At 40.7% G+C, this 56,985-nt stretch overlaps 1 protein-coding gene across 18 annotated transcripts; it reads left to right on the plus strand.

The window, feature by feature from the left end:
- Positions 1 to 12,899: 12,899 nt before the first annotated feature.
- Positions 12,900 to 45,728, plus strand: LOC118368600 (serine/threonine-protein phosphatase 2A 56 kDa regulatory subunit gamma isoform-like). Of its 18 annotated transcripts, none has more exons than XR_008091332.1 (17): positions 12,969 to 13,114; positions 14,049 to 14,133; positions 27,014 to 27,213; positions 28,673 to 28,783; positions 33,093 to 33,185; positions 33,333 to 33,463; positions 33,626 to 33,685; positions 33,890 to 33,998; positions 34,994 to 35,047; positions 35,731 to 35,901; positions 37,917 to 38,044; positions 38,659 to 38,760; positions 41,218 to 41,254; positions 41,629 to 41,695; positions 41,924 to 41,966; positions 42,289 to 42,329; positions 43,078 to 45,728. XR_008091332.1 is itself a non-coding variant. In XM_035752834.2 (16 exons), exons 1-14 carry the CDS (start codon positions 13,061 to 13,063, stop codon positions 41,958 to 41,960), a joined length of 1,398 nt encoding a protein of 465 aa, XP_035608727.1. In that variant the 5' UTR covers positions 12,969 to 13,060; the 3' UTR covers positions 41,961 to 41,966; positions 42,289 to 42,329; positions 43,078 to 45,728. The 18 variants fall into 18 exon arrangements, 8 of the variants coding, with proteins under 8 accessions (XP_035608729.1, XP_035608731.1, XP_052351749.1 ...); XR_008091333.1 differs by having other exon boundaries at positions 42,296 to 42,329; XR_008091335.1 differs by having other exon boundaries at positions 41,928 to 41,966.
- The last annotated feature ends 11,257 nt before the right edge of the window (positions 45,729 to 56,985 follow it).

Below are 56,985 nucleotides of genomic sequence, written 5' to 3' on the forward strand. Positions count from 1 at the left end.
TGATAGGGACTATCAAAATCAATGGTACCCCCTGGAAGTCAGGGCCCCTGGGCACCTCACTTTTTACAATTTGATAATGCACAGATTTGGTCAAATTAATTCAGATAAATTCCACCACTAAAATTCCATGACAACGATAGGATGACAAATTAAATATGTACTGTAGGATATAGCAGCCTATAGGTAGGTATGGTGGTTTCTTCCCTGTCTTCTGGAATAACTGTAGGTGTGTGCAGAGGCATGTTGGTCGGAGCATTTTGACCATTTTGAACAGGCCAAAGCCGACTTAACAAGAACAGCCACAGACAGAACTTTAACAGGGGTTGCTAAAATGGCTGTCCTCAAAGCAGTTTGTTATGGAGTTGGTACTCATGTACAAGTACGATGCACTTGAACTCGTCGTACTGTCCGAGTCCTTAGCTTACAGAAACGTACCACTGCATATGCAGACAAACTGATCCACCGGATTAACCTTATCACACCAACCAGATCTAGGATCCAAATTCACTGGGTGTCTCCTTGATGTTCAAAAAACTCCACTGACCCCCTCTTGCGCAGAGGAACCCTGAACAACATGTGGCTACGTGGTTATGGTGTTGTCCACCACAATTCGAAGGGCACTCAAATTGCTTAAAATAACCCTCATCAAGATCTGTGTCTGTTGCCTACACCTAATAGTCCTACTCATCATCATTACAAATAGAAGATCACATCTCACAACGATGCTTGTTTAGTAAAGTTAGATCAAAGCTGAATCAACGTCTCGCAAGTATCACAGGCCGGCTCATAGCCTGTGGCAAAAATGATGGGACGCAAACATGTATAGGCCAATTAAAAAAAATGTTCTTTATTGTAAACAAAACTATTAACTTTAAACTAAGAAAAATGAATGAGGTGTGGAAGTATCATAATTTAAGGTGTATGTAAAATGCATGGATGTGGGAATCTGTGTGTGTGAATGACTGCGTGAAAACTATGCAAAACTACAAAAGAACAAACAAAACAGGTTCATACCTGGAGGAGCAGAGAGAGAGAGAAGTGATTAGTGACACAGTTTAAATACTTAGAGCCCAGGTGAATCCAATCACTAACGACCCTCTGCCTGCAGGAGAAACCGCCCCTGCACTGCAGAGGAGGAGCCGTGACACAAGATCAGTGATTAATTAGCATTTTCCATAACATAACCGAAAATAATAGCACAATAGTCCTAGCATAATAGGCCTATACTATGTTACACCAAAAACACCTCCTCAGTCAATTCTTATCTGAAGCTGAATAGTAAAAAAAAATCATAACGCGAACGCGGCCAAACCTCAACAGCGCCCACCACTAGGCAGGATACAGTATACATTTTGATTAAAACAAAATAGGCCTACAAGAAAGGCTGATGGATAGATATTAAGCAAATCTGGAGTCAGAAATGGTCATTCCAACACTGACAATGAGGTAGGAACTATTCCAAGCTATATGTTCTTCGTTTTGGCACCATACTTCACAGCAATACTTTTTTTTGTAATCTACAGGGGATACAGATTAACCTTTTTATTTGAAAACAGATTTGGTACCATGTACTGTATGTTCTATTCTGTTCTGTTTTATTCTATTTCAATTTATTCTGTTCTGTTCTTACCCCTTAAGTACTTACTTATCAAGTAAGGTGAAATTAAATTGACTTTCACTCCTGTGAAACCAACTGCATGGGAGGGTCCCGCTGGGAACACACTGGTTGAATCAACCCCACTGGGCACAGATGTCAATTCAACATCTATTCCACGGTGGTTAAACATAATTTCATAGAAATGACGTGACAACAATGTTGATTCAACCAGTGTGTGCCCAGGGGGACGTTATTTTCACGCCATTTCGATGAAATGACGTTGAACCAACGTGGAATATATGTTGAATTGACGTTTGTTACCCAATGGAGTGTCTTCTTTTTAAGTAAGCAGTTTCTTGGAAGCTGTACAAGTACTCAACGAGCCAGAGAATAGATTACTTTATCTGGGGTTAATTGGGGTGAGGGGAAAGAACTAACTGCCCTTATGAGAGATTTCAGGAATCCTCTATTGCCCTTTAGATTCTCTCTAGGCTCTATAAAAACACTGTCAGTGTGTTTCCCAAATGGAACCCTATTCCCCATTTAGTGCACTAGGGCCATAGGGCTCTGGTCAAAAGTAGTGCACTAACTAGGTAAAAGGGTTCCATTTGGGACAAGTTTCAGTGTTCCTCTGACCCATGCATGCAGAGTCCCTAGAAAACCTAATTAATGTTAAGCTCATGCATTGAATAAATACACTGTCAGTGTGCATTGGTTGACTGTCAGATATTGACTAGACCTAGACAATCTCGTCTTGCTGTCTACAGTCTATCACTTTGGTCCTAAGGTACTGTAGCATTTATTTAGACTTAAAAAAAATATATACATACTACCATTCAAAAGTTTGAATGAGAAATGTCTTTGTTTTTGAAAGAAAAGCACATTTTTGTACATTAAAATAACATTAAATTGATCAGATTTACAGTGTAGACATTGTTAATTTTGTAAATGACTGTTGTAGTTGGAAACAGCTGATTTAAAAAAAATTGAATATTTAGGCGTACAGAGGCCCATTATCAGCAACCATCACTCCTGTGTTCCAATGGCACGTTGTGTTAGCTAATCCAAGTTTATCATTTTAAAAGGCTAATTGATCATTAGAAAACCCTTTTGCAATTATGTTAGCACAGCTGAAAACTGTTGTCCCGATTAAAGAAGCAACACAACATTCTACACTTACTGTAGATGCAGGTATGGATATTGTTTTTCCTCTCAGACCGCAAAGGCATGTTGTTTCTGGATTTGTTTTACAGTAACCCTTAAGAGGAGTTGGGAACAACCCAATCATGTCCGTGCAAGCCAACCCTTTAATATCTTCACACACCTGACATGTTTAGTGCAGTCAAAAAGTCCTGTGTTTTATATACAATACCAGTCAAAGGTTTGGACACACCTACTCGAGGGTTTTTCTTTATTTTTACTATTTTTACATTGTAGGATAATAATAGAGACAAACTATGAAATAACACATGTGGTCATGTAGTAACTAAAAAGAGTGTTTAAATAAAAATGCATCTTATATTTGAGATTCTTCAAAGTAGCCACCCTTTGCCTCTTAGCTTCATGAGGTAATCAATGGGATTGCTTTTCAATTAACCTCTTGGTGTTATTTACATTTTTGGAAAAAAAACATTCCCGTTTTAAACGGGATATTTTGTCAGGAAAAGATGCTAGAATATGCATATATGCAGCTTTGGATAGAAAACACTAACGTTTCCAAAACGTTTCCAAAACTGTAAAGATATGGTCTGTGAGTACAACAGAACTGATGTTGCAGGCAAAAGCCTGAGAACAATCCAATCCGGAAGTGCCCCAGGTTTTGAAAGCGCTCCCTATATGGCTGTGAATGTACCATCAACGAGCTTACGCTTTCTACCTATTCCCAAAGGTGTCTACAGCATTGTGACGTCGTTTTACGCATTTCTGTTGAAGAATAGCCGTATGGGGGCACATTGCGTAAGTGGTCACATGGTGGCTCCGAAAGAGATTCTCACGTAAAGTACAGAGGTAGCCATTACTCCAATCGGTCCTAGAGAAAAAGGAATTGTCCCGACGGATATATTATCGAATAGATATTAGAAAAACACCTTGAGGATGGATTCTAAACAACGTTTGCCATGTTTCTGTCAATATTATGGAGCTAATTTGGAATATTTTTCGGCGTTGTATTGACCGCAATTTCCGGGCAATTTCTCAGCCAAACGTGAAGAACAAACGGAGCTATTTCACCTACAAAAATAATATTTTGGGAGAAAATGAACTTTGGCTGTCTACCTGGGAGTCTCGTGAGTGAAAACATCTGAAGTTCATCAAAGGTAAATGATTTGATTTGATTGCTTTTCTGATTTCCGTGACAAGTTTGCCTGCTGCTAGCAAGGCATAATGCTATGCTAGGCTATGATAAACTTACACAAATGCTTGTCTAGCATTGGCTGTAAAGCATATTTTGAAAATCTGAGAGGACAGGGTGATTAACAAAAGGCTAAGCTGTGTTCCAATATATTTCACTTGTGATTTTCATGAATAGGAAGATTTTCCAGGAAGATTTATGTCCGTTGCGTTATGCTAATTAGTGTCAGATGATGATAACGGTCCCGTTCACGGGCTGGGCGTCACTACAGGTTAATTGAATTGACCCAATAGCAACGGAATTGACCCCAACCCAGCTAACACCCTGTCCTGTGTTTCCCCTATTGTGCCAGGTAGGCTGCACTCCTTAAATAACCTTAAGCCTGGCTCGTAGATTAATCAATCAATCACATTTATTTATAGATCCCTTCTTACATCAGCTGATGTCACAAAGTGCTGTACAGAAACCCATCCTAAAACACCAAACAGCAAAGCAATGCAGGTGTAGAAACACGGTGGCTAGGAAAAACTCCCTAGAAAGGCCAGGACCTAGGAAGAAACCTAGAGAGGAACCAGGCTATGAGGGGTGGCCAGTCCTCTTCTGGCTGTGCTGGGTGGAGATTATAACAGAACATGGCCAAGATGTTCATAGATGACCAGCAGGGTCAAATAATAATAATCACCGTGGTTGTAGAGGGTGCAACAGGTCAGCACCTCAGGAGTAAATGTCAGTTGGCTTTTCGTAGCCGATCATTCAGAGTACTTCTAACGCTCCTGCTGTCTCTAGAGAGTTGAAAACAGCAGGTCTGGGACAGGTAGCACGTCCGGTGAACAGGTCAGGGTTCTATAGCCGCAGGCAGAACAATTGAAACTGGAGCAGCAGCACGACCAGGTGGACTGGGGACAACAAGGAGTCATCTGTCCAGGGAGTCCTATAAGGCATGGTCCTAGAGCTCAGGTCCTTCGAGAGAGAAAGAAAAAAGAGAGAAGGGGAAAAAGAGAATTAGAGAGAGCATACTTAACTTCTTACGGGCAGGTGGGACGGTTGCTTCCCACCTGGCCAACATTCAATAAAATTGCAGAGCGCAAAATTCCAAAATACTTTATTCAAATATTTAACATTCTTGAAGATATGTGTTATACATCAAAATAAAGCTTACCTTCTTGTTAATCCAGCTGTCTTGTCAGATTTCAAAAAGGCTTTACGGCAAAAGCAAACCATACGATTATCTGAGGACAGCGCCCCATCATACAAATGCACGACAAACATATTTCAACCAGGGAGTTGCGACACGAAAGTCAGAAATAGCGATATAAAAAATGCCTTACCTTCGATGATCTTCTTCTGTTGGCACTCCAAAAGGTCCTAGTTACATCACAAATGGTCCTTTTGTTCGATAATGTTCTTCTTTATATCCATAAACTCAGTTTAGCTGGCGCGCTTCAGTCAATAATCCACTCAATTTCCCTCTGTCAAAATGCATACAAAATTAATCCCAAATGTTACTAATAAACTTTTCCAAACAAGTCTAACAACATTTATAATCAACCCTTAGGTATCCTAATACCTGAATAATCGATCAAATTTAAGACAGAGAATCGTTAACGTCTTTACCGGAGATAAACAAGAAAGAACGCGCTTTACTCCACAAGCTTGGAAACACTACAACCAAAATGGGAGCCACCTAGAAAAACTACAATTTCTGGGTCATTTAAAAAAAAAGGCCTGAAACTGAAAAACCAGCCTCTTTCTAAAGACTGTTGACATCTATTGGAAGCCCTAGGAATTACAATGTGGGGGGACTTGGACTTTTTTGGGGGGGGGCGTGGTTTGTCCTCAGGGTTTTGCCTGCCATATCAGTTCTGTTACACTCGCAGACATAATTTTAACAGTTTTAGAAACTTTAGAGTGTTTTCTATCCAGATCTACCAATTATATGCATATCCTAGGTGCTGGGCCTAAGTATCAGGCAGTTAGTTTACTTTGCCCCCTACCCCAAAGAAGTTAAATTCACACAGGACACCGGATAAGACAGGCGAAATACTCCAGATATAACAGACTGACCCTAGCCCCCCGACACAAACTATTGCAGCATAAATACTGAAGGCTGAGACAGGAGGGGTCGGGAGACACTGTGGCCCTGTCCGACGATACCCGCGGACAGGGCCAAAGAGGCAGGATATAACCCCACCCACTTTGCCAAAGCACAGCCACCACACCACTAGAGGGATATCTTCAATTATAATTAGAAAGAGGTACATACAGTACCTTTAAGTTATCTGTCTTCAGAGCTTGATATTATCCATGATATGGATGGTGTTCTTGGTGTTATATTAGATTGTAAACTGTCATGGTCAAAGCATGTTGATGCACAATCATCGCCTGGTATCGCAACAGCAAGGCTCTTGTGGGCGATGTGGACTGCACAAAGCCTCACCGGGAGTAAACTACCTGCCCTACAGGACATCTACAGCCCCCGATATCACAGGAAGGCCAAAAAATCAAGGACAACCGCCACCCAAGCCAATGCCTGTTCACCCTGTTTATACCGTCCAGAAGTCGAGGTCAGTACAGGTGCATCAAAGCTGAGACCGAGAGACTGAAAAACAGCTTCTATCTCAAGGCCATCAGACTTTTAAACAGCCTTCACAAACACAGAGGCTGCTGCCTACATCGCTCTGGATAAGAGCGTCTGCTAAATGACTTAAATGTAAATGTAAATGTAATACAGACTTGAAATCATTGGCCACTTTAATAAATGGATCACTAGCCACTTTAGTGATGCACTTTAATAATGTTTACATATCTTGCACGACTCATCTCATACGTATATACTGTATTTTATACTACATATTGCATCTTGCCTATGCCGCTCTGTCATTGCTTATCCATATATTTATATGTATATATTCTTATTCCATTCCTTTACTTTGATTTGTGTGTATTAGGTAGTTGTTGTGGAATTGTTAGATTACATGTTAGATATTGCTGCACTGTCGGAACTAGAAGCACAAGCATCTTGCTACACCCGCAATAACATCTGCTAACCATGTGTATGTGACCAATAAAATGTGGTTTGATTTGATTATATTGTTGAAAAGATGGGGAGAGGTCTGTCTTTGATAAAGCAATGCTCTGCAATCAACAAATCCTGTAAACTCTGATTTTGTAGCATCTTGACTATTTCCCAGTTGTATGGTCAGGTGCGGCAAAAAATTACCTAGAAAAGCTGCAGCTAGCCCAGAACAGAGCACCACGTCTGGCCCTCAAATGTACATGGAGGGGCTAATGTCAATAACATTCATTTCAGTCTCTCATGTTTCAGAGTGGAGGAGAGATTGACTGCAACAAGGAGGGGAGATTGATGTGCTGAAAGTACCAAATTGTCTGTTCAGCCAGTTAATACACAGCAAAAAAATCCATACATACCTGACAAGACACACAATCAGTGGTCTCTTCACAGTCCCCAAGTCCAGAACAGAGGCTGGGAGATGCACAGTACTGTATAGTGCAGGGGTATTCAGCTCTTATCCTACGAGATTCGGATGGTTTTCTGTTCTTCTACCTGTTCTTCTACCTGATACTTAATTGCACTCACCTGGTGTACAAGGAAAATGCAGTGGAACTGGCTTCGAGGTCCAGAGTTGAGTTCGAGGGGTATAGAGCATTGACTACATGGAATTCTCTCCACCTCAGGTAACTCAGGCAAGCAATAAAAGCACTAATTAAATACCAGATACAACAACACTTCAAGGAACAATGTGGTCTTTGAAGAGACACAAACCACACACTCTAACACACACCCTCTCACACATACATTTACATTTACATTTAAGTCATTTAGCAGACGCTCTTATCCAGAGCGACTTACAAATTGGTGCATTCACCTTATGACATCCAGTGGAACAGCCACTTTACAATAGTGCATCTAAATCTTTTAAGAGGGGGGGGGGGTGAGAAGGATTACTTTATCCTATCCTAGGTATTCCTTAAAGAGGTGGGGTTTCAGGTGTCTCCGGAAGGTGGTGATTGACTCCGCTGTCCTGGCGTCGTGAGGGAGTTTGTTCCACCATTGGGGGGCCAGAGCAGCGAACAGTTTTGACTGGGCTGAGCGGGAACTGTACTTCCTCAGTGGTAGGGAGGCGAGTAGGCCAGAGGTGGATGAACGCAGTGCCCTTGTTTGGGTGTAGGGCCTGATCAGAGCATGGAGATACTGAGGTGCCGTTCCCCTCACAGCTCCGTAGGCAAGCACCATGGTCTTGTAGCGGAGCTTCAACTGGAAGCCAGTGGAGAGAGCGGAGGAGCGGGGTGACGTGAGAGAACTTGGGAAGGTTGAACACCAGACGGGCTGCGGCGTTCTGGATGAGTTGTAGGGGTTTAATGGCACAGGCAGGGAGCCCAGCCAACAGCGAGTTGCAGTAATCCAGACGGGAGATGACAAGTGCCTGGATTAGGACCTGCACCGCTTCCTGTGTGAGGCAGGGTCGTACTCTGCGGATGTTGTAGAGCATGAACCTACAGGAACGGGCCACCGCCTTGATGTTAGTTGAGAACGACAGGGTGTTGTCCAGGATCACGCCAAGGTTCTTAGCGCTCTGGGAGGAGGACACAATGGAGTTGTCAACCGTGATGGCGAGATCATGGAACGGGTAGTCCTTCCCCGGGAGGAAGAGCAGCTCCGTCTTGCCGAGGTTCAGCTTGAGGTGGTGATCCGTCATCCACACTGATATGTCTGCCAGACATGCAGAGATGCGATTCGCCACCTGGTCATCAGAAGGGGGAAAGGAGAAGATTAATTGTGTGTCGTCTGCATAGCAATGATAGGAGAGACCATGTGAGGTTATGACAGAGCCAAGTGACTTGGTGTATAGCGAGAATAGGAGAGGGCCTAGAACAGAGCCCTGGGGGACACCAGTGGTGAGAGCGCGTGGTGAGGAGACAGATTCTCGCCACGCCACCTGGTAGGAGCGACCTGTCAGGTAGGACGCAATCCAAGCGTGGGCCGCGCCGGAGATGCCCAACTCGGAGAGGGTGGAGAGGAGGATCTGATGGTTCACAGTATCGAAGGCAGCCGATAGGTCTAGAAGGATGAGAGCAGAGGAGAGAGAGTTAGCTTTAGCAGTGCGGAGCGCCTCCGTGATACAGAGAAGAGCAGTCTCAGTTGAATGACTAGTCTTGAAACCTGACTGATTTGGATCAAGAAGGTCATTCTGAGAGAGATAGCGGGAGAGCTGGCCAAGGACGGCACGTTCAAGAGTTTTGGAGAGAAAAGAAAGAAGGGATACTGGTCTGTAGTTGTTGACATCGGAGGGATCGAGTGTAGGTTTTTTCAGAAGGGGTGCAACTCTCGCTCTCTTGAAGACGGAAGGGACGTAGCCAGGATGAGTTGATGAGCGAGGTGAGGTAAGGGAGAAGGTCTCCGGAAATGGTCTGGAGAAGAGAGGAGGGGATAGGGTCAAGCGGGCAGGTTGACCCTATCGTGGGCACAAACCCACACATACATGTGTGGGCACAAACCCACACATACATTTATTTGCTGCATTCTTTAGCTGCAACATCCTAAACGTGTCTACATGACAATGCACTTGAATGTTTGAGATTAGTATTATTCATTTATTTATTTTCTCCTTCTTCGTCTTTTTTTTAAACAGTCATAATATTCTTTAGTCATAGTGTTCTTATTTAAATGTTATTGCTGTTCTTGTCCATTAGTGTTCTGTATTTTGTCATGTTCTATGTTTTCTGTGGACCCCAGTAAGAATAGCTGCTGTTCTTCAACAGCTAATGGGGATCTGACTAAAAATCATAAAAAGTTATATATCATATGCTAATTGTAGTTACACAGTCATATTCTTACCATGTCAGTCTGTGTGTTTTGATTGACAGGTGGCAGATGTATTATTGCTTAATAATTATTATTATTATTATATATTATATTATTGCTTGGCTGCTGATGAAAGGTCTGCACTTTAACCTTTTTGGCAAGATTAATCATAGCCCATAAAAACACATTGGACTGTCTTTTTCAGATCACACTGAAAGCAGATAATGGCAGGTTTAGGAAGTTAAAACTAAAGACTAAAACAAAGACCTTAAATCATGCCTCGAGTCTATATAGTTATCCTTTCCATGTCAATGGTCAGTTTGTGTATAATGCCCTGCATGTGAGGTCTCTGCTGCCATCTGTTGGATAAAAAATTAAATTTAGCCACGACTTCTGTCACTTATGTTCAGAGAACGATAGACAGAGTTTACAAAATATTAAGATCACCTTCCTAATATTGAGTTGCACCTTCTTTTGACCACAGAACAGGGGGGGCTTGCACTCTGCACTCTACAAGCTGTTGAAAGCATTCCACAGGGATTGTGGCCCATGTTGACTCCAATAATTCCCACAGTTGTGTTAAGTTGGCTGAATGTCCTTTGGGTGGTGGACCATTCTTGATACACATGGGAAACTGTTGAGTGTGAAAAACCCAGCAGCGTTTCAGTTCTTGACAAACTGGCACCTACTAACATATCTCGTTCAAAGGCACTTAAATCTTTTGTCTTGCCCATTCACCTTCTGAATTGCATACATATTCAATCCATGTCTCAATTGTCTCAAGGCTTAAAAATCCTTCTTTAACCTGTCTCCTCCCCTTCATCTACACTGATTTAAGTGGATTTAGTAAGTGACATCAATAAGGGATCATATCTTTCACCTGGATTCACCTGGTCAATCTATGTTATGGAAAGAGCCAGTCAGACCTTCTCGTTTTCTAAACCATATAACGCACCTACAAAGAGTTTCCATATTTCACAAGTTAATATCCACTGTCAAACTGTCGATGACGATAACGATTCTGACAGCAGAGCAGGATAAATGATGTCCATATGGTTTATGAGAGAATACAAGTGGAGGAGCGATACTGTTAATAGAGTACAGACATAAACCTGCCCCATCTAAGAGGAAGTTTGTTTCAAAACATGTAATCCCCAAGTCAAGGACACTCCCACTTATCTTTCCTGACCAATAAAAGGAGCCACCAAACTAGCAGAAATTCTAGCAACCTTCTCTGAGTTGCTCTTATAGTTGCCATGTATATGGAATGTATTAATTAGCATTTCTAGGAGAGGACTTGGCCTGCCAGACAGTGAATTCCTAGAGTAAGGTCTTCTTGCTTGATGATTCCTTTCCTCAACTGAACACATGAGCTCTACTTCACATGTAATGGAAGCTACTCTGACAAGCTTTTTTTCCCCAGAGGTCAAATTCAGAATATGAGCTTATCTTGAAGTAAGGAGAGTATTTTATCTCACTTCGGTATCACCCATATAGCCCAGTGATACACTCTGTTTGTGCTTTTGCCAAATGTAAGACATGACAACGAGCTGTTTATACTGTAGGCCTAACAACATTATGGGACCAGGCTATTACCATCATGCCCAGAGTTACATACATGCCTTACATTCAGATGGTTATGACATGGTGGGCTGACTCTGTGGTTGCTGTATGTAGTTTCTCAGTATGGGTGTTTTTCCCCCAATAACTAATGTCAATGATGAAAGAGGATGGGACATATGATATTTATGCCTCTTTAACATTCTCACTCACCATTATTCACGATTCATTCATGATTATCCGTAATCGTGATAGTATCCGCATTAATTTAGAAGTGTTTAGAAAGATATTCTATTCTTATTTACAATAAAAATTAGTCTAAAATGACACAATACATCATGTACCATTAATTTCTATTGGGCACCACATAATCTGAAACAAATTGCAAATGCAGCCAACAAGTTTGTAGTGTCACAAGCTTGATGTAGTCATTGCGTGCTAGGAATATGGGACCAAATACTAAACCTATGACACCTTCAAATGGGGGGATAAGATACATAAAATGCTTTCATTTCTAAATGGTAAAACAGATATGTATGAAAATACCCTAAAATAAAAGGTTACATTCGGGAATGTCGCCTCATATGAAACATTTGATCTCAAATCCAAATGCTGGAGTATAGAACTAAATGTCAAGTTCTATCTTCACTGTCCAAATAAATATATAGGGGAGTGTATGTAATTGTGTGGAGAATACAGTAGATATGTGCATCGATGCATGAGCAAAGAGGGCATTTCCTGCATTTTCTAGTTTCGCATCTTTTATTTTTTCACTTTCATTTCCTGTTTATATTCTGAGCTACTGTACTGTGCACACTAGTTACCAAACACGATGCAGCAAATGCTAAAATTGTCCTGTCAGTTATTTTAGTCGCTACGCCTAAGATAAATTATGTAAATAAATCCACTGAAGTTGTTATACATGGGTAGTAATACTATATTAACAATATTGTTTTAGTAAATGCAGAGTAATGGACTTCAGTGGTTTTTGCTATTACAAAAGTGGAATAAGGAGCGGTCCATATTCCTCTTGTGTAATTTCCAAAACTGCTCAACATGTAAACACAATGTTCTTAGTGTAATTACAGCTCAGTAGAATTTGTGGGACAAAATCTACATTTTAAAAGGCCATCACACATTATCACATACACAGTAGGCCTATTCCAACAATGATTTAGCACTACTACTGCAAGTGGAATGGTTACAGGGATAGCCTACAGCTTTTGCGAAACAATAATACTCACTGATACTACATTATTTTCAGTGTAGTTTATTATTTGATATTTGCCCAGCAAAAGTTGCAGTGTGGTGTCATTTTTGCAGCTTTTGTGTTTCATATTACAATAGGTCCATCACGTACGTAACTTGTTCCTTCAAATTGAGAATTTTTCCAACCATTAGGCACTTGAGTCATATTTACAATAAAATACAGTGACGAATAAGAGCCAAATGTCCCTGCATGTCCCTCCTCCTGCTCTCCCTCCACCAATAATCCGCCTTTCCCAGCTGACTGCCTACATCAGTTTGTGTGCCTATGTTCAGCCAACCGACTCACTCCTTACCGCTGACATCACTAACTAGCCAGTTCCCTCCAGCAGCACCAGAGAGCTTCATTTTCTGATCTGCTTTTGTGTTAAAATGGAGGCTGGCTCCTTGCCTTAAGTGGATTGCCTTCCTGGTCGAGTTTAGATGTTGACATGCACTAAAGCTGGAATCAGGATGGTTGTGGATGCACCTAATTCCAGTGGGCCTTTCCAGCCAGTGGCTCTTATGCACTTCAGAGGTACGTTGTTGCTTTTTGTCCTGGGGAAAAGAGAGGCAGCATTTCACTAGCTGTTCTCTCCCCCATTGGTTATTGGCTGATTTGTCACCAAGATGGGAAGATACGGTTTAATTAAGAGTCTTTGTTTCAGAAGGATTGATGTTTGGAAAGGGTTTAATTGTTTCCTTGTAGGGGATCGGGGATATTTTGGGGGGGATGGCATGCAAGCTCCAAGAAAAGAGAGTGTGAAAAGCTGGTTTTTACTACCCTCTCGCCCACCCAACCCCCCACACACACACAGGGCGCAGGGATGTATAAGGAAGTGAGGTCATAGCCTAGGGAAGGGTTTTGTGTGTGTGTGTGTGTGTGCGTGCTTATCCGTGTAAGTGTTTGAGAGAGTTAGAGAAAGGAGGGAGAAAGAAATAGGGAAGGGTAGCCTTTGCCTGTGTTCATTCTGCTTGTCTCTATTTGGTCCCGGCTCATGGTTTGTGTAACACTCCAGTTCATCTGGGCACAATTTAGCCATAGGGTGTTGTAGACTACTGCCTCTGCTGCAGCAGCCTCTCCCTGCCCTTTTCCTTCTTCCCCCCTTCCTCTTTCCTATGGAGGAGAGGTTGCATCCGCTTAAGAGGGGGAAAGCCCGTTATTACCTTCCCTTGAAAAAACAAACCTTAACTTCATTGGGATAGGGGGCAGCATTGGGAAGTTTGAATATAATTAGTAGATTTGGATAGAAAACACTCTAACGTTTCTAAAACTGCTACAATAATGTATGTGAGTATAACAGAACTCATATGGCAGACAAAAACCTGAGAAAAATCCAACCAGGAAATGGGAAATCTGAGGTTTGTAGTTTTTTAAAGTGATTGCCTATCCAATATCCTGTGTCTATGGGGTCAGATTGCACTTCATAAGGCTTCCAGTACATGTCAACAGTCTTTGGAAGTTGTTTCAGGCTTCTATTGTGAAAGGGGAGAGAATAAGAGCTGTTTCAAGAAGTGGTCAGGCTGAAATGGAATGCCATCCAGTGAAGATCAAAGGTTAGTGATTCATTTTAATGCTATTTCTGACTTTTGTGACACCTCTCCTTCTTTGGAAAATGGCTGTATGGTTTTCTGTGGCTAGGCGCTGACCTGACATAATCGCATGGTGTGCTTTTGCCGTAAAGCCTTTATGAAATCGGATACAGCGGCTGCGGTGCGACGAGCATCCGGGAGCGTAATCATAGCCTCAAACACATTAGCATAACAACGGACATAAATACCCCTAGAAACTTTTCCTATTCATGAAAATCGCAAATGAAATTAAATAAATATATTCAAACACAAGCTTAGCCTTTTGTTAACAACACTGTCATCTCAGCATTTGTGTAAGTTTATCATGGCATAATGCTATGCTAGGCTCTGCTGGCAGCAGGCAACATTTTCACGAAAATAAGAAAAGTAACCAAATTAAATCAGTTACCTTTGAATAACTTCAGATGCTTTCACTCAGTTAGATAGCAAATGTTCCTATTTTCCCAAAATATTATTTTTGTAGGCGAAATAGCTCCCGTTTCTTCATCATGCATGGCTGAGAAATCGACCCTAAAATGCTACAACTATAACGCCAAACTTTTTTCAAAATTTGCTCCATAATATCGACAGAAACACGGCAAACGTTGTTTAGGATCCATCCTCAAGGTGTTTTTAACAAATATATTCGATAATATATCCGTCGAGGCAGTTGGTGTCTCATAAGAAGCGATTGGAAAAATGGCTACCTCAGTATTTTACGCAAGGTTTTCTGCGGGAGACACCATGTGACCAGATGCCATATATGGTCCCTTACAGCCATTCTTCAATGGAAATGCCTAAAAAGACGGCACAATGCTGTAGACACCTTGGGGAAAACATGGAAAACGTAAGCTCATTCGTAGCTCATTCACAGCCATATAAGGAGTCATTGGCATGAGGCGGTTTCAAAAAATGCAGCACTTCCTGGTTGGATTTTTATCTGGGTTTCGCCGGTAACATTAGTTCTGTGGCACTCACAGACAATATCTTTGCAGTTTTGGAAACGTCAGTGTCTTTCCAAAAGCTGTCAATTATATGCATAGTCGAGCATCTTTCGTGACAAAATATCTTGTTTAAAACGGAACGTTTTTCATCCAAAAATGTAAATAGCGCCCCCTATAAATCCAAGAGGTTAACAAGAAGTATATCTTTAATCCTAAAAGAATTTCTGAAATCATAGTAGTCACAAACCACAGTTGGGTCACCTGCTACTGTCCTCTTTTCCTCTGGCATACTGTTATGTATAGCTGAGAACTATTTTCTTTCTCTTTCTGTCATCTGGTTGTCAAAGAGAGTGTGAAAAGTCTTGACTGTCACGTTCTGACCTTAGTTTATTTTTTATGTCTTTGTGTTAGGTTGGTCAGGGCATGAGTTGGGGTGGGTAGTCAATGTTCTTTTTTCTATGTTGTTATTTCTATGTGTTTGGCCTAGTATGGTTCTCAAATCAGAGGCAGGTGTCGTCCACTACTTAGGTAGCCTGCTTTCCCCATTTTGGTTGTGGGTGTTTAATTTTCTGGCGGTTTTCTCTTCGTTGTTATTTTGTGTAGTGTTCAGTTTTTCAATTAAAATATGACGAACAGTTACCATGCTGCATTTTGGTCATCCTCTCCTTCCAGACCAGCCTGCTTTCAATGTCCATATACGTCTGGACCGGTCTTCATTTGGGCCAAACATAGATGTCATGGACGTTCTATGTTTCGACAGCATAGTACATTACAGTAGAGAACAGTAAAGAAAAGTATAGTTCAGTACAGTCCATTTCATAGCTGACTCCCCATTCTTTCTGCAGACATTTTTTTAAATATGATTTCGGAGCAGATTTTTAGGAGTTAAAAAAAACATGATCACAAAAAGGGAGATTTTAACAAAATTCTGTTACCAAACTTTGCATCTGCACAGTTCTTAGTTAAATGTTTTTACAAAATATTCAGTGTATATTGTTAAAAGTAGCCCTTCTGCATAGTTTGTTAAACTTTGAAATCAATGATTTTAGTTTGGCATACATAGTCTCAGTTCAATTACATAACTGTGGAGTTTCCCTGAGCTATAGGCAAGGCTAGCCAGCACACTGAGTAAATAGTATGCAGACTTGAACTTGCCTGAAAATGTGAGGTCTCTGCCCGACTGTATTCTGTGAAAGCCAAAGGGGTGGTGGTGTTGAATAAGATCCATGATGCCATGGGGTGTTATTGATTTGACTATGAATTTGAACCGTCACACCCCTGCATTGAATTGCATTAATTTGTTTTGTGTGAGCTATCACACACTCTCTCTTATCCCCTATGTCCTTGTAAGACGACTGACATATTCTTCTTGCATAGCACAAATGGCCGTAGAAAGGCCTTAAGTTTATTATTCTGAACGCAAGACACAATGGAAATTGCAGAATAATGTGACATGCTTTACCTATTCAGAGCCCGTGGCTTTGTCAGTAACCTGTCCAAATAATACAAAAAGCAAATATCTGTAAGGGGTGCGTAATCGGTGGCAGGGAAGTCAGATGTAGGAGAGCAGCCGGAGCAGTTTAACCTCTCTAGGGTAGGGGGCAGCATTCGGAATTTTAGATGAAAAGCATGCCCAAACTAAACTGCCTGCTTCTTGGGCCCAGAATATGACATGCATATAACTGGAATTTGGATAGAAAACACTTTAAAGTTTCCAAAACTGTTAAAATAGTGTCTGTGAGTATAACAGAATTGATTTGGCAGGCGAAAACCTGAGAAAAATCAATTCAGGAAGTATTTTTTTGTTTGATGGTTTTGTAGTTTTCTATTCAATGCCATTACAGTATCCATTGACTTCACAAGAAGTTCATCTTTAAACCTATGTAAAATATGTTTTGTTTTCTGAATTTTTATAAATGACTATTTCTGTATTTGAATTTGGCGCTCTGCAATCTCACTGGATGTTGGCCAGATGGGAAGCTAGCGTCCCACATACCCTAGAGGTTACTAGCAAAACCCACAGCATAATAATAACCAGATAATTTGGGTACAAAATCCCGTAGCGCACCAAACAACATGTGCACATGCACTTACAATAAACAATCGCCGAGCGCCGCCTGACCAAAGAGAGGACCCAACTTCAGCGGAACTTGTGACAATGTCGCTTTAGAGCTCCTTCCTAAACCAGTTTTCTAGGCTGAAATGCCTACTACTGACTTCTGTTTATATCCTAAAATAAACAAGCAAAATGTCTGCCTGGAAAGTTTGTCACTGGCCCGTACTGAATCAGATTGGGATTTTGGAAGCTATTATTAAGTGAATATGACCCATGCCAATGAGACTCCCATTTAGTATTGCTATTATATCCATGCAAAGGCGATAATACTTTTCCGGTAAGGCTGCCTCCCATGACCCTATTGTGTGTAAAGGGAACACCCCCCTGAAATGTACAAAAATGAATGGGGAATCATTGGCACTGTACGAACCATATACACGGTGTCCAATACCACTCAATTCGACGTCATTTCATTCAAAGTTGATTGCAAATGCCATATGGCAAATGCCAAGTGTAACTCTGAAAAAATCCAACAGATGGCGAGTGCGCTCCTCCGTGGTTTTTCATATTGCAAATGTAACACAAGTCAAGACCCAAAAGTAAAATTTTGAAAAACTGAAAAGATTTTCAAAAACGTATCACCCCCTTAATAAGGGAACATTTTGTCATTCGCCATATGGTTAGTGAGAAAGTCTACATTGCAAATGTACGGTCCCTTACTAGACGTCCGACAACTTTTCTAAAATTTGCGGACGACGTCGGGCCGTGCGGCAGGGCCGGATCTTCCAGGAAGTCACCAAACGAACTCTCTCGGACATTCGGTTTCCGTTTGATAAAATTTTCACATTTTGGTCATTTTTCCGTTCTCCCGGTCAAACCCACAAGAGGGCGAATGGAATCATATTGCAAATGTACAAAACATCACCAATCACGACGTGGCCTTATCTACTAAACAGGAAAAGTTTTCGAAAACGAAACTTGGTGAGCATAGGTTTGGCATAATGGGCAGTTGGCCCCAAACATGATGGAGTCTAGACCTCAACGGTTTTTGAGTTATTGCCATTTTTCTGGGATTAAAGGTCAAAAATGAAAATAGAGCAATAATTTTTCCGCTTGCAGATTGCAGATTGCACCGCGCCTGTGAATTTGCCAGTGAGAATCTGCAAACAAAAATTAACGTTTGGTACGGCCGAAAGGACCAAAACCGCTCTTTCGAGTGGGTGACCAAGTCCTGGTTTTGTTACCCATTCTGGGCTCGCTGTTGCAAGCTCGCTTTTCAAGCCCTTACCCCATAGTGAAAAAAGTTGTTAATCTTGTGGCAAAATTAATCTTGTGACAATTTTTGGTTTCTAGCTGGGGAATGTAACATCAGTACGTTAGTATTGTTGACTTTGGGACATGGTGTAGAAGGAGTGTCTATTCTCAGAGTATTTTGTTTCCAGGGTGTAACCCGGAAGGTCTTAAAACTCTATATTGTACATAAAAAGGGATGCCTTTTCAGTTGTGTATTGGACAAATGATGCAGATGACTGACTCCACACATTGTTGGCCCTTGTATGTTGGGCTCTTTGAATTCTCACTCAGTTCTCCTTATTGACAGGGAAGTCACTCCTGTCCCCTCTCCTCTCTCTCTCTCCATTTTTGTGAGATCACTAGAAGAAAAATATTGAGTCCGGTCAAGCGAGAATTTGAACTAGATTTTTGAGCAACAATTAAACATTGCATAAAAATGTTATGAGACCTCTCAGGCTTTGGGATCATTTTGGGTCGTTCTATATGAATTCACTTTCTGTCTGCACCCCTTTTAGATTTGAACAAAACCTTCCAAACATGTGTGCCCATGGTAGTGGTCAAAACATTCAGGAGATTTGTTTTGCATACTCCACACTGTCATTTCAAATAAGAATTTGTTCTTAACTTATTGCCAAGTTAAATCAAATTTAAAAAACTAAAAAAACAATTAAGTCATCCATGTCTTCATCTCTGAAAAAGATACATGTTTGAGTTTGATAACATTTCAAAGCTTATAAACAGGTTTGTCAAACTATATTATAATTTTTATTTGTTTACCTTTAATGTCAATGGTCTAAACACATAAACTCAGATTTCTCTTTTCACATACAGTACTAGTCAAAAGTTTGGACATAGCTACTCATTCCAGGTTTTTTGTTTTTTTTGTTTTTACAATTTAGAGAATAACAGTGAATAACAGTGAAGACATCAACATTATGAAATAACACACATGGAATCATGTAATAACCAAAAAAGTGATTCTTCAAATTAGCCACCCTTTGCCTTGATGACATCTTCGCACACTCTTGGCATTCTCTCAACCAGCTTCATGAGGTAGTCACCTGGAATGCATTTCAATTAACAGGTGTGCCTTAAGTTAATTTGTGGAATTTCTTTAGGCAATGCGTTTGAGCCAATCAGTTGTGTTGTGACATGGTAGTGGTGGTATACAGAAGATATTTGGTAAAAGACCAAGTCCATATTATGACAAGAACAGCTCAAATAAGCAAAGGGAAATGACAGTCCATCATTACTTTAGGACATGAAGGTCAGTCAATCCGGAAAATCCCAATAACTTTGAAAGTTTCTTCAATTGCAGACGCAAAAACCATCAAGCACTATGATGAAACTGGCTCTCATGAGGACCGCCACAGGAAAAGAACACCCAGAGTTACCTCTGCTGCAGGGGATAAGTTCATTGGAGTTAACTGCACCTCAGATTAAATGCTTCACAGAGTTCAAGTAACAGACACATCTCAACACCAACTGTTACATTTACATTACATTTAAGTCATTTAGCAGACGCTCTTATCCAAACTGTTCAGAGGAGACTGCGTGAATCAGGTCTTCATGGTCGAATTGATGCAAAGAAACCACTACTAAAGGACACCAATTGGAAGAAGAGACTTAATTGGGCCAAGAAACACAAGCAATGGACATCAGACTGGTGGAAATCTGTCCTTTGGTCTGATGAGTCCAAATGTGAGATCTTTGGTTTCGATCGCAGTGTCTTTGTGAGACGCAGAGTAGGTGAACAAATTATCTCTGCATGCGTGGTTCCCACCATGAAGCATGAAGGAGGAGGTGTGATGGTGTGGGGGTGCTTTGCTGGTGAAACTGTGATTTATTTAGAATTCACGGCACACTTAACCAGCATGGCTACCACAGCATTCTGCAGCGATACGCCATCCCATCTGGTTCGCGCTTAGTCCCATGATCATTGGTTTTTATCAGGACATTGACCCAAAACACATCTCCAGGCTGTGTAAGGGCTATTTGACCAAGGAGGGTGATGGAGTGCTGCATCTGCTGACCTGGCTTCTACAATTCTCAACCCTATTTGAGATGGTTTGGGATGAGTTGGACCTCAGGTTGAACGAAAAGCAGCTAACAAGTTCTCAGCATATGTGGGGAATCCTTCTAGACTGTTGGAAAAGCATTCCTCATGAAGCTGATTGAGAGAATGCCAAGAGTGTGCAAAGCTGTCATCAAGGCTACTTTTGAAGAATCTATTGTATTTTGATTTGTTTAATACTTTTTTGGGTTACTACTTGATTACATATGTGTTATTTCATAGTTTGATGTCTTCACTATTACTCTACAATGTAGAATTAGTTTTTTAATAAAGAAACTCTTGAATTAGTAGGTGTGTCCAATCTTTTGACTGCTCCTGTATGTTGTAGCTTAGACCCTATTTTACAGGGTCTGAGTTGTTTTTGTTATGGCCGCCATCAGTTTAGTCACAGCATTCTCTTGAATACAGGGTAGGTGTCATTTCAATCATAGAAACAGAATTCATAGAATGGACCTATCCCTTCAGACCACTGCAATTTAGCTGGTATGCCACTGACATATGAATGAGTCTAAATTACTCTCAGAAAGATGACCGCCAGTCCACAATCTGTCGAAGGTCAACTTGAATGTGTATTCTGTTATCTAGGCTATTTCTATGATTTCAATAGGTGTCCTATGGGAGATAGACACTTTCCTTTAAAACAATGGATATACCCACTCAAGTCAACATTCTCTGTGTGGACCTCCAACCATCTTTATGGTGACATTTGTTAAAATGTACACTTTTAGTTCATTTATTAGGCAAAACATGACATGCACCCTGTATTCAGAGTTCTAAGGCACTATGGGACAAAGAGTCTCATATGGCATGCAGAATTGGCCTAGCGTTGTCCCGGTTACGGGAGGGTTTGGTCGGGGTAGGCCGTCACTGTCAAATAAGAATTTGTTCTTCACTGACTTGCCGAGTTAAATATTTGTTTTATTCAAGAGCATGCTGTGTCTCAACAGATGGTGGGCACAACAAACACCTCTGATGTAAAATAATCTAAGCTTCAACATATATGAACAAAAAAACGGATTACATGTTTGTGATAGTTGATTATAAAGGTGAAACTTATTTTAAATTTTAAATAAATTATCAAATAGTTTGGCAACCATGTTTTGTAATCTTTCAAATTATATCAAGCTTAACTATTTACATTTTTCAGTGATGAAGACATGGTTGTCTCATGGCAGTGTGGAGTTTGCAAAATGGGTTAACTTTGATTACCCCTAGCTCCTGAATGTTTTGTCATTCAGGTCCAAAAAGTAATGTTCTGACTAGACGTCGACCGATTAATCGGAATGGCCGATTTAATTAGGGCTGATTTCACGTTTTCATAACAATCGGAAATCTGTATTTTTGGACACCGATTTGGCCGTTCTTTTTTATTTTTGTATTTTTTTACACCTTTATTTAATCTTTATTTAACTAGGCAAGTCAGTTAAGAACACATTCTTATTTTCAATGACGGCCTAGGAATTGTTAACTGCCTTGTTCAGGGGCAGAACAACAGATGTTTTACCTTCAATCTTGCAACCTTACAGTTAACTAGTCCAACGCTCTAACAACCTGCCTCTCATTGCACTCCACGAGGAGCCTGCCTGTTACGCGAATGCAGTAAGAAGCCAAGGTAAGTTGCTAGCTAGCATTAAACTTCTCTTATAAAAACAATCAATCAATCATAATCACTAGTTAACTACATATGGTTGATGATATTACTAGTTTATCTAGCGTGTCCTGCGTTGCATATAATCGATGCGGTGCGTATTCGCGAAAAAGGACTGTCTTTGCTCCAACGTGTACCTAACCATAAACATCAATGCCTTTCTTAAAATCAATACACAGAAGTATATATTTTTAAACCTGCATATTTAGCTAAAAGAAATCCAGGTTAGCAGGCAATATTAACCAGGTTAAATTGTTTCACTTCTCTTGCGTTCATTGCACGCAGAATCAGGGAATATACAACAGTTTGGGCCGCCTAATTTTCCAGATCATTACGTAATTATGACATAACATTGAAGGTTGTGCAATGTAACAGGAATAGTTAGCAGGATGCCACCCGTTAGATAAAATACGGAACAGTTCCGTATTTCGCTGAAAGAATAAACGGCTTGTTTTCGAGATGATAGTTTCCGGATTCGACCATATTAATGACCAAATTGTCTGTGTATGTCTGTGTGTTATTATGTTATAATTAAGTCTATGATTTGATAGAGCAGTCTGACTGAGCAATGGTAGGCACCAGCAGGCTCGTAAGCATTCATTCAAACAGCACTTTTGTGCGTTTTGCCAGCAGCTCTTCCTTGTGATTTCAAGCATTACGCTGTTTATGGCTTCAAGCCTATCAACTCCCGAGATTAGGCTGGTGTAACCGATGTGAAATGGCTAGCGAGTTAGCGGGGTGCACGCTAATAGCATTTCAAACTCACTCGCTCTGAGACTTGGAGTATTTATTCCCCTTGCTCTGCATGTGTAACCGGTGCTGTACTGCACCAGTGTGTGTGGTTGATTGAGACTATAGACATGGACTTTGGAGATCAGATAGTTTTAATCAAGCAGAATTCACTCTCTGCATCCTGCATCTGCATCCAAAATAAAATAAAACATATGTAGAGCACATATGTTCCTCGAATCGTCGCCTCTTTCTTTCATAGTGCATCAATATGATTTTTGAATACAAAAATTAGTACAGCCTCTCCTTATTATACATAACATATGTTGCATAGATAAAACCACATACCTGCATCCAAAAGAAATTAAAACATTTGTAGAGCACATATGTTCCGCGAATCGTCGCCTCTTTCTACAACAGATGCACAATACAAGGGACTGGGATCATTTGAGGCGCTAGCCATCGTTCACACATACACACGCTAACATCTTAGCTAGCTATTAACACATGTTGAATTCAGAATGTTGATATCATCCTAAAAAGTACAATTACAAGTGCATCTTAAAACTTCTTACGGATAGGCGGGACAGTTGCGTCCCACTTGGGCAAAAAACAGGGAAAATGCAGCGGGGCAAATTCAAAAAAATTATATAAAAATCAAACTTTCATTAAATCACACATGTAAGATACTCAATTAAAGCTACACTCGTGAATCCAGCCAACATGTCAGATTTTAACAATTATGAACGGTTAGTCCTCGGGGTTTTGCCTGCTACATAAGTTCTGTTATACTCACAGACATGATTCAAACAGTTATAGAAACTTCAGAGTGTTTTCTATCAAAATCTACTAATAATATGCATGTCTTATATTCTTGGCATGAGTAGCAGCAGGAAGTAGAAATTGGGCACACTTCTTATCCAAAAGTGAAAATGCTGCCCCCTATCCCAAAGAGGTTAAAAGAATCAAACTTTTCTGAAGACGACAGAAAAAGCTTGCCTACCTCTCATAGTGCATCAAAATGATTTGAGCACGAGCACGCAGGGCATTAACGTAAGTACACACTCCCCTCTCCCAGGATGCAAGCATGCATAATAACAAAGAGGGACCGAAGCTATACTGTTACACTGGCAATACTAAAGTGCCTATAAGAACATCCAATAGTCAAAGGTATATGAAATACAAATGGTATAGAGAGAAAAAGTCCTATAATTTCTATAATAACTACAACTTAAAACTTCTTACCTGGGAATATTGAAGACTCATGTTAAAAGGAACCACCAGCTTTCATATGTTCTCATGTTCTGAGCAAGGAACTTAAACATTAGCTTTCTTACATGGCACATATTGCACTTTTACTTTCTTCTCCAACTCTTTGTTTTTGCATTAGTTAACCTCTTGCTCCTACCTGACACGCAGGCGTCCCATCTAGACATCTGGAAATGCAAATGCTCTACGCTAAATGCTAATAGCACTCGTTAAAACTCAAACGTTCATTTAAATTCACATGCAGGATACTGAATTAAAGCTACACTCGTTGTGAATCCAGGCAACAAGTCAGATTTTTAAAATGCTTTTCAGCGAAAGCATGAGAAGCTATTTCTGATAGCATGTAACACCCCAAAAGACCCGCAGGGGACGTAAACAAAATAATTAGCATAGTCGGCGCTACATAAAACGCACAAATAAAATATAAAACATTCATTACCTTTGACCATCTTCTTTGTTGGCACTCCTAGATGTCCCATAAACATCACTATTGGGTCTTTTTTTCGATTAAATCGGCCCATATATAGCCTAGATATCGATCTATGAAGACTGTGTGATCAACGAAAAAAATAGCGTTTTATAACGTCACGTAATTTTTTTTAATTAAAAAAGTCAACGATAAACTTTCACAAAACACTTCGAAATACTTTTGTAATGCAACTTTAGGTATTAGTAAACGTTAATAAGCGATCAAATTGATCACGAGGCGATGTATATTCTATAGCTGTACATCTGGAAATAATGTCCGGGTAAATCTCAACCAAAATATCCGGTCGGAGACCAGAAGAACTGCGCTGCCTTGTGTCTGTTTGACCAAGAAACAAATCGTAGGCAAATGACAAGACTGTTGACATCGTGTGGAAGCTGTAGGTATTGCAACCTCGGCCCCATTTAATTCACGTTTAACAATTGGTTCACGTTTAACAATTGGTTGAAGTGGCGCATGGATATATTTTCCCATTTTCAGTGATCAGATTTTCCTGCACTTTTCGATGAAACGCACGTTCTGTTATAGTCACAGCCGTGATTTAACCAGTTTTATAAACGCCTGAGTGTTTTCTATCCACACATACTAATCATATGCATATACTATATTCCTGGCATGAGTAGCATGGCGCTGAAATGTTGCACGATTTTTAACAGAATGTTCGAAAAAGTAGGGGGTAGGTGTAACAGGTTAAACAAAATGTAACATGTTTCATTATTTATTTGAGGCTATATTGATTGTATGGATGTATTATATTAAAATAAGTGTTCACTCAATATTGTTGTAATTGTCATTATAACAAATAGATTTGAAAAAAAATGGACCGATTAATCGGTAGCGGCTTTTTTGGTCCTCCAATAATCGGTATCGGTATCGGCGTTGAAAAATCATAATCGGTCGACCTCTAGTTCTGACCACTTCTACCATGGGCAAACACGTATAAAAGGTTTTGTTCAAATCAAAAGGGCTGTAGTTAAAAAGTAATTGAAATCATATGGAATGGTGCTACAGGGAACTTGTCTGTTCAGTTGTGGGGGAACTATTCTTTTGACATTGAAGTTAACAGGGTGAAAACGAGTATGTACTTCTGAGTGAGTTTTTTATTTAATTTTTTATATACATGTATATACATCTTTTTTACTGTATGTTATTTTCCTCCCTGTGCTATACACGCAGTAAACAATCTATATGGGTGGCAGGTAGCCTAGCGGTTAGTGTTCGGCCAGTAACCGAAAGGATGTTTGTTCGAATCCCTGAGCTGACAAGGTGAGAATAGTCTGCCGCCGTGCTATTGAGCAAGGCACTTTACCCTAATTGCTCCAGGGTCGCTGTTGGTAATGTCTGACCCTGACTGTAACCCCCACTCACCAAGGCTGTCTCAGGGGGAATTGGCGTAAGACAAATGTGTGAAATAGGACAAATATATATGTGAAATAGGATAAATATAAGCACCCACAAAATTATTATTATTAGAACACCTTCTAGGATGGAAACTTTCACAACGAAATCTAAATTTTTTATGTAAATGAAATGTTATCAAAGGGTCCAGACCCCCTTTTTTTGTGATTTCACGTTTTAGAGAAACGTATCCCAAAGACCAAATCACTTCCTCATCCTTGTTGTGTAGTATTGGGTCCCCCCAAAACATGAACAAAGGCTCAAAAAACACTCAAATACATCCTTTTAGAAACGGCAAAGCTCTCAGTATAGTGACACATTTGTTTAGATGTTGTTAACTTGAAATTGTGTCATTATGAACTGCGACCTTATATTACATTTTTGTTGCGACTCTAGCATTTTGCAGGTAACTGACAAAATAATGGAAACACTTGAGGAAATTAGGGATACAAAGTGTATTGAAAGCATGGGGTGCTTCCACACAGGAAGTTCCAGACACTTGTAGAAACTATGCCAAGGCGCATTGAAGCTGTTCTGGTGGCTCCTGGTGGCCCAACACCCAACACCCTAGTAAGACACCATTTGTGTTTTCTTTATTTTGGCAGTTACCAGCAGGCTACATGGAAAATGGAACCGCTTGAGTTGCGCAAATGGGAATATAACATTGTGGATAAAGTTCAGAATGACAACTTCATGTGTACGAAATCTAAAGACCTGCATCACTATACTGAGAGCTTTGCCATTTCTAAAAGGACATATTTGGGTGTTTTTGGAGATTTTCTTCATGTTTTTTCAGGGCCCCCATACTACACAATGAGGAAGTGATTTGCTGTTAATTTCTCTAAAACATGTGAAATCACAAATGTGTCCTGGACCCTTATATAACATTCAATTTACATAAAAAAGTATTGAAAATGTATTTTTCAAAATAATCATTTTATAAAACATTATTTTCTCTCTCCCTCAGACTGTGCTCTGGCAGAGCAGGAGAAGTTGTTTGTGCAGAAGCTGCGCCAGTGTTGCGTGCTCTTTGACTTCCTGTCGGACCCACTAAGTGACCTGAAATGGAAGGAGGTGAAGCGTGCGGCGCTGAGCGAGATGGTCGAGTACATCACCCACAACAGGAACGTCATCACAGAGCCCGTCTACCCAGAGGTGGTGCACATGGTGAGTGTCAGCAGACTGACTGGAAGAGAGTAGATGAGCCAGCCTTAAGGCTGGGGTGAATATGGCTGTTTTTGAATTGGACTGGGTAGAGCTGGTGTTATGATCATCTGTGCTACCGCCCAGAATGTGCTACTTTCTGACAATTTAAGCTATCCCTCAGAATGTGCTATTTTTATGTCCCGGGTCCCACTGTTCAGAATGAAAGACTAAGGGTAGCACGCTTTAAAACATGTTTCCAACAGAAAGAATACAATACCATGAGAATCTCCATTGAGGCTAGCACATTCTGAGCTGTCAGGTCAGAATTATTAACCAGATTATTAGCCTTTTACAGGGATTTGCTTTACATTTGAGCTCCACAAATTAAGAAAGAGATAGATAGTGACAACACCAGATGTAACAGATAGGAATGGGGTTCATTTCAATTCAAAAAAGTAAACCAAACTGAATTTCCAATTTCCCTCATTGAGGAGCCATTGACATCACACAGCCATACAAAAACTACAAATCTGAAGCATGAAGCAATTCTCTACATGCGTGACCAATCAAGTTAACCTGACGTGGTTTTTAATGTGATAGCTCATTGTGGCCTAGCATAAGGCTGTCATGGATAAGTGTGTAAACGCAGTGAGCCTTTTCAAGTGTCAAAGCATTTCCTTCAGTCCATGATTTTAAAATATTTAAATTGTAATGCTTTTACCCCGGCTCCCTACTGTATTCTCGCTTGTCTTTCAGCAGACATCACCCAGATTCACTTTAAAGTGTTTTTCTTTTATACATCAAAGCTTCCACAGTAAGCTGTGAAGCTAATGAGTTATTATAATCATTTGACATTGAATTAAAAACCTCTGTGAATGAATAAATGTATATTTTCTCTTTTTAAAAGCTATATCTGGACTTGAACTTGTTTACCTAGCTAGCAGCTCTGCAACCAACAAAAATAGCAGTGTTCTATATCCTCAGGCCACTTGCACTGTCCCATGATCTGTCTTGACTGGGAATAGCAGTTATAGCTAGCACCCCACAGGGCAAGTCAGTTGATGTTGGAGACAAATGATAACACACTTGGTTCCAATAAAATATGTACAACTGGTTGAGTTGGCCTGGTATATACTACTGCCCCGTTTGAAAACTTCAGACATGCGCCCTTCCTTCCTTATCTCCTTGAGGTAAACACAGATCTATAAGTGACTAGATAGAGTGGGAACTTTCTCTCATCCATTACTTTCACCAATTTTATATCTGTGTTTAAGTAAGGTATGAAGGAAGGATCAAGGATGCATTTTAAAGTATTTAAACAGGGCCTATATTTTTTGGACAAAAAAAATCCCAAGGCGATCCTGTTACATTCGATGTAAAATGAAACAACAGCCAGGGACGCGTTTCGGCTCCATACTGGCCTTCATCAGGGTGATCTACTGAATCTGAGTATACTTTGTTGTGCTTTTCCCACCCTCAGTTTACGGTGAACATGTTCCGAACGTTGCCTCCTTCATCCAACCCCACAGGAGCAGAGTTTGACCCGGAGGAGGACGAGCCTACACTTGAGGCTGCTTGGCCACATCTCCAGGTACCCAGGGTATCTAATAACCCAGCTTACATGGCCCGGGTCGTGTTCATTCGGCACCAAACGGAAGAAAACAGACGGAAACTACCTGGTTTTGTCCTAAACACACATTTTTGTTCGTAAAGAGTTTTCTGTTGCATGTCCTAATGAACACACGTCCCTGCTGTTTGAGTAAGATTTAAATGCTGCAAATCGTACATTCTCTGAAGTACAGTGCTGTAAAATGAAAGCATCTAATCAGTTTAGTTTAGTTTAGTTTAAAGTCAATTGGACCTTCCCTAACTCTTGGCTCAGACCAAACGAGCACATCTGTTTATTATGGAACATTATTTATTTTATTTATTTATTTCACCAGGTAGGCAAGTTGAGAACAAGTTCTTATTTACAATTGCGACCTGGCAAAGATAAAGCAAAGCAGTTCGACACATACAAAGACACAGAGTTACACAAAACAAACATACAGTCAATAATACAGTATAAACAAGTCTATATACGATGTGAGCAAATGAGGTGAGATAAGGGAGGTAAAGGCAAAAAAAGGCCATGGTGGCAAAGTAAATACAATATAGCAAGTAAAACACTGGAATGGTAGATTTGCAGTGGAAGAATGTGCAAAGTAGAAATAAAAAATAATGGGGTGCAAAGGAGCAAAATAAATAAATACAGTAGGGAAAGAGGTAGTTGTTTGGGCTAAATTATAGGTGGGCTATGTACAGGTGCAGTAATCTGTGAGCTGCTCTGACAGTTGGTGCTTAAAGCTAGTGAGGGAGATAAGTGTTTCCAGTTTCAGAGATTTTTGTAGTTCATTCCAGTCATTGGCAGCAGAGAACTGGAAGGAGAGGCGGCCAAATAAATAATTGGTTTTGGGGGTGACCAGAGAGATATACCTGCTGGAGCGCGTGCTACAGGTGGGTGATGCTATGGTGACCAGCGAGCTGAGATACGGGGGGACTTTACCTAGCAGGGTCTTGTAAATGACATGGAGCCAGTGGGTCTGGCAACCCAGTATGAAGCGAGGGCCAGCCAACGAGAGTGTACAGGTCGCAATGGTGGGTAGTATATGGGGCTTTGGTGACAAAACGGATTGCACTGTGATAGACTGTATCCAATTTGTTGAGTAGGGTATTGGAGGCTATTTTGTAAATTACATTGGCGAAGTCAAGGATTGGTAGGATGGTCAGTTTTACAAGGGTATGTTTGGCAGCATGAGTGAAGGATGCTTTGTTGCGAAATAGGAAGCCAATTCTAGATTTAACTTTGGATTGGAGATGTTTGATGTGGGTCTGGAAGGAGAGTTTACAGTCTAACCAGACACCTAGGTATTTGTAGTTGTCCACGTATTCTAAGTCAGAGCCGTCCAGAGTAGTGATGTTGGACAGGCGGGCAGGTGCAGGCAGTGATCGGTTGAAGACCATGCCTTTAGTTTTACTTGTATTTAATTAAGAGCAATTGGATGCCATGGAAGGAGAGTTGTATGGCATTGAAGCTTGCCTGGAGGGTTGTTAACACCGTGTCCAAAGAAGGGCCAGAAGTATACAGAATGGTGTTGTCTGCGTAGAGGTGGATCAGAGACTCACCAGCAGCAAGAGCGACATCATTGATGTATACAGAGAAGAGAGTCGGTCCAAGAATTGAACCCTGTGGCACCCCCATAGAGACTGCCAGAGGTCCGGACAGCAGACCCTCCGATTTGACACACTGAACTCTATCAGAGAAGTAGTTGGTGAACCAGGCGAGGCAATCATTTGAGAAACCAAGGCTGTCGAGTCTGCCGATGAGGATGTGGTGATTGACAGAGTCGAAAGCCTTGGCCAGATCAATGAATACGGCTGCACAGTAATGTTTCTTATCAATCAATGGTGGTTAAGATATCGTTTAGGACCTTGAGCGTGTCTGGTGCACCCATGACCAGCTCTGAAACCAGATTGCATAGCAGAGAAGGTATGGTGAGATTCGAAATGGTCGGTAATCTGTTTGTTGACTTGGCTTTCGAAGACCTTAGAAAGGCAGGGTAGGATAGATATAGGTCTGTAGCAGTTTGGGTCAAGAGTGTTCCCCCTCCTCCCTTTGAAGAGGGGGATGACCGCAGCTGCTTTCCAATCTTTGGGAATCTCAGATGACACAAAAGAGGGGTGGCAACAATTTCTGCAGATCATTTTAGAAAGAAAGGGTCCAGATTGTCTAGCCCGGCTGATTTGTAGGGGTCCAGATTTTGCAGCTCTTTCAGAACATCAGCTGACTGGATTTGGGAGAAGGAGAAATGGGGAAGGCTTGGGCGAGTTGCTGTGGGGGGTGCAGTGCTGTTGACCGGGGTAGGATTAGCCAGGTGGAAAGCATGGCCAGCCGTAGAAAAATGCTTATTGAAATTCTCAATTATGGTGGATTTATCAGTGGTGAAAGTACTTCCTATCTGCAGTGCAGTGGGCAGCTGGGAGGAGGTGTTCTTATTCTCCATGGACTTTACAGTGTCCCAGAACTTTTTTTGAGTTAGTGTTGCAAGAAGCAAATTTCTGCTTGAAAAAGCTAGCCTTGGCTTTTCTAACTGCATGTGTATAATGGTTTCTAGCTTCCCTGAACAGCTGCATATCATGGGGGGCTGTTCAATGTTAATGCAGAACGCCATAGGATGTTTTTGTGTTGGTTAAGGGCAGTCAGGTCTGGGGAGAACCAAGGGCTATATCTGTTCCTGGTTCTACATTTCTTGAATGGGGCATGCTTATTTAAGATGGTTTAGGAAGGCATTTAAAATAAATAACCAGGCATCCTCTACTGACAGGATGAGATCAATATCCTTCCAGGATACCCCGGCAAGGTCGATTAGAAAGGCCTGCTCGCTGAAGTGTTTCAGGGAGCGTTTGACAGTGATGAGTGGAGGTCGTTTGACCGCTGTGGCAGTGATCGCTGAGATCTTGGTTGAAGACAGCAGAGGTGTATTTAGAGGGCAAGTTGGTTAGGATGATATCTATGAGGGTGCCCGTGTTTAAGGCTTTGGGGAGGTACCTGGTAGGTTCATTGATCATTTGTGTGAGACTGAGGGCATCAAGGTTAGATTGTAGGATGGCTGGGGTGTTAAGCATGTTCCAGTTTAGGTCGCCTAGCAGCATGAGCTTTGAAGATAGATTGGGGGCAATCAGTTCACATATGGTGTCCAGATCACAGCTGGGGGCAGAGGGTGGTCTATAGCAGGCGGCAACGGTGAGAGACTTGTTTTTAGAGAGGTGGATTTTTTAAAGTAGAAGTTCAAATTGTTTGGGTACAGACCTGGATAGTAGGACAGAACTCTGCAGGCTATCTTTGCAGTAGATTGCAACACCGCCCCCTTTGGCAGTTCTATCTTGTCTGAAAATTTTGTAGTTTGGGATGAACATTTCAGAATTTCTTGTGGTCTTCCTAAGCCAGGATTCAGACACAGCTAGTACATCCGGGATGGCAGAGTGTGCTAAAGCAGTGAATAGAACAAACTTAGGGAGGAGGCTTCTAATGTTAACATGCATGAAACCAAGGCTATTACGGTTACAGAAGTCATCAAAAGAGAGCGCCTTGGGAATAGGAGTGGAGCTAGGCACTGCAGGGCCTGGATTCACCTCTACATCGCCAGAGGAACAGAGGCGGAGTAGGATAAGGGTACGGCTAAAAGCAATAAGAATTGGTTGTCTAGAACGTCTGGAACAGAGAGTAGGAGGTTTCTGGGGGCGATAAAATAGCATCAAGGTATAATGTACAGACAAAGGTATGGTAGGATGTGAATACAGTGGAGGTAAACCTAGGTATTGAGTGATGAAGAGAGAGATATTGTCTCTAGAAACATAATTGAAACCAGGAGATGTCATCGCATGTGTGGGTGGTGGAACTAATCGGTTGGATAAGGTCTAGTGAGCAGAACTAGAGGCTCTTACAGTGAAATAAGCCAATAGACACTAAACAGAACAGCAATGGACAAGGAATATTAAAGAGGCATGCTTAGTCGAGTGATCAAAAGGGTCCAATGAGTAGTGAGGTTGGTTGGGGTCACGGTGATTTAGACAGCTAGCCGGGCCATCGGTAGCAAGCTAGCATAGGATGGAGGTCTGTTATTAGCCACCTCGTGCGTTTCCATTGGTAGGATTAGTGGGGTTCCGTGTGGTAGAGGGGATGAATCCAATTCTCAATTTTTTTTTTATTATGATAGGATTTGCATTGGGGAATTACTGTGATTTTACAAAACATTTTTGTAAGGAAAGATTATGACTAGCATTTTGGACATGATCTTTCTTTATATTTATATTTATATTCAGCAAATTAGGTATTTGTAAAAGGTTTTCTTTCTTTACAGCTCGTCTACGAATTTTTCCTTCGGTTTTTAGAATCTCCTGACTTTCAACCGAACATAGCAAAGAAGTACATCGACCAAAAATTTGTGATGCAGGTAAGAGCTTATAGAAACATGGATACTCGCACATTGTTGAACGCTCACACAGTTTTATTGTGATGGCAAGGGCATTTCTTTCTTTAAGTGTAAAGTCTTGTCTTTGGTTTTGTGGAGTCTGATGGGAGTGATGTCATGTGTCCACAGCTTTTAGACCTGTTTGACAGTGAGGACCCACGGGAGAGGGACTTCCTCAAAACCACTCTCCACAGGATCTATGGGAAATTCCTGGGACTACGGGCCTACATCAGAAAACACATCAATAATATATTTTATAGGTGAGTTTAATTTCAGACGATTTGTTTAATCTTAGATATTTTAACACATCAAATTGATTGCTGAAGATTCAATGGTGAATTTGGTTGTTTAGTTTTATAACTACAAAGAAATGTATGTTTTTAGCTGCGTAACTAAATAAAATGGCTCTCTGTTTTTAACAGGTTTATCTATGAGACTGAGCACCATAATGGAATAGCAGAATTACTGGAGATACTCGGAAGGTACACTTTAAGCTCTTATCCAGTGTGTCTTGCAGTGGAGTTAGAATAGTTATTTTTGACTGTTATCCAGTCTCATGATGTCTTCTCGACTGCAGATAGGATCTCTAACCATTCATGGTCAGCTGTTGTTTATCCTTTATCCCTTTAATTTTCTGTTACTATTTTTAGTTCAGTTGAATTATTTGTTTCTCTCTCCATTCACAGTATAATCAATGGGTTTGCCTTACCACTAAAGGAGGAGCACAAGATTTTCCTGTTAAAGGTCCTGTTGCCTTTGCACAAAGTCAAATCACTTAGTGTCTACCATCCACAGGTAAGCCCTTCTTTTTTTCATGTTTAATGTCATGTTTATTAGGCACATAAGGTAAGAAAACAGACTGAAACAGGGAGGGACTACCTTTACTTGTCCAAACGTGTGTTTTCATTTTCCTGTGAAAGACATTTTAAAACGTTTTCCATTGTGTGGCCCTATTCAACATGACACAGTTCTGATGATTGTTCTGCTATCAGCCATGCTGCCCTGGGCTCGGTTCAGGAGGGTGAGAAGTTACAGAACGTTCCGATAGAAATGCATTGTGTAGAACAGACACGATTCTCTGTCGTCAAGAATAGGGAGTTGTTTCAGCTCTCTTCAATAAATTTCGATCTGCAACTTTCTGATTTGTTTTCCTTTTTTCCCCTGCTGAATACTCCTATGGAAATGTATAGAAATCTATGGAAATGGCTGAGTATAGCCCTAGTTATGGCCAGTTGGCACACAGTGGTGTTGTTTCCAGTTGGGTCAGGCCTGTTCAGGCAGTGAGTGGGGGAGGTGAGAGCAGTATCCTGGCTGCTACAAGTTAGCTGTAATCCGATACCTGGCATTCACAAGCCTGAGTTACTATGTCGACAAAGGTCCTTGACAGGGGCCTCTTGCTCTCTCTCGCTCTCTGGGCCGGCATGTGTCTCTTTCCCTGTATGACTGCTGTCAGCCAAGTGGGTCCCTTGAGCTGGTGGAACAGTTCTTAGTCTGCTCTGTGGGCCATTGCATAGCATAGTAACTCAATTAGCAATTGATCTATGTGTTAGCATCTGTTTTGCCCCAGCCTAATGCAAAATGAGGAAAATGCCTTACAGTAATTGTCATTGCAGTGCAGAACATTGCAGTTATATTGCCGTTATACTGCTAGTATTACTGCGTCCAAAGTATTAGTTACCACAATTATCTGTTTTCTGACTATTTTTGGTGTGTGTCAAAACAATAAGATTGTGTCTTCACTAATTGAATCATCACTAATTGTGTAATATATTGTTTTTTCTTCCCCCTAGCTGGCATACTGTGTTGTGCAATTTCTAGAGAAGGACAGCACTCTCACTGAACCAGTAAGTCATGTGAAATCTCTCCTCACATTTCCTTGTGAATCGCTTGTTTATAGTACTTGACCTGAGGCTGTGTCACGTTCTGACCATAGTTCTTTTGTGCTTTCTTTGTTTTAGTGTTGGTCAGGACGTGAGCTGAGTGGGAATTCTATGTTGTGTGTCTAGTTTTCCCATTTCTATGTTTGGCCTGATATATTTAGGTAGCCTGTTTTGTGTTGGGTTTTGTGGGTGGTTGTCTTCTGTCTTTGTGTCTATGCACCAGATAGGATTGTTTCATTTTTTTACATTTGTTGTTTTGGTATTTTGTAGTGTTCACATTTATGGTCTTTATTAAACATGTTGAACTCTAATCACGCTGCACTTTGGTCCGATCCTTCGTCCACAGACGAAAGCCGTTACAGGCTGAAGTTGTATTGCTTGTTCCTTCTGTGTTGTTGTATTGCATCATCTCAGAAGGTATTGCTATTGCAATGCATATCAACCCATTTATCAAAATTGATCGGTTTTGATAAAAAGTGTAAATGCTCATTACAAGTTTATAAATAATTTATTAATTTATTATTCGCATATACACTATAAAAAAGGTCATATTAAAGTAAATGCTTATTCATGGAAGTCATTATAAAGTGTTACTAACTAATATATTGGTCAATATCCACTCCACTCACTGATCATTGTCTTCCCAGGTGGTAATGGCCCTTCTCAAATACTGGCCAAAGACTCACAGCCCCAAAGAGGTGATGTTCCTCAATGAGCTGGAGGAGATTCTCGATGTCATTGAGCCGTCTGAGTTCGTCAAGGTCATGGAGCCACTCTTCAGGCAGCTGGCAAAGTGTGTGTCCAGCCCGCACTTCCAGGTGACTGACCCTCTGACCCCATGCCCCACAGGAACCCCGTTATTAGTGCCATTTGATCTTTAGAGTCATTATAATCTTGTGGGAAAGTAAAATTCAGTAGTGAAATGCTTTTATTTGGTTCCGAGAATTAAGCAGTCCATTACAATGGAAACAAAACAAGAACCAGGAATTTAACGGTTATGCCTGGATCAGACTTGTAGTAGAGAACTGACTTAATATACAGTCAGGTCCATAATTATTGGCACCCTTGATAAAAATAATAGGCTCAAAAAAATGGGGAAATTTTATTTTATAATACAATTGCAAAGAGAAATACATTTTGTTTAACAAGTAATAAAAAATCATCTCAAAAAGGTAAGGTTCAAAATTATTTGCACCCCTGTTTTCAATACTCCATCACCCTACCCATGCGAGGATAACGACACTGAGCCTATTTCTAAAATGTTTTATGTGATTGGAGAACAATTTGGGAGGGATTTTAGACCATTCTTCCATAAAGAATCGTTCCAGATCCTTGATATCCTTTGTTTGCTCTTTTGGACTGCCCTATTCAATTCAAACCATAGGTTTTCAAGGCATCAAGTACAGAGACTTGAACCCAAAGTCGTCAATTAACTATTTATTTGTGAATTTTGATGAGTGCTTGTTAGTATAATTTAATTATGCCAATGTGCTTTCATCAATTGAAAGCCCTTAATCTATTTTATGAGAATTTGTAAGATTTCTTGTTTGCATAAAATAGACGCAGACCAGTCTTTCAATAATAGGTAATAAAATGTATTCTCGGAGCGCGCTACCACTTAAACACGTGCAGCAGTTTATATACAGATCATGACGTCATTTCACTGCTTTAACAGAATCCCCTCCTCTCGACCGAGACAAAGTAAGGTGAAAAGTTAATTCTAACTTACTAACACACTCCCAGAACTTTTGACCCCTCAACATTATCGATCACCACTGAACTGACAGTTTTAATATATAATATAATATATGCCATTTAGCAGACGCTTTTATCCAAAGCAACTTACAGTCATGTGTGCATACATTCTACGTATGGGTGGTCCCGGGAATCGAACCCACTACCCTGGCGTTACAAGCGCCATGCTCTACCAACTGAGCTACAGAAGGACCATTTTAATTAACAGAAAACCTAGGAATGCACTCACTGCCTTATCTAAAAACCCCAGAGCTAAGTTTCAGTAGGGTCAACCATAGGCTAACGACCTTATGTGTTTACACAGTCCACAACCCATTTGTTTCTGCCTAGTTGGAATGGTGTTCTTTAACTTTTTATTACTCCTTGTCATGTCACACAATCCCTTCTTATGAACTCATATTGTTAATCAGATATAATAAAACAGAGTATAAGTTTACTTACAGTTCCATTTAAAATGATTTGTTCAGTCATATTAATCATAATTTCCTAACAGTGCTTGGGGTTATTGTCTTGTTGGAAGATCAACTTGCGGCTAAGATCCCTCCCAATGAGTTGTCCATTCTCATAAAACATTTTAGAAAATGGCTGTGTCATTATCCTCACACCGGTAGGTTGCTGGAGTATTGAAAACAGGGGTGCCAATACTTTTGAACCCTGTCTTTTAGAGACTGTTTGTATTACCTGTTTAACAAATTCTTTCTCTGAGCATTTTGAGAATGCAATATACATCAGCATTTGTATTTATTTTATACAGTCTTTTTCACTCATCATTTATCAAGGGTGCCCATAATTATAGGCTTGAGGGAAGGATGTGACATGTTAATTTTGTCACCTTTTTGTTTAATCTTTCAAGACTACTCATCAGTAGTACTCTTATTGCCCCTCTAATGCTCCTGCAATTAATGGGATAGGTCACTCAAAATACATATTAATTTCCTTATCCTGAAAGCAGTCTATGGACAAGAAGAGGGTGTCCCTTACCCTTCTGATGCCCTACAGTATATGGCTTCCCCTTCCGTTATCATATTGAGTGAGATGTCCTGAACGATGGTGCTGTATGCTTGTGGTCACTGTGCAGGTAGCAGAGAGAGCTCTGTACTACTGGAACAATGAGTACATCATGAGTCTAATCAGCGACAATGCAGCCAAAATCCTGCCCATCATGTTCCCGGCACTCTACCGTAACTCCAAGACCCACTGGAACAAGTAAGTAGCCCGTCCAATTGGGCCGCGTTCATTGGGCACCAAACGGAAGATGACAAACTGAAATAGGGAGGGACTAATAAATGCAACTTTTTCATTGCAAAACATTTTCCGCTTTGTGGCCTAATCAGAATGCCCCATTGGTCACTTACTTCCATTTCTCAGGACATGCAGTGTCAGCCAGACCTGCGTTCAAATGTTATTTGTTTTCTTTCAAAAACGTTGATTGAGCTTGCCTGGTGCAATGGAACCAATATAATAGTCCCAAAAGTGCGCACCCATCTGGCACTCCAGGCAGGCTCAATCAAACGTTCAGTTTTGAAAAATGTCCAATAATCCATATTAGACCCCAGGCCCCTAGGAAATGTATAGAATTTAGCTGAATTGGAAAGACATTGCCCCTTCAATGTCAACACCTTGTTATGTGGAATGAGAGTTATTTAACTTGAGCTGCTCTGAAAGTGCAGTGTTGAATGCGGAGAGCTCAACATTAGTACAGACCTACTTTACTCATTCCCCTGAATCAAATTTTGGTTTGGGATGGAGGACAGGGCTGCCTTTTAAGACATGACGGTAGACTGACTCACTTCTGTGTGTGCGTGCGTGCGTGTGTGCAGGACCATCCATGGCCTCATCTACAACGCTCTCAAGCTCTTCATGGAAATGAACCAGAAGCTGTTTGATGACTGCACACAGCAGTTCAGAGCAGAGAAAAATAAGTATGTAAACAATATCATTTGAGATGAGCATAATTATCTGAAGTCTTGACTTGTAGCTAAGACTATGAATTATGATGTAATAGTATCATTTACATTTGTACATGGCAAATGCTGACTAAAGATTGTAATGTAGACTATTGCAATCTAGAAGCTTCAGAAAGGAATTTTAGTGTTTTTAACAGGAAACCAGTGTAGCAAGGCTAGCACTAGAGTAATATTTAGAGATACAATTTTTTGGTTCTAGTCAAGATTCTAGCAGTCGTGTTTAGCACTAACTGAAGATTAATTAGCCCTTTATCTGGGTAGCCGGAAAGTAGAGCATTGCAGTAGTCTAACCTAGAAGTGACAAAAGCATGGATACATTTTTCTGCATCATTTTTGACAGAAAATTTCATATTTTTGCAATGTTACGTAGATGGAAAAAAGCTGTCCTTGAAACAGTCTTGATGTGTTCGTCAAAAGAGAGATCAGCGCCCAGAGTCACGCCAAGGTCCTTCAGTTTTATTTGAGACGACTGTACAACCATCAAGATTAATTGTCAGATTCAACAGAAGATCTCTTTGTTTCTTGGGACCTAGATCGAGCATCTCTGTTTTGTCCGAGTTTAAAAGTAGAACATTTGCCGCCATCCACTTCCTTTTGTCTGAAACACAGGTTTCCAGGGAGGGTAATTTTGGGGCTTCACCATGTTTCATCGAAATGTACAGCTGTGTGTCAACTGCATAGCAGTGAAAGTAAACATTATGTTTCCGAATGACATCACCAAGAGGTAAAAATATATAGTGAAAACAATAGTGGTCCTAAAATGGAGCCTTGAGTAACACCGACATTTACAGTTGATTTGTCAGAGGACAAGCTATCCACAGACCAATTTGGGTTTCCAACAGCTTTTTCAAAAAAATTGAGAGGAATGGGAGATTTGATATAGGCCGATTTTTAGTTTTTTAAATATATTCTGGGTCAAGGTTTGGCTTTTTCAAGAGGCTTTACTCCTGCCACTTTTAATGAGTTTGGTACACATCTGGTGGATAGAAAGCCATTTTAATATGTTCAACATAGGAGGGCCAAACACAGGAAGCACCTCGTTCAGTAGTTTAGTTGGAATAGGGTCAGTACACAGCTTGAAGGTTTAGAGGCCATGATTATTTTAATCAATGTGTCAAGATATATAATATTAAGAAACTTGAAAGTTCTGCTCACTGAGATTGACATTTCTTGAAGTTTCAGTATACCGTGCAACACAGCTATAGATTGATTCAATGTTTAGACTATTTTAATGATGACTATAGATTATGATTCAATATTCTCATTCAGATTTTCATACCCTAAGGGACTTATAGGTAACTGCCAAAATAATGGAAACACTTGAGTAAATGAGGGATACAATGTATATTGAAAGCAGGTGCTTCCACACAGTTCTGGTTCCTGAGTTAATTACGCAATTAGCATCAATCATGCTTAGGGTCTTGTATAAAAATGCTGGGCAATCCAATATTTTGACTACCATGGCTAAGCCCCAGGGGAGAAGACTGCCCCCTCTCATTGAAGCCATGGAAGTTCAAGGCCAACCGCAGTACTGTTAGCAGAAAACAGGATCCCCCCATTATAATTATTATAAATGATAAATGTCCATTTTTGTTTAATTAAACCATTTTGAATTACAATCATGGTACCAATAATTGCTTCTAATAGACCAGATATATGTTCTTGAATAAATTTTATTTGAAAGCCACACATTCATTTAGTTCCTAATTGCAGCCTGCAGCCTTCAACTTGAGTTAATCAATGAGAGGGGGCGGCACTGAGCTAGCATGCAACATAACTTCCTTGAGTAGCTCAAACTGCGCATGTTATGTTTTCATGAGCCACCATCTTAACTGGCTTCAATGCGATATTGAGTCTTAAAATTAATGGTGTCACGTGATTGATGGATTTGTACACTCTTTTTACAGACATTGCTATAGGATGATAATGCACAGGGCACGAGTGGTCACTGAATTGTTTGATGAGCATAAAAACGATGTAAGCCATTTGCCATGGCCGTGTCAGTCATCAGATCTCAACCTAATTGAACAAAACAACATTTCCTTTATTTTAGCAGTTACTTGTAGATTGTAATGTCACATTTTATTTAACCTTTATTTAACTAGGCAAGTTAGTTAAGAAAAAAATCTTATTCCAATGACGGCCTACCCTGGCCAAACCCAGACGATGCTGGGACAATTGTGCGCCACCCTATGGGACTCCCAATCACAGGCGGATGTGATACAGCCTGGATTCGAACCAGGGACTGTAGTGATGCCTCTTGCCTAAGAATGCTGGTTCACTCGGGATCCTCATGTTCATGACTATAGATTATTATTATTTTTAAAATATATATTTTGGGTAACAGACATGTACAATGTGGACCCAAAGGATATCACTTGAAAGTATTAATTAAAACACTTGTTTCCAAAGTGGTCCTCGACGGTAAAATCAACACAATGATTAAAAGGTAAGACACAATTACAAACAACCATAAATACATTAATTTATATTGACATCCTTAAAGTGGCACTTTTCCCTAACCTTAAAAATCAACCATATTAATTGCACATCATACCGATCCTTCAAATAAATACACCTGACCAGCAGTAGGGGGCACAAGGGGCAGTGGAGTGGTTTCTCTTACTTAGACAACCTTTTCCAAATGTAAAACCTTTTAAAGCCATTTGTACTTTTTCTTTGCTTGATCTCTAGGCTACTAGAGGTAGCTACTCCATAGACTGCATAGAAAAACGTGCTCCTCGCAGTACTGTTTACTCTTGGGATTTTACAAGACATAACACTAGATGATGATGTTGACGTTTTGTCTGTTTCATCCTATAGAGAAAAGGCCAAGTCAAAAGAGAGGGAAGAGGCCTGGCTCAAGATTGAGAACCTTGCCAAATCACATGTGAGTGAGGGTCACATCTGCACTAAGACTCACTTCACAGCATTGTTTGTGTGTGCCATCTAAAGAGCTGAAGTTGTTTTATTTTCTTTCTGTACCCCCTGAGGACTGTTCTGGTATGCTGTGCAGAGCATGACCAGTTTTTATACTCATGCACTGCAAGTGATTGGTTGGGTGCCATAGCCAATGAGTTCAACCTATCTGCATTCTCAATATATTGTTTTATTCTAGGTAGTGTGCTAATGTGGATCTTGGATCAGAGTCCTAGTGAAAGGTAAAATTATATTTCATGATATCTACTTAATCACGGTACTAACATACATCTTTTAGATTTAGAGGCTTCAACTGAATGATCAATGTCTGTACGTCATCCATTTAAATTATAACCAAATCATTAATAGAAGCAATGACTCCAGCATCAGAGTTTCAACCCTTCTGCTTATCTAACCTCTGATTCCATCTTTCTTTGCATGCAACAAGTTACCATTGTTTTTGGCTTTACTTTGTGTTATATTCGTTTCTTATGTGTGTTGATTCCACTGTCCTCAATGGACCAGTAGAAATGGAGTCTGATGGTCTATTAACCTCTGAAGAAGTTCACAGGTTAAAAAAGACAGTAACGGAAGAATTCACTCAGGTAAATGTTGACTTCTTTATCTACCAATGCTGGTCCAGGATCAGGTTCCCTCCGTACCTGTAGTCTTATTCATTATGATCTAAATGGATCCTAGATCCTCTCCTACTCTGAGACATTTTATGAATATGAGCCCTGACCTCTCTTCAAAATGGGCATAGCTCCTATAGAGAAGGAATGACAAGTCAAACTACGGACTGAACACTGGAATCAAGTACATTTGTTATTGTGTGTTATGTACAGTATCTACTGGATCTGCCTTGCATGTGTTTTTAAATGACATGGGGGTAGTCCTGGTAGCTTATCACTAACATTTCATCATCTCTTTTCTCACCTTCCTGTTTGGTGTTTCTTCTTTGAGGGGTCCTTCTGTAGCTCAGTTGGTAGAGCATGGCGCTTGTAACGCTAGGGTAGTGGGTTCGATCCCCGGGACCACCCATACGTAGAATGTATGCACACATGACTGTAAGTCGCTTTGGATAAAAGCGTCTGCTAAATGGCATATATTATATTATTATATATTATATATTATTTGAAACTTGGATTAGTTCATTTAAGATGATGCATGGTTAGCATTTTTTTGTCAATTGAGAAAGTTTAGCATGAATTTGATGTGAACAAGGAAGTGGTACTTGTGGCAAACTTGGTAGTGCTTAACCCAAGGGAAATAATGTAGTTACACAAGCAAACTATTTTATTCCTTTGGAGCTAACTGTCACCTCTAACCCTCCCCACCCTTCCATTGTTGCAGTTACAACAGACAGACCAGAGAAAAGACCGTCCTCTGGTGCAGCGCGAGTCGGATCTCCCTCAGGACATCTACACCACAAAAGCCTTGGAGACCCATCGCCGCGCTGATGACATGATCACCACCCACAATAGGCTCTAGGTCTGCCCCTCCTCTCTCTTCTCTTCTGTCCAGTCCCCTAAAGGAGTACCGTCGCCTCTCCACACCCCACCTCCCAACCCACACAGCACATTCAGAATACTGGCCCGGTTTCCCTATCTCGCCAGTACACTGCCCCAACTCACTCGGATTTCTGCTTTCTCTGGTGTTTATTTTGGGGGGAGGGGTGGGGCCGCAACTCTTTTAGCTGTCGGTCCTGCGGAGTCATTGTTTTCCTTATTGTTTCCGCTGAATTGTGCATAAAACAGTATATCGGCTCATCCCTCCCTGCTCTTATTGTATGAATGAAAATGGGGACGTTTCGTTCCACCTGCGACATGACAAGCTCATGTGAAATGCACAACAAACGTAGAGAGCAGAAACTGAATGAGGGAGACTTCTTTTCTTCTTCTGTCAAGGGGAAACAACCAAAAACAGATGGTTAGATGGAGGGGTAGGACTGTTGGATCGACTTTCCGGACTTTATTTTTATCCCAGGGACATCTGCCAGTGCCAAGACCATTTGTGTACTTTTTTTTGTTTCTGCCCTCTGTCAAGGGCGACTAGCTAGGTAGAGCCTGTGTTTGCCTTCATTTTTTTGGCCTCGGATGTTTTGACAATTGTTTTTAATAAGCTGAAGAGCAACAGGGCTGTCTAAAGTGACTGATCCATCTGTTCTGATGAAGTCACATTGTGACGGGGATTGAGAGGGAGGAAGGGATGTTCTCTGTGGACACTAGACTCTTTACACTCTACATTTTGTGCCATATAAAAGTTTTATTTGGTCTTATTTCCTTTTTCAGATGGGTATCTGAATTCCATCTGCAATATGTGAGCTGGAAATTTCACAGTGTAATTATTGACAGAAATATTGACAGTTCAAACAATGGTTTATTTCATATAGAGAAACACATTGGGTGGTTGTTAGTTTCCACCCTGTTTGTCATACTCAAAAGCCCCTCTTAGATATTTCAACATCTGTAGCCAGTTTTTACTGGAATCACATTATGACACCTTACCTGGGGGTATCACATAATGAGTAGTTATTTGGGATGCAAGATGATTTGTAGATCAGTGTTTCTGCACAGCCTGACTGCAATCTAGTCCATCTTAAATGCATACCCCACTGGGCACACACTGGTTGAATCAATGTTTCCATGTAATTTCAATGAAATTAAGTTGAACCAATGTGGAATAGACATGTAGTTGATGATCCAGGCTTCAGCAGTCCTGGAGCTACTTGCTACTCAAGCATTGACCTCCATCAGTTTCAGAGGTACCCATGATATCACATGTCGTGTTCATCTCATACCCCCCCAGCATGCTCACTATTCCCCGTTGTTTTTTACATTTTTACCACCACCCTTATCCAGATGTGCTTCTCTGTGGAGCTGAATGGACTGTTACTAAGCAAAGAACAAATTATTCACTTCCATAAGACATCCTTTTCGAAGACATCGGAGTGCCTTTTATCATGAGAGATATGAAATAATTTTTGGCCCCAATGAGGAGAATAGCAACACTGTTTGGATGGGAAAACCATTTCATGTGACGGTTAAATGGGCACGTGTCCATTGCCAATAATATATACTGATTCACAGGCACATTCACAGAGATAGTAGAGACCGAGCGGTGATTCCAGACCTGAATAACTCTTGGAAGTAGATGAATCGTGTAGTTGTTAAGAAAAAGCATATTGAACTACCTGAAGAGCACTTCCTGAAAACTTGAAAGATGTGACATGTTTGTGTATATTCAAATGAAGCTCTGTATCCCGTTGAGTATATATGTACAGTCTATTCTGCTTTCTCAAGTCAGGAAGCTGTCAAATCCAGGAGTGTTTTGGACATTAACATTTACAAGTGGGTCATCTCTTGAACCATTGTTTGAACTTCCAAATCTAGCATGGGTATACAATCTGTAATGTGTTTTGTGTTGTCCCTGGTAACTTATAGCCTGGATGCTAGTTTTAGCATTGTAGCTGCCAATGGAAATGGCCAATGCTAAAACAGACAGATCGAGGCTTGGCAACTGTATTATTCATATTTGCTTGAATGGAAAAGGTGTACATTTATACAACCAATGTTAAACATGTATTTTTTCCCCCTGGAAGAATGGCACTCACCAAAACAATTTCTATCCTAAAATAATATATTTGCTTTTTATTTAACGGTATTGGTTTAAGATATTTTATCAGTTTGCATTTTGTTTTTGTTCTAACTGTTGTTTTTGTGTAGACCCATAGATAAATGACTCGTAAAACAAGTTAGACGGGAAAAAAATATGTTGGTGACTGTTTTTCTAAATTCTTTGCAGGATTTTAGTTGAACATGTACTTTACAAAATATAATAACTTGACAAGTGTCCTTTTGTATGTGACCTGTACTATATGGCTTCATTTAATATTATGTACATATGATTTACTTTGTTTTATGTAGTGTTATAGATCTTAGATTTTGTACAAAATGGTCCTCTGTACAGAATAAAACATCTGCCTGTTCAGGGGCAGAATGACAGATTTGTACCTTGTCAGCTCGGGAGTTTGAACTCGCAACCTTCCGGTTACTAGTCCAACGCTCTAACCACTAGGCTACGCTGCCGCATCTCAGCAATCACTGCCTCATTGCCTGCGTCTGTTTATGGGTCCGCGGTCAAACGTCCACCCCTCATCACTGTCAAAAGCTCCCTAAAACACTTCTACAAGCAGGCCATCCTAATTGACCTGGCTTGGGTATCCTGGCAGGATATTGACCTTTTCCCATCAGTAGAGGATGCCTGGTTGTTCCTTAAAAGTGCTTTCCTCATCTTAAATCAGCATGCCCCTTTCAAAAAAATGTAGAACTAAGAACAGATATACAGAGGGGCAAAAAAGTATTCAGTAAGCCACCAAATGTGCAAGTTCTGCCACTTAAAAAGATAAGAAAGGCCTGTAATTTGCATCATATGTACACTTCAACTATGACAGCTCTTTGGTCTTGGCCATAGTGGAGTTTGGAGTGTGACTGTTTGAGGTTGTGGACAGGTGTCTTTTATACTGATAACAAGTTCAAACAGGTGCCATTAATACAGGTAACGAGTGGAGGACAGTGGAGCCTCTTAAAAGAAGAAGTTACAGGTCTGTGAGAGCCAGAAATCTTGCTTATTTGTAGGTGACCAAATACTTATTTTCTACCATAATTTTCTATTAAATTCATAAAAAAATCCTACAATCTTATTTTCTGGATTTTTTTTCTCATTTTGTCTGTCATAGTTGAAGTGTACCTATGATGAAAATTACAGGCCTCTCATCTTTTTAAGTGGGAGAATGTGCATAATTGTTGGCTGACTAAATACTTTTTTGCCCCACTGTAGCCCTTGGTTCACTCCTTGACCAGCACCAAAACATCCTGTGGCGTACTGCACTAGAATCGAATAGTCCCTGTGATATGCAACTTTTCAGGGAAGTCTGGAACCAATATATATACACAGGCAGTTAGCCTTCGCTTTCCAATCTTTTTCAAACAGAAATTTGCATCCTGCTGCTCTAATTCCAAAAGGTTTTGGGACACTAAAGTCCATGGAGAATAAGAACACCTCCTCCCAGCTGCCCACTGCACTGAGGCTAGAAAACACTGTCACCACCAATAAATCCACGATAATCGAGAATTTAAAGAAGCATTTCTCTATGGCTGGCCATGCTTTCCACCTGGTTACCCCAACGCCGGCCAACAGCTCTGCACCCCCCGCAGCAACTTGCCGAAGCCTCACTAACCCCCCACCCCTTGTCCTTCACTCAAATCCAGACAGCTGATGTTCTGATAGAGCTGCAAAATCTGGATCTACCAATCAGCTGGGCTAGACAATCTGGACCCTCTCTTCCTAAAACTATCCGCCCGCGATAGTTGCTACCCCTATTACTAGTCTGTCCAACCTCTCTTTCGTATCATCTGCAATTTCCTAAAGATTGGAAAGTGGCCGCAGTCATCCTCTTCTTCAAAGGGGGAGACACTCGAGACCCAAACTATTCTAGACCTATATCCATCCTGCCCTGCCTCTCTAAAGTCTTTGAAAGCAAAGTGAACAAACAGATCACTGACCATTTTAAATCCCACCGTACCTTCTCCACTATGTAATCCGGTTTCTGAGCTGGTCACGGGTGCACCTCAGCCACGCACAAGGTCCTAAACGATATCATAACAGCCATTGATAAAAGACAGTACAGCGCATTCATCTCCGTCAACTTGGCCAAGGCTTTTGACTCTGTCAATCACCGTATTATTATTGGCATACTCGACAGCTTTGGTTTCTTTAATGACTGCCTCACCTGGTTCACCAACTACTTCTCAGAGTGTGTCAAATCGGAGGGCCTGTTGTCCGGGCCTATGGGGGTGCCACAGTTCAATTCTCGGCCCGACACTTTTCTCTGTATATATCAACGATGTTGCTCTTGCTGTGGGTGATTCTTTGATCCAGTTCTACGCAGATGACTCCATTCTGTATACATCTGGCCCTTCTTTGTACACTGTTACCCTCTTGCAGCTCCCCCCCTACTTTGTGCAATTTCCACCTGAAGACATACCCAAATCTACCAGTCTGTAGCTCAGGCACAGAACCAATGATATGCATATTATTGGTACCATTTGAAAGAAAACACTGAAGTTTGTGTAAATGTGAATTGAATGAAGGAGAACACACAATAGATCTGGTTTAGATAAAACAATGAAAAAAAACATACATCTTTTTGTATCATCATCTGTAAAATGAACAAGATAAAACAAACATTCAGATAGGATGATGGGGACAATTTCAGTGAAAAATATAAGAGGGCAACAGTACTTGTGCAAAGTTTCAGAATGATAACTTCCAAAATGAGTGTGCTTACATGACATTTATCACGAAGTCACCCAGGTGTCCCACACAAGTAGCCCAAATGTACCCAAGTGGCCAAATTGGTGAAGGTATAGATTTTGAAACAAATAACTATATACTGTCCACAGTGTTCCTAATCATCTAGTTTGAACAGTTCTGTAAAAAACATTGTATCCAGAGTGAATCAAACATGATTTTAGACCTTGTTTATGGAAAAGTGGTTATTTCTGTAGTTCAATTGCTGCAACTTGCTGAAAATTGTCCAGTGTCCCTATCATCTAGTTTGAACAGTTCTGTAAAAAATGTACTTCCAAGAGTGCAATCAAACATGATTTAGACCTTGTTTATGGGAGTGGTTATTTCTGTAGTTCAATTGCTGCAACTTGCTGAAAAATGTCCAGTGTTCCTAATCATCTAGTTTGAACAGTTCTGTAAAAAACATTGTATCCAGAGTGCAATCAAACATGATTTAGACCTTGTTTATGGAAAAGTGGTTATTTCTGTAGTGCAATAGCTGCTACAATGCTGAAAATACCTGACAGTACCAAAATACAACAACTCATGTACAAAAACACTGCAACATAAAATTTACGTGAAATCTCCTCTATTCCATTCAAACCGTAGAGGACCAGTAGTGCAGGGACAAGTAGTGCTGTTGTTACGCCCCTGAAAACAGGGGAGAAATGATCACGAGAGTGATACAGTGTTGTATTCTCAATTCAACTTTTAGTTCAATGAGAAAAGACCGCTATATTCCCAGGAATATGGGTGGAGACCAGAGCAATCGATCTCCGCCTCATAGATTAAGAGCATTTTGTAGATCACAGATTAACACTTTTTGGCACCACAAAATAAAGTAATCAATATAACGTTTACACATTACTCACAATTCGTACCCTTTGTATGCTTGACGGATTTGAACTTTAACACAATTATATGAATGTTATCAATCTCTATCAACTAATACTGAATGCATCTTTTAACCTTAGATGTTTTAAGATCCTCACATACTACTATATTTTTTTAAATATAACAGGCTATGAATATTTCCTTTAACCTGTCACACAGTAACACATAGCCTACGTTGTAATATGTTAAATGTATATTGAGGAACCATAAAATCACTACTACTGGATAATTGATAGGTACAGTAGTTAACTGAAGGGTTGTCCCAACTTGTTCAAATCATTATAATACTACTACTAATAATAGTTAAAGCAGTGTTCCTTATCAGTCCAGTATGTATGTACTGACAACCAGCCTTTCTTGGTATTGCTGGTTGTAAGTACATATACCTGCATACATACTGGACAGTAGGTGGCAATGGTACTGTACACTGACTGTATATGGGTGTAAAACTTACCTGAGACTCCCTGTCTCTGCCAGTCTGTCCCTGCATATCTGTCCCCAGTTCTGCTGTCTGTGTGCCATCTGTTGCCTGCTCTGCCTAATGACATAATTGTGAAACATTGATGACATTTATTTTTTCTTCCATTTTTCTTCCTGTCTGGCTGACCACACACACACACACACACACACAAAGGTTATTTACAGTAGGCGATGGGCTTCTATCATTCTATTTGGATTTCGCTAGCCATTTAGCTAGCCATTTCACATCGGTTACACTCACCCACCCCCCCTTTTGACCTCCTCCTTTTCCGCAGCAACCAGTGAGCCGGGTAAATCACATCAGCCAGTGGTCCCAGTTGAGCAACTTTTATTTCTGTTGCTGTTGTTAAATGGGAAACAGCACGTTAGTTGTGCAGGGCTTAATGATATTGATGGCTGTCGTTGGCAAAATCTGTAGCATGAAGACAACTGTGTTAGCAGTGGGCTTAAGTTACAATTACATCGGTGTATGCTAGCTAACACACTTATTTACAGCAATCATATGCCAAAGTGTAGTGGGTTTCTTATGTACCACAGGAGAACCAAGAAATTAAGAGCGACACCACGGCTGTCTTTTAGGCTTTATGTTGATCTGCAATAGTATTGTGAAAAGACAGGACAGGAACACATCAGTCTCCAATGCACCATCTGACAAGTTGTTCTACACAGGAGCAAGGTAAAACACACATCCCCAATACATTGCTAGGTGCTTTCAGTGTTGACAGTACCAAAATACAACAACTCATGTACAAAAACACTGCAACATAAAGTTACAACGTGAAATCTCCTCTATTCCATTCAAACCGTAGGACCAAACTACATCGTCCATGGACACCTAGGGGTCCGTGAAATCAAAAAGTATAATGAATGTATTCAGTACCACAAGGTTTCCACTAACTTTACATACAATATAGAGGGGGTGGAGGTCCCTGAGGACTGCTCAAAACCTTGCCTCAAAATATGCAGTGGTTCCAGTACCCCCAAAAAAGGTTGAGAACCACTGCTATACACACTACTGAATAAAATAACCGAACATATGTTTGCGGGGTTCAATGGATCCAACAAATTGCTGGCAGATATTTTCCCTCGAGACTAGCCTGTATTTATGTACATTACAGACAACAATGCCATTCAGTCTCTCTTGGCCCATGCAAGCCCGTAGCCAAGTCTCTAACCTGCGGAGTGCACTGAAACTCCTCTCAGCCTCACATGAAGACACTGGCACCACAAACAAAATTCTGATCAGCACCTCAATTTGGTCAAACAACCCACGCACCTCCACTGGAAGCCTCCTGAGGACCTCTGTTGTCTCGCCACTGCTGCTATAGGGGTAGCTGCTACATCTGTTGTGAAAGAGAGGGATCTGCAGTGAAAGAGAGGGTTCTGCACTGAAAGAGAATCCATGTGACCCATCTGCCCTAGCTGGGGCTAAAATCTGATATCAACTTTGGAGGGGACAATTACATAACATTTTCTCAAGGGCACACCAAAAGTAGTGCTGTAACACATAGCCTACGTTGTAATATGTTAAATGTATATTGAGGAACCATAATCACTACTACTGGATAATTGATAGGTACAGTAGTTAACTGAAGGGTTGTCCCAACTTGTTCAAATCATTATAATACTACTACTAATAATAATAATAGTTATAGCAGTGTTCCTTATCAGTCCAGTATGTATGCAGGTATATGTAATACAACCAGCCTTTCATCGTTTATTTCAACGTGAAATCTCCTCTATTCCATTCAAACCGTAGAGGACCAAACTACATCGTCCATGGACACCTAGGGGTCCGTGAAATCAAAAAGTATAATGAATGTATTCAGTACCACAAGGTTTCCACTAACTTTACATACAATATAGAGGGGGTGGAGGTCCCTGAGGACTGCTCAAAACCTTGCCTCAAAATATGCAGTGGTTCCAGTACCCCCAAAAAAGGTTGAGAACCACTGCTATACACACTACTGAATAAAAGAACCGAACATATGTTTGCGGGGTTCAATGGATCCAACAAATTGCTGGCAGATATTTTCCCTCGAGACTAGCCCGTCTTTATGTACATTACAGACAACAATGCCATTCAGTCTCTCTTGGCCCATGCAAGCCCGTAGCCAAGTCTCTAACCTGCGGAGTGCACTGAAACTCCTCTCAGCCTCACATGAAGACACTGGCACCACAAACAAAATTCTGATCAGCACCTCAATTTGGTCAAACAACCCACGCACCTCCACTGGAAGCCTCCTGAGGACCTCTGCTGTCTCGCCACTGCTGCTATAGGGGTAGCTGCTACATCTGTTGTGAAAGAGAGGGATCTGCAGTGAAAGAGAGGGTTCTGCACTGAAAGAGAATCCATGTGACCCATCTGCCCTAGCTGGGGCTAAAATCTGATATCAACTTTGGAGGGGACAATTACATAACATTTTCTCAAGGGCACACCAAAAGTAGTGCTGTAACACATAGCCTACGTTGTAATATGTTAAATGTATATTGAGGAACCATAATCACTACTACTGGATAATTGATAGGTACAGTAGTTAACTGAAGGGTTGTCCCAACTTGTTCAAATCATTATAATACTACTAATAATAATAAGTTATAGCAGTGTTCCTTATCAGTCCAGTATGTATGCAGGTATATGTAATACAACCAGCCTTTCATCGTTTATTTCAACGTGAAATCGCCTCTATTCCATTCAAACCGTAGAGGACCAAACTACATCTCCCTTAATGCAGCGCCAGCACAGGTGGCCAGCAAAGCTAATCGTCTACATCCAGAAAGTCTTGCTAGCTAGCGACAGCAGCACGTTTAGCACTATGTAAACTATATTAATAACAACAATAAAACTCAGAAAGTTACATGTTTCAATAGTCTCACACTCCCTTATAACAATATCTACAGCATTAACCTACGGATGTTTAAATAATTTCATGTTATGGACTTCTACAAAGGAGTAATCTGCAACACATACCTTTCTCTCTCTGTGTTCTCGGACTGAGGAGAACTGGAGCTACACCATGGTGTTAGTAGGTGACACAAGCACCCAGATGAAATCAACCAATAAGAATGCTTGAATGATGAGATCCAACCAATAAGAATGCTTGAACATTAAATACACATTTCTTTAGAGGCAGGTGGAAACATAACCAACCTTGTTAACAGACGATAGCAAAAGTTCAATTTTTGACAACTCCACATAAATTGAATAGGTACTAGCTAGCTAGATAGTTAATGTTTGCACGTCAGCTCTGCAAATTCAGCAAGTGTGTGTGTGTGTGTGTGAACGCTTCCAACGTTAACCTCAAGTCAATTAGTTTCATTAGTTAGCTAAACCTGCAGTGGATCAAACCATTGTGAGGCAAAGGGCGGGGGTCGCAATCTTTTGAAACTTAAAAACAAGCTATTAAGTGTCTATACTCAGCATAAGTGCTTTCATTGCGTTCATTCATATTATTGAAATTACATAGATATGTTTACAGTGATATAATGGGGGGGAATCATATTTTACCCAGGATAGGGGGGTCGTGTTCCCCCCATGGGATTTCTGCCTATGCACGTGATATCTCCTCACTCACGTGGTTGATTGAAGGACGAACTTATTTGTGTTGTCGGAGTAGAGGAATAACGCTTATAATGTTTATATCACAGGACAAATTAGCTAGCAAGTTAACTCGCTGAATTGCCATACATGTTTCATGCTTTTCGGCCTGTCCCCAATTTAATGCCATTGGTCACATATTTTGTTTTGATATTTTAACCTGCGTGTCTTTATCGCGTCTGCAAGCACGCAGCTGGTATGTTTATAATTAACTTTATCTGTCGAAAATGGAAATTGCGAGGTTTGAGGTCTTGTGGTGGCTTACAACTGAATCTTGCTTTAGTGAGGAGGTCTGAAATGATTGAAATGATTCTGTATGGTTTGAGTGGTATCGGGTAGTTTCACTTCGGTGCTTTTTAGTGGAGTCTAGCTACCATGGCGTTTTTTTGTCAATTTGGGATCCTGTGTATGCGGTAGATTTTTGCCGTGTTGTCGTCCACTTGGGGAATGGGAGATACGGGCCCGGAAACTTTTTTTTAGTTGTTTCCAGTGATTTGTGTCCTCCGAAGTTGGTGTAACTGCTCCAGTGTTGGGGTTAGGGGGGTTCGGGGTTAGGGTTAGGGGGTCAGGGTTAGAGGGTTAGGGTTCTAGGTTTGAATCGGTTGATCCACTTCCATCTCTGACACGTGGAAACCGGAGGGGGGAAGGGAGGGGGTGCACTCCACTCATATGCAGTTTGGGTTAGGGGTTTAGGGTTTGAATTTGAGTAGGGTTAAAAAGAGACTGATTTGTCTTGTGATGTACAGGCCTATTGTTGTGTACCCCTCCAATCTGAATCAATTATATTGTTAAAATACACGAGTGACTCCTAAAAACCTTAACAAACGTAAGTAGGTTCAAACCAACACAGTTAAAAGCCCATAGATCTATCAAAGTGATATAAGATCAAGTGCTGAGTTGTTAAAACAAATTCAAATACATAAAAACGAAAGGAATAAAAATATTATAAATAAGCATGCATCTGTTAAATATAATAAAAGCCACACAAACTTTTTGTTTTATGGTGCATCCTCCTTCCAACTCCTTGAACCTTGTAAACAAGTGCTATGCCCTTCAATTGATCCTATCTTACCAGTTAAAAACGCTCATTCAGACCGCTAGGTGTAAATGTAGGTCTCTTATCCACCTACGTTCCACTGCTTTTTGCAGCCCACTGGTCCACCCAGAACATGACTGTAATCCTGCTATATTGAGGTAAGTGATGGGGTGATCCTGGAAATGAGTCACTAGTTCTGTGTGTAAATGGGCCCGTTTAATATTGTATAGAATGTTGTTTAAGTCTATTTTCTATTGTATACTGGGTTTCCCCAATGTAGTGTTTTTTGCTAAATGTGCAAGTGATTATATGACATTCGGAGTGTAGAGTGAAATGGAGTCTAAAACTGGAGTGGAGGTCTTGCTGTGTGAGTTTGAAATGAATTTTCTTGGTCTGAAGTGGGCTGTGTAGGGTTTGGATGGTTGGGGGCTTGGTACTGTATTTAGCTTGGATGAGGATGTCTTTGAGGCTCTTATTCCTCCTAAATGCTGAGATTATAATATACGGCTGGAGGGGTGTGTATGCCTGTTGGGTGATGGAAAAATTGTGTTTGAACGCCTGAATTAACGGTCTGATCCTATGTGAGAATGTAGTAACTAGGGGGATGAGGATTGTCTGCTGCTAGGAAGGGGAATGAGAGGAGGAAAGAAGATTGTGGTTCCGAGGGGGGTCAATTTCAAAATCTGTTCTCGGAGGGGTAGGGTTATGATTAGGATTAGGGGTGGGGTTATGGTTATGAGCAGGATATGAACCCGAATTAGGGTAAGGGTTAAGGTTAGGGTTGTGGTCCGGGTTGAAATCAGGGGAAGGGGATGATTTGGAAATGTCTCTGGAACCTCTATAATGGAGATTGGGGTCCAAAAGAGTGATTGACAGACTCGTGTTATGTGAGTGTGTAGGTTGAATGGGAGAGAGGTGCTGTTTTTTATGGTTCTGAGATATCGTTTAGAGTAACCTCTGTCTGAGTGCCTGAAATAATGTTTTAATTGCTTTTCCCAGGTCCTGTTTACAGGAGGAAATCCTATGAAACTGTATAATTTGTGATTTAACGATGCCTCTAAATGTATGTTTGGGGTGATAACTGTTTGTGGAGTAAAGCATGTGTTCTGTTGGTTTGAAATAAACTTTAGTGAATATTGTTTTTTGAGACTGATGTGATTAAAGAAAACTGTAGTATCCAAGAAGTGTACTTCACATGGATCTATTATTATGTATTTAACCTTAATGGATGGGTGGTGACTGTTGAGAATGCTAATGAATTCAGTGAATAGTTGGATATCATGAGGCCAGGCTCCTATAATGTCGTCTAGAAGTCTGTAATAGATTGTAGGTTGATGTGGGCACTTGGCCAATGCCTCTCTCTCCCATTCAGCAATGTAAAGGTTTGCATATGCCGTGGCAAATTTCTGGCCCATAGCTGTTCCCTCCACCAGTAGTGCTTATCATTGAATATAAAGTCATTGTGTTTGAGGCTGATTTCTAATAATTGTAGTGTTTCATTGTCTGGTCTATTGCTATCTGGGTGTGCATGGAAAATATTTCTGACCGTCTGTACTCCTGTTGTTGTATTCATGTTAGTGTATAAGCTATCAATGTCTATAGTGAATATATATGTTTGGGAGGGAACAACTGTGGGTTTGATCTTCTCAAGAAAGTGCTAAGTGTCTCTGAGGTAGATGGGGTGTCTAGTGGAGATGGTTGATATAATGATCAATATATTGGGCTATGTTGTATGATTTGCTATTGCAGTCTGATACGATTGGCCTGCCAGGAGGAACTTCATAGGGAATAGTCCAGGTTTCTGGTTCTTTATGAATTTTGTAAAACAGTCTAGGTCGTGGAGTGTTTGGTCCAATTAGAAAGTCTCGTTGTTTTTTCGTGATGTGCCGTTTATCATAACGTGTTTGTATGATTCTACGTAATTTAGTCTGAGTCTGTGGTTGTAGGCTGTTTCCTATTGGTACATAATACTTGGTGTTGGATCACTGTCTATTTGCCTCGTATATGTATTGATGTTTATCTAGGATCACTATTTTAGATCGCTTATCTGCCGGTTTCAATATTATGTGAGGGTTTAAGTTATTTTATGGCTTGTCTTTCGATGCGGGTGATGTTGTCCTCTATCTGGCTGGGTGTGATAGTTGTGAAGGGTGTCTTGGTCGGTTCTGATTAGGTTCTTTACCCTCCTATCTGGGACAGTTTGGGTTCCCAGATTGAAGGAAGGGTGAATGGTAAATGGTTGTCATTTTGTCTGATAGTCAAAGTAGTCTAGATGTTTGTCGTGGATGATATTTATGTGTGTCCCTATGACGTTCCTCCCAGTCAAATTTACCAGGGCGGGGAATGAAAGACAACCCCCCTCTCCAAAAGTTTGTTCTGTGCTGTTGTGAGTTGAAAAGACTTGGATAAATGTTTGATGAGAGGGGGTCAACTTCCCCCTCTGCTGGGTAATCTAAGAAAGCAACTGGGGGAGGAAAGGGGGGAGAGAGTACAGGGTGTTGGGGGGAAAATAAGGGTGTGGTGTGGCTAGGTGGGTCCAAATTGTGGGTAGAGCCTATTCTAAATTTAGCTGCTCACACCAATTCTTAAAAATGAAGTGTGCTGTGGTTGTTGTCCAGTGTATCAGGTCTGTTGTGTGGAATTCATCATGGGGTATCTCCAAGAGAAATGGGCCATGTGGTGATGTAACCGTTAATGACTTTGAGGTTCCGTTTCCGATCTGGTGAAAGGAGGTGTGAGTAACCACTTTTCCATAAACAAGGTCTAAATCATGTTTTGCTGTGCTGTCTATTTGAGATGAAATGAACATTTTGGACAGTTTTCAGCAAGTTGCAACATTGAAATACAGACAAAAAAACATTTTTCCTTAAACAAGCTCTAAATCATGTTTGCTGCACTCTGG

Source organism: Oncorhynchus keta, chromosome 35 (genome assembly GCF_023373465.1).
Source record: "Oncorhynchus keta strain PuntledgeMale-10-30-2019 chromosome 35, Oket_V2, whole genome shotgun sequence".
Taxonomy (NCBI): Eukaryota; Metazoa; Chordata; class Actinopteri; order Salmoniformes; family Salmonidae; genus Oncorhynchus; species Oncorhynchus keta.

What these genes read in the sequence shown, in the direction of transcription:
- LOC118368600 (XM_035752838.2), top strand. Translation starts at nt 13,021, where the DNA reads ATGTTGACATGCACTAAAGCTGGAATCAGGATGGTTGTGGATGCACCT. An exon ending in ACCCAGAGGTGGTGCACATG is followed by an intron (nt 27,214 to 28,672) that starts GTGAGTGTCAGC and finishes TCCCACCCTCAG; the next exon opens with TTTACGGTGAACATGTTCCG. An exon ending in TTACTGGAGATACTCGGAAG is followed by an intron (nt 33,686 to 33,889) that starts GTACACTTTAAG and finishes CTCCATTCACAG; the next exon opens with TATAATCAATGGGTTTGCCT.